Source organism: Tyto alba, unplaced genomic scaffold, assembly GCF_018691265.1.
Source record: "Tyto alba isolate M040663 unplaced genomic scaffold, T.alba_DEE_v4.0 Super-Scaffold_20000042, whole genome shotgun sequence".
In the NCBI taxonomy this organism is placed as follows: Eukaryota; Metazoa; Chordata; class Aves; order Strigiformes; family Tytonidae; genus Tyto; species Tyto alba.
Genome location: NW_024881293.1, coordinates 10434686 through 10504177, shown reverse-complemented (window position 1 = coordinate 10504177; position 69492 = coordinate 10434686). Strand labels below are relative to the sequence as shown.

At 62.1% G+C, this 69492-nt stretch overlaps 1 protein-coding gene across 1 annotated transcript; it reads right to left on the bottom strand.

Annotated features, from left to right (window-relative positions):
- Positions 1 to 11196: 11196 nt before the first annotated feature.
- EFNA2 (ephrin A2) lies at positions 11197 to 59790 on the bottom strand. The gene is made up of 5 exons (XM_042795046.1): positions 59626 to 59790; positions 18288 to 18577; positions 15006 to 15071; positions 12903 to 13932; positions 11197 to 11777 (listed from the first exon to the last, which is right to left on the bottom strand). Exons 1-4 carry the CDS (start codon positions 59745 to 59747, stop codon positions 13811 to 13813), a joined length of 600 nt encoding a protein of 199 aa, XP_042650980.1. The 5' UTR covers positions 59748 to 59790; the 3' UTR covers positions 11197 to 11777; positions 12903 to 13810.
- Positions 59791 to 69492: the final 9702 nt, after the last annotated feature.

The following is a 69492-nucleotide window of genomic DNA, read 5'->3' as shown; positions in this document are numbered from 1 at the left end:
GTGTCTGCTGCAGGGATGCAGGATAAGCCGTCCCGGGGATGCTCCGGGTACCCAGTGTCTGCACCCTGCGCCTGTCTGGGGCGGTGGATGCCGCAGAGCCATGGCCACTGTGCCCCAGACCGGAGGTTTTTGACCCAAAACAGCTCTACAAATCAGACTCAGTGCTGCAGCCCGGGCAGACCACCCCCACGGGGCCATTTCCAGGAAAGCCAGAATTGGTCCCCAAAAAGCCACCCTGAGCATCGCTGCGAGGTGCACGTGGAGCTGGGGGGGGGGGTGGTGTGTGTCATCCTGTCCTGACCCCCCGGGCAGTGCCGGCGCGTCCCTGCACATGCTAGGAATCCATTACCCAGCCCCGCCGCACGAATCCCTATCTGTATTTTATTTATATCGCCTCTCTCTGCAGGCATGTGGCTAAAATCTATTGGTTTTGTGCACAATTTCATTGTGTTTTTGGGGTCAGGAAAATGGTAAACAAGGCAATTATCCTTGGCGGAGGGGGTTAAACGCTGCTCACCCCGCACAGCTACCGGTCCCCAGCCGGTGGGTTTCCCTGATGCTCACGACAGTTATCAGCTGCCTGGAAATGAAGGAGAAGCAGAGGGGGGGCCCAAACCAAAATGACTTTTATGCTAAACTGGATGCAGGCGGGCAGGGCGTGGGGTGGGGGTGCAGCAGGACCCCCCTTTGCCAGCACCAGGGTCTCTCTGCTGCTTCTGGAGCCGTCGCCGCCACCGTGACCCCCCCTGCTCCGCTGGCCCGGCTGGACGCGGCGTCCCCTTCCCAGCCCCGGCCGGATTTTCTTTTCTTTGCTCATCACACCAGGACAGCGCCGAGCCCTAATCCTCAAATCGCCCCTCGCCGGTTTTACATACATCTCTAAGCTCCTCATAATAGATTTATTTAAAAAAAAAAAAAAAAATTTAAAAGGGAAGGAAATACAAACCCTTCTCCAGGTTTTTATAGGATGTTTTTGTTTTAATTGAAAACTAGTCTGAGCACAGAGGGCCAGAGCCTCACTGGTGTAACCCAGCGCAGTCAGCACGGCTTGGAGGGATGAGGCCACTTTATGGCGGTGCAGGATGTGGCCCACCCTGCCGGAGCCCACCCAGGTCCCTCACTGCTGCCGTCACGAGCATCCCTCAGCCCAGCCTGGGAGCCTGGCGTCCCTGGGGAATGGATCAAACACAGCCGGAGAAACGAGGGACCGCAGCAGGACCGGCCTGGCAAGGGACCCCTGGTGTCCCCCCACCCTGGCGAAACACCCCGGGGGTGGGATTTGCAGCCTCACGCCCACCGTGCCCCTCGCACCTCCCAGCCCCGGGCCTGCGGGGTGGGAAAGGCGAGGCCAAGGGTGCCCGGGCATGGCGGGGAGCGACCCCCTGCGAAGGCACCCCCATTCCTGCCGCCCCCCCAGCCCCCACTGAGGACAGCCATTGATTGCAGCGATGACTTTTCGGCCGAGCGCAGCGAGAGCCAGGCTGGCTCAGCTGGGATTGTCTTGTTTCTCTGCACCAGATTGAAAATCGATAGGGGAGAAGATTGAAAAATACATATTTGGGGTGACAGGGAGAGGGATGGGGGGCACCAGGTAAAGCCAGGGCTGTTGTAACCGGCTTCGCACACGCGGAGGATGGATAAATCATCGCCGGGGCTGTGCTGGGTGGCAGAAGTTCCCTGGCAGAGAGGAGCTGGGATTGATGGGCTGGCTGTGGAAGGCAGGATGAGTGCTGGCGAGCTGTTTCCCCGTCGTTCAGCCCCATGCCCCCTGTTTCCCCAGGAGCCCACCCGGGAAGCTCCCGAGCCCCCCCGGCCCTGCCTGGGCACGAGCTGGCCCGAAGGCTCCGCTCTCACCCCGGTCTCCCCGGGCAGCTCGGGGCTGGCCGAGGGGCTCCGGCCGAGGGGCTCGTAGTGGGGTTGGTGCCCAGACACCGGCCGTGTCCCCCCAGCCCCTCGCTGCCCCAAGGATGGAGTTTGCTGGTGCTGGAGCAGCCCGGCGGAGGGGACCTGCTGCATCGCCCAACAAACTTAATTAAGCTGCTGGGATGGTTTCATGGAGTTTGCTCGGCCTGGATAGTTTTTTTTTTTTTTTTTGGAGAGAAGTTGCATTGAAACCTCTGTTCTCTGCAGTCTGGGGAGAGAGGAAGATCTCTGGGTGAATTAGCATTTATATAGCTGTGCCTTGCATTTCAAAACCCCCTTTATCTCTATTAGCACCTAATAAAGACAGAGCTTTGCTCTAATTCATAATTATAGCACTGGATGGAAATATTTGTGTTTCTATTCCCTGGGAGTTTGCCTCCAAACCCCTCAGCCAGTTTGGTGTGAAAGATGGCCGGGTTCCCCCCAGTCCAGCGCTGGCAAGGGGCTGCTCGAGCGCCCACGCGTGGGGCAGAACCGGGGTCACCTGGACCCTGGGGGCAGAGCTGGGGTCACCCAAAACCCAGGGACAGAGCCGGGGTCACCCGGACCCTGGGGGCAGAGCTGGGGTCACCCAAAAGCCAAGGGCCACAACTGCCTGCACGAGGGCTCGATTGTATGAGGAGTGCTTGCACAGGGAGTGTTTGCACGAGGGATGCTTGCTCAAGGGATGCTTGCATGAAGGGTGCTTGCACGAGGGATCCTTGCACGAGGGGTGCTTGCACGAGGGCTCGGCTGCCCGGAGCAGGGCCAGCACTGGTGCCGAGACAGGCAGCTTGTGCAGCTGGTGCTGGCACGTCCCTCGTGGCCGGCTGCAGGGGACACAGCAGTGGCCCTGGTGCACATAAACCCTTGCCCACTATGACCCTTTTGGGGTCCAGAAGCCCCCTGGGCCCAAAGGGCCACCGTCCCCTCACTTCTGTGGCCACCCAGGGCTGGATGTGGCCAGCAGCCGTGCGGGCAGCTGCCAGGCCAGCACCCAAGGTGCCACCGTGCCACAGCGCTGCCTCGGCCGTGCAAGGAGCTCGTTGTGGATTCACGGCACTCCCCGGCACAAATGGGTTTAAACTACCTTAAGTGTTTCAGCAGGGAACTGGCGCTGGCGGTGTAACACTGTATTACCGCAGCATTAGGAGTGAAGTATTGATCCTAATCCCCTGGTTCAAAAATAGGATTATCAGAAGGGGAGGGGAGGGAGGGAGGGAGGATGCCCCGTCCCCGTCCCCATCCCCATCCCTGTCCCCAGCAGACCCAGTCCCTGTGGTGGAGGAAGAGGCTGGGGGACCGCGGGGGTACCTGGGTGCCCCTCGCCCTGGACTGGCTGCGTCCCCCCGGGGCCAGCACCAGCCCCTCACTGCCCCACGGCGACTCGGCCGCCCCGGGCTCTCCGGGAAGGGGCCGAAGGGGCATTTGGGAGAGGGTGAGCTGTTGGCACAGGGTTCCTCCTCCTGCAGTCGGGTCGGCAGCTCCTCGCAGCAGTGCCCGCGGCGTTAGCCGCTCCATCTGACTGTCTCCAGATGCGCAATTCCCACTCCCCGGCCCCTGAGAAGCGATCGATACCCACGCCTTTATTCCTGATTGATCGATTGACCGATTGAGCAAACCACAGCGGCTCAGCCCCTGCTCTCCCCAGCCTGGGGGGCTTTCCTGGATTTCTGCTACATTTTCCCCTCGTTTTTACTCTTTCTTTTACCCTCTGCTGCCCGGCGAGGGGGGAGCAGACCCTGTTGTGCAGTGCCGGCTCCTAACGGGGTTGGCTGCCGTGTGCCACACAAGGATGGGGCTGAGGGGGACCAGGGAGGGGCTGCAAAGCCTGTGAGAAATGGGGTTGCACCGAGGAGCAGGTTGCACCGAGGAGAGGGTTACACCAGGGAGCTGCTGCCATGCCCCAGCCCCCCCGGGACCCCCCCGGGTTAATGGCAATGGTTAGTCAGTCATGAAGGGGGGGGATGGTTTCACTCACATCCTGCAGTGTCATCTTATTGCCTGTGACACCGGGCTGGGTGGCTGCTTATTATTATAGATTAATGCATACGATCGAGGCTGGGGATGGATCCAGGGTTCTTCTGTGCAGGAAAAGAAGAGGAGGGGGTGTCTCTGAAGCCCCCCCCCGCTGCCCTTCCCACCATCCTGCCTCCTCTATCCCAGCCCTGGGCCTTTCTCCCGCCGGCTTGGCCCCGGCACGGGTCCCGGCTGCCAGGCTGAGCCCCCACGGCACGACCGTCCCCTCCTCGGCTATTTGCTTCTCCCTGCCTGGCTGACTCTGAATACAGTTCGCATTTCACTCCTAATCTCCTCTCCTTAGTTTTTAATCCCCTCTCTCCTCCGGGGCTGCTTTTCCCTCTCCTCCCTCGCCTCCTTCCCTTCCCTCTCTCCCTTCGCCCTCCCCCTCCCCGCAAGACAAATTACCCTTAATGATATGCTGAAGGCCATGACACCCATGTTGTCTCTTTGTCATCCTTCGTGGTGCAGCGTGAAAAGATAATACAAAATGCGGCACTTATCTACAATTGAGCGTCAAGACAACTTGCTAATCCCTTAATAACGCGGCGGCCAGGGCCCCATTGGCTGGTGGCTCCCGCTGCCGCATGCCAAATCGCCGCGGCCACTGCCAGAGGCCGGCCGTGCCCCTCGCCGGTGCGGGCGCACGGTGTGTGCCAGGGCCGTGGGTCCCCCCCCCGGCTCCTCGCGGGGAGATGGCGGCAGCCGGTGGGTCTGCAGAGGGGGGAAAAAACCCACCGACCCATCAAAAAAAAAAAAAAAAAAAAAACCAAACCAAAAAACCCCTCAATAAACGGACCCAAAAGGATGCGGCGAGGGGATGGGAGCATCAAGTGGCAGCGTGGCAGGCTGGGGGGGGGGGATGCTGGCCCCAAGGTTCAAAGGGTCGTAGCCCTGCGGGCCCGATCCTGCCTGTGCTGCTGCTCCTGCCAAACCCGTCCCTGATGTCTGGGGCCGGTGCGGCCCCGCTGCGAAGCGGGGCACAGCCTCGCTGAGCACCGACCCGCTGCGCGTCGGGGCGGCTCTGCCCACCCCAGAGGGGCTTCTGCCCTGTGCCCACCTCCCCGGGTCCTGCCGGGGGATGAGCAGCCCCACACCCACAGCACGGGATGGGGACACCGGGGCCCCCCAGGGCCGGCATCCCCCCACCCCGCGCCGCCGTGACGGACAGAAATTGCCACTTAATTTCCGGCTTCCTTTCCCCTTCCCACCCCCGGCGTGATTTACCTCTCCCCAGAGGAGCCCAAAAGCTGTAAACACACTTTTATTTGTCAGTTGTATCCCTGCAGCCGGCGAGGCTGTTGAAAAGGTAATATATGATTTCAGTCCTCTTTGCTTGATGATGTCGGGATTAGGAGCCCTACATATTTTATAGAAACCTCTACATGATCTTCCTTTATAAATCATTTAAATAGGAGTGTCTTTTCTTGGTGTGTGATATAAAATATTTACTGGAGTGGATGAAGGCTATTCATCCGTGTTTACCCTCCCGCTTTCCAGACCGGCTGCATTTACAAACAGCTCAGCCCTTCGCCGGCTGCCTGCGAGGAGCTGGTTCAGCGGCAGCTCGGCCGTGGCACCGGGAGGGCCCCAGCCAGGACGGGCTCCTTGGGGATGGGACCCCCGGCCTTTTGGGGGCTGCCGTGTCCCCCCCCGGCTCTGCTTTGCTACAAAAAAGAACGGTTTTGGTACAGCACCCCAGAGCATTCTCCCTGTAGCACCCAGCAGTCCTGTGCCGGGGTGTGCCGGCCGCTGCCTGGCTGGCTCCAGCCTGCAAAACTGGGGTCCCCTGGCAGCTCCCACATTCCCAGGGCTGGACCCCACCCCCCCATCCCCGCTCACCCCAGCGCCTGCCCAGCCCCGGCAGCCTCCGGAGCATCCCGCTCCCCACCCCATTAGCATTCATTGCAATTCTTTTCATTTGTTACCTGGCAGGGGAATGAAAACACGTTGTTCCCCCCAGCAGGGTGTTTCCTACGGAGAGCCCCAACTTTTCAATCATTTCTTGGCACCGCAGTGGCAGAGAGTGGCCCCCCCCCCACCCCCCGGGCAGGAGCCATTGCTATTAAAAGGCTCACCCAGGGGCATGTATTTTACATAAGACACCGTGTACATGCTGTGCAACATTCAGGAGGATCATGCTGGAGCAATTGGTCCAGATATAATGCAGGTTACCTTGCCGGAGAGGAGCTCGCCAAGGGGAATGGATGCTCACTCCGTGCCTGGGGGGGAAATCGCTCCCCAGCAAAGCTCTGGGGGCTGGCAGAGGGCAGGGGCGCGGGGGTTCAGCGCTTGCTTCGCCTCTCCCAACAGCCAAGCTGGGCTCAGGGTGGGGGGCCAAGGGGCAGGAAAGGTGCCGTGGGTGTGAGTGAGATGCTCTGACCGATGAGATGCTCTCCCCCGTCGCTTCCGAAGGATGCTCCCACGCCTGGGGGGGCTGCAGCAGCCCCCAGCCCACCCCTCCATCACCCTCCCTGCGAGGCCGCCCGTGCCCCCTCCTCTCCCGGGGGCGGGGGGAATTAACAGCTGAAGAAAACTAAATGTCTAGTGGCCTGAAAAGTTTCATTTCCTGCGAGAAGGGCCCTGCCAAACGGCATGTAAAGGAGGCTGCCATCGCTGTGCGCAATTACACACCCGGCTGGCTCGTTTCATGGAAATCAATGGCCGCAAAGGGACGGTGCGGGGGCTCCACGCACCCGCCTCCCCCCACGCCACGCTGCCCTGTCCAGCCGCCCACCGGCACGGCCCCGCATCCTGCTCAGCCGTGAGCCCAGGCGCCGGCGATGCTCGGGGAGGAACTGGCTCAGAAAACTCCCCGCTCTCGCACTGTTTTCATAAATCACCCCCCCGCCCGAGCCGGTATTCTCAGGGGTGCTCGGCAGCCGGCAGCTTGTTACACGAATGATTCTGGTTGTATCGCTTGTAGCTATCAGGAGATAAGGCTGGGGAGAGGGATGGTGGGAGGGCAGGCAGGGAGTGAAGTGCAGATGTGACAGCCGGGTAGCAGAAAACAAGCAGCAGGGATGGCGGGTCCCTCCGTGCTGCTTTATCAGCACCTTCACACCCCCCCCCCCCAGCGATCCCAGCTGCCTCTCACGGTGATGGATGCACGCTCTCATCATCAGAGCCGTGCCAAAACGGGGCAGGAGCCTGCGCCGGGAGCTGCCGGCGAGAAGTGACGGAGCCTGGGAAGTGCCAGCGAGCCCACGGTGAGCACAGGGTGCTGCAGGGTGCTGGGGTCCCCTGCGCGGGATGGGACCGGGGGACACAGGGATGGCCCCCCCCCCCCCCCCAGCCCTGCTGCAGCGGGGTCTGCTCCGCTCTGCGCGGCAGCCGGGGACCCGCGGTGGCAGAGGGAGCTGGATGGCACCGTGAAAATCTCGGTGGCCACCGTGCAAGCTGGTGCGCCCAGGAGCCTGAGCTCTGCAGCGTCCCCAAGCCACGTGCACAATGCCACGGGGTCCAGAGGGAGGCGAGGGGCCAGCCCAGCCTCGGGGAATTTGTTTAAATGAAATAAATTGGAGCCAGATGCTGGAGGGGGGACATGGGAACAGCTCCCCAGAGCACGTGGCAGGGAGCAGCGCAGCATTTCGGTGGGGGGGCTGGCCAGAGGGGTGGTCAGAGCACCGGGAAGGTTGGGGAATCCAGTGGCCTTTGCAGAAAGGATCATTTTTATCAGAGGGTGCTCCCAGCCCCCTGCTCTGCCTCGGGGAGAGCTCGACTCAGCCCCTGCAAACGTTTCCCTCAGCACACGGTGTCCGGGGTGGCCGCGATGGCCCCCTCCATGGTGCAAATTGTGCAAAAACCCACTGCAAAGCACGGCGGGGGTCGGCCCTGCCTGGTCGAGCATCCCTCCCCTGGCTGTGCTTCACCTGCAGCTCCTGAATCTGGAGCAAGAACAAGAGGAGGGAAGCCAGAGAGGTGCCAGGCAAACTGGTGAGCTGCTGGCCAGATCCTGAGCCCCACCAAGGAGTAAACCTGGATGGTATCGGGGGGGCTGTGGGAGGATACACCCTCCTGAGCAAGCTGCGGATCAGGCCCCCGCGCTGCCTGCAGCCGTAGCTTCGCACCAGGTGGGATATTCCACAGGCCAGTGGAGCACGATGCGCCCGCTGCCTTCATGGGATTAAAAGAAAAAAAAAATGCTATTAACACCAAAACGCTGACCTGGAGCGAGGAGCGGCGTGCCGGCGGAGCTCTCCTCGGAGAGGTGCACGCTGTGACCGGGCAGCGGCTGCCATGGGGGGGGCAGGACCCCCCCAGCTGCCCAGGGGCTGGCCCCGGTGCCTTCGCAAGCCCTGGGGTCCTGATGAATTGGTGCAGCCATATCCTGGGGTAAACCAGCCCTTAGCACGGCATGTGGAGGTGAAGCCGTAACTTCCCGAACCCCGAAACCCTGACACCCCGACTGCCGGCGTAACGGGGCTGTGAGCCTCGGGGGCGGCCAGTGCCAGAGGAGACTCAGGCCCATAAAACCCCATTTCAGCCACCACCAGCCATACGTGACATCCCCCCCCCGCCCTGCTGCCTCCCCCCCGCCTGCGGTGCCGGCTGCGCTCGGGGGCATCGCCCCGGCAGCTGCTCTGGCTGCGGTTGCAGCCCCCCCCCAGCCCAATGGCACCCTAGGGTGGGGGGACCTGGGGACGCTCCATCCCATCCCTCAGCCCTGGTTCCCCCCACTCCAGGCGCTGCCTTGGGGTTGCCCAGCCCCCCGCTTGCCCCCCCCCCCCCCACTGCCAGCAAAATCCAGCTCGCAGCAGGGACTAAGGATATTCGGGGGGTCATGGGGGTGGGGAGAAGCTCCCATCACAGGTTGGGGACCCATCCGGGGCTGGGGGCTGCTTCCTTTCCCTTCCTTCACATAAATTTAGAGAAGAAGAAATTTAAGACGTGTTTCATTTCTCCAGGTCAGCCTGCAGGGGAAATCTTTGTTTTCCAGCAGCGCCGGACGGTTCAAAACCCGTCCCCGTTCCCCGACGGCCTGTCCGCTGAGAGGGGCTGTGTGTGTGTGTGTGTGTGTGTGTGTGTGTGTGTGTGCCCCCCGCCCCGTGTCACCACAGCCTCCAGCCGGGCAGGGAGCCGCAGGCCGGGGACGCTGCTGACGGGGTTCGGGGTGTGGTGGGAAGGGCGGTGAGAAACGGGCGATGCTCAGGAAGGGAATGACCGCGGCCCCGCCGGCTGTTTCAGCTCCAATTACCAGTGGCATTAACGACCCGGCTCCAATCAAACCCGCGAGCCGGCGTTTGCTTCACGTGGGTGCTGCAGTGGGTCCCTGGGTCCCCTCTCCCCTTTGCACAAGGGTGACAAGACCCCTCCCCAAACTACAGGGACCCCCACACGCGAGGGCAGCGGGACCCCCTGAGCCGCAGGGACCCCCTCGAGCTGCCCAGACTCCTGTGCATGAGGGCGATGGGACCCCCCAAGCTGCTGGGACCCCTTGAGTCACAAGGACCCCACATAGGAGGGCAGGGGGACCCCCCCGAGCTGCAGGGAGATGGGGGCGACAGGAACCCCCCGAACCACAGGGACCCTGCACATGAGGGTGACGGGACCCCCCAGCCACAGGGACCCTCCAGCCACAGGGACCTCGTGCACGAGGGTGACAGGACCCCCCGCCCCGCCCCGAGTCACAGGGACCCCACACATGAGGGTGATGAGACCCCCCAAACCACAGGGACCCTGTGCACAAGGGCCATGAGACCCTCTGAACCACAGGGACCCTTCACACGAGGGTGATGGGACCCCCCCTGAGCCACAGGGACCCTCCAGCCACAGGGACCTCGTGCACAAGGGTGACAGGAGCCCCCCCGAGTCACAGGGACTCTGTGCATGAGGGTAACGAGACCCCCTGAACCACGGGGACCCCGCACAAGAGGGTGACGGGACCCCACCGAGTCACGGGGACCCCACGCACGAGGGTGGTGAGACCCCTCCAAACCACAGGCACCCTGCACCCGAGCGCGATGGGACCCCTCGAACTACAGGGACCCCGAGCCCGAGGGTGATGGGACCCCTCAAACTGACCCACATGCCTCAGCCTCAGCCCCGGCCCCGTGTGCCCCATCCAGCCCCAGTTAAATATAAGAACGGCCCGAATGGTGTCGGCGGGCAAGAGCCGGTGACGCCGGAGCGGGGCCGGCCCGGTGGGACGCGGCACGAGGAGCAGCCGGGGCTGGACCCCCTCCCCATCACCACGAGTCCTTAAACCAAACCTTGCTGCCTCTGCGAGGGAGACGGGCTGCCTGATCTAAACGATCCCTTTCAGGCCTTAAAAATCCATGACTCTATTAATTAATTACTAACGATGATCCGTCTCAGCCTTGCGCCTGCCAGTTTGCTATTTTTAACTCCGTATTTCCAACCCCCAGTGTTAAAAAAATCATGAGTCAGGCCTCAAAAAACCCTACCGAGCGGGTCTAAAAAATGGCTTTTTTTTGGCAAGTCAGTGCCAGGCTCTCTTCCCGGCATTTGTCACCGCTCGAGCCCGTTGCTGGCAGCGACCGCAGCGCTCGGCGCAGCACCCCTCTCCCCAGCCGTCGGTGCTGGTATTTCTCCCCGCTCCTGGCACACACATGGCCCTTATTAAAAAGCAAAATTAGGCTTTCACCCTCTTGTGGCAAACTTCAGAGCCTCGGATCAGCGGTATGAGCCTGAATTAATTAACAGCGGATTGTTCCTATTCTGCTAATTATGCTGAAATACACATTAAACGCCGGGAATGAGCATGGGCCGCACACAAAAAGTTATTTACTCGTTAAGGAAGAAACGAGCAGCAGGGGGGGGGGGTGCTCCCCGGCCGGGTCTGCTCTTGCAAGGGGTGCGGAGGGTCAGCCAAGGCTGCTCGCGGTGCCACCCCCGAGCCCGTCCCGGCTTTGGTGGCCTCCCGGGATGTCACCTGCCGGTGGCCCGACACCCCCCCAGCACCGGGGAAACTGAGGCACAGGTGGGCAAGTGGCCGGGGCTGCGACAGTGCCCGGGGAGATGCCGGAGCATCCCAGCCCCAAGCGCCCACCCACCGGGTGGCATCGCCTCCAATAATTAAGTACTATCAACAATTGCATATTAATTAATTTAATATCCATTATTATTCATTAATGCGGTAATTAAATCCTTCCCGTAATTAACACACCACCCAGCAGAGCGGTCTGGCTTCACAGCCCCGTTGCACCGGGGGAGAGGGCTGCGCGGGGAGCGGGGACGGAGCCCCCCGCTCACCCCCAGCCCACCCCGGGGCCACGGGTCGGGAGGGAAAGTCATTCCTCAAAAGCAAGGGCCTCACATGACATGTATTTTTATTTTATTATAAAAAAATACAGAATCCGAATGGGGCGGTGATCTGGTTACCATCAGCACGACGTTGAGGACGGAAGCGGCGTGGCGAAGGACGAAGCGCGGCGGGACGGAGACCAGCACACAGAACCAGCACCGGCGAGGGGCTGCAACCCCCCACCCCGGCCACAGCGAAGCCCCCCCAGCCCTCACCCCCCCGCCAGCCTCGCCGCCGCCGGCGCTTTTCCACTCTCCCACAGTCGCTGTACACAATATAGATATTTATATATATAATCTATATATATATAAAACACAGACCGAAGGCCAGGGTTTGCCATCACCACGGCACGGTGGGTGCTGCCGGCTCCTCGCTGGAGCCCCGGGGTGCTCAGCGCCCGGCTGGGTGGGTGCCCTCCCTCATCCCCTGGATAATCACGACGCTTTCGCTCGCCTTCGAGAACCACAACCTGGTCTGGACACACGGGGACAGGGATGGGACAGCAGGGAATGTGATTTTTTTTTTTTTTTTTTTTTTGTATTTTTTGGATGGTGGAGATGAGCTTATTGCGAGATTCCAGCTTCCTAGTCTAAAAAATAAAAATAAAATAAGATAAACCCTTCCATAAAATTCATTCTCAACAATACATAAAAAAAAAAACGCTCACAGTATAGCGCTGTATGTACAGGGACGGAGCCCCCGCCGGCCCCCCCGCCGCCGCAGGGTTTGGGGAGCGCTCGGGGAAGGCGCCCGCAGTGGGGGTCAGCCAGGTCGCAGCCCATCACCATCGTCCCCCAGGACCCCCGACCCCTCGGAGCTCGGAGGGGGCTCTGCGGGATGGGCCCGGGACCCCCCCGGGTGGGACAGCCCCAGATTTAAGGCGAGGAGGGGTCAGGCCCCGGGGCTGCGGGGGGTCCCTGGGGACCTGCCACCCCTGGGGTCAGGGCCAACCTCAGATTGGGGGTTTTGGTGGGTTTTTCTTATTAATGCAAAGAAGAAAAAGGAAAAAAAAAAAAAAAAAAAAAAAAATCCCCGAGCCCCAGCCCCGGAATGCCAGGTGACAAATGGGCGACCTCGGGGAGCACCGCGATGGTCCCGCATGTGGCCACCGGCCCCCGCGGGGGCTCTCGCACCCCCAAAGTGTGTGGGGGGACGCGGGGCAGGTGGAGAGCAGAGGGTGGAGGAGGAGGAGGAGGAGGAGGAGGAGGAGGAGGGAGATGAGGAGGAAACCCTGCCCCGCGGGCAGCGCCAGCCTCAGCTCTGGCCAAACACCCTGGATTGATCCCAGCCCGGCCCCCCGGCTCCCAGCGCCCGGCGGGGCTCCCAGCGCCAGCCGGCCATTCCCAGTGCCAGCCAGCCATCCCCAGCGTTCCCAGTGCCAGCCGGCCATCCCCGGTGCTCCACGTGCCAGCTGGCCATCCCCAGTGTTCCCAGTGCCCGGCAGTGCTCCCAGTGCCGGCCGGCCGTCCTCAGTGCTGCCAGTGCCAGCCAGCCATCCCTGGTGCCCCCTGTGCCAGCCATCCCCGGTGCCCCCTGTGCCAGCCATCCCTGGTGCCCCCCGTGCCAGCCATCCCCGGTGCCCCCTGTCCCAGCCATCCCCGGTGCCCCCCGTGCCAGCCATCCCCGGTGCCCCCTGTGCCAGCCATCCCCGGTGCCCCCCGTGCCAGCCATCCCCGGTGCCCCCCGTGCCAGCCATCCCCGGTGCCCCCAGTACCCGCCAGCCATTCCCAGTGCTCCCAGCGCTGGCCGGCTGTCCCCGGTGCTCCCCTCGGGTGCCGTCCCGTTTGCTTTGCTGCTCACAGAGCCACTCCAGGGTCCCACGGGGACAGCGGTGACATCCACGGCACGAGCGCCGGGGAGGGGTCACCCCACCAGCCGCTCAGCGGGGGGTTCGTGTCCATCCGGGCCCCCCCCCCGTCCCTGTGCCCCTGTGGCAGGGGGTGGCAAGGGGGAGCGTGGCGGGGCCGGCACCGTGACGTCCTGCTGCCGGAGCGATGGCCGGGCTGGGAAGGAGTCTGTGACCACGGAGCCATCGGCACCATCGCTGGTGTCCCTCTCTCCCTGCCCGCGGCCGGGCGAGGGCAGGGGGCTGCGGTGAGGGGCTCAGCGGGAGGGGGCTGAGCCCGGCCCCGTGCGGGTCAGTCTGACACGGGGAAGCTCAGGCTGAAACAACCCAACAAATAAAAATAAAAATATTTTCTTCTTTTTAAAAAAAGAACAAAAAAAAAAAAAAAAAAAAAAAAGAAAAAACCCAACCCCCAAAAAGCCAAACGACGAGGACTCTCTATTTGGTCTAGAAATGTAAAAAGCGGCATCCGACGGGGAGGGCTGGTGCTGAGCGAGCCGCAGCGCGGGGACGGGGAGCTTTCGGCGCGCGTGCGGCCAGGATCCGTCCCGTGGGGCAACCTGTGACCGAGCCCGGCGCGGTGGCCGTGCCAAGACGGGGCCTTCACGCGGCGGCCGGCTCCGGGCGAGCTTCTCCCCGGCAGCACCGACCCTCCGTGCCGGCGACGTCCCCGGGCACCGTCCAGCCGCGGCTCGGAGGCGATGGGGGGTGGCCGGGCTCCGTCCCCCCGCTGCTCCTTCCCCGCGGAGCCGCTCCCCGGCACGTCGGCGTCGGTGCTACGAGGCCAGGAGCGTCCAGACGACCGGCACCACCACGAGCGCGGCGTGCGGGACCCTGAGGCTGCAGCAGGAGTTGTTGCTGGTGAAAATGGGCTCCGGGGACTCGTAGAGGGAATCGTCTGCGGAAGGGGAGGAAGAGAGGGGAGGCGTGAGCCGCGCTCCGGGGCCCGTCCTGCCCCGGCAGAAGCGGGGTGATGCTCAGCACCCCGGGGGTCGGGTGCCACCCTGCGGGGGGGATCAGCCACCGTGGCCAGGGCTGGACCAGCCCGTGTGGGGCCAGGGCACCCGCTCGCCAACAGCCCGGGCGTCCCGTAGCCAAACCCCGCGCGGCGGTAGCCCACGTTCAACGGTGGCTGAAGCTGCTACCAGGGCTCGGCTTGCTCGGGGTTGTTATCGGATTTTTACGGACCCGGAGCCAGGAAAAGCAGAGCCTGGTCGTGTCCGGGGATGCTCCATCCCCCCACGTATCCAGTCCCCCCGTCCCCCCCCGTCCTGGAGGGTCCCTGTGTGGGGTCACCCGGGACCGGGGTCCCCCCGTGCCTGGCGCTTGCAACTGAGAAGGTCTCAAGGACTCGTCCTGGGGCCAGACCCAACCGAGGGGTGCCCAGCCCGCGGCGGCCCCCGGGGCAAGGCCCCTCTCCCCCGGCAGCACAAAGGCAGCCCTTCCTCACCGTGAGGCAATGGCCTAATAAAATCCCAATATTATTAAAACACTAAAAAATAGTATCAGGAGAGATTTTTTCCCCCCTATTATGCCCTAGTCCTGAACAAAACAGAATGATTTTTTACAGACGGTTTCATTATATTGGGTTTTATTTTAAAGCCATGCAAATAAAAAAAAAAGAAAGACATCCTTTTAAATGGTGACATTTCGCAGGCACTCTTCCCCAGGGAGAGCTGCTGCCATTTGCTAATTACACGTTAACAGGAGAAGAAAATTATTAATTTGTTTTTTTAAATGGCTGAGTTATTTGATTCTGAAAAGTAGCCACTGTGCAGGGATTATTTTTTTTTTTTTTTCCCCCCTGTCCAAAACTCAGCAGCAAATGTCCACCAGGCAGGGACGGCTCCGGCAGGGCTGCGGGTGCCGTCCCCATCGGGGTGCGACCCAGGTGGGACCGGGGCCACCCCGTCCCCCCCTTCACAGTCCCCACTTGCCCGTGGCCCCCGGGCCCCCCCCCAGCCCACTCACTTGTTGGCCGAACGTAAACCTTCAGCTTCAGGCAGGGCCTGTCCACCATGTTCGGGGGGGACGCGGCTGCGGAGAAGCAAAGGGAGGAGAAGAGGGGGGGGGTTGAGAAGAGGGGGGGTTTGGGGGGATTTGGGGGGGGGCAGCAGCTCAGCCCCACCATGGGGACAGGGCAAGAACCCGCCTCAGGGACCCCGCCAAGGGACAGACCCCCCCGGAGCCAGGGGGGGACAGCGACTGAGCTGCCCCACGGCACCCCCAGCACAGCAGAGCCCTCACCCAAACTTCTTGGGGGGGGGGGGGGCTGGGGCTGCCCCTGCCCCGTCCCAGGTGAGCCCAGTAAAGGGCCTTTGATGGTCCCAGCACAGCTGGAGCTTCCCTCTGGGGACAGGGGCCGGTGGCCCATGTGGCTTTTGGCCCCAACGCCGGGGAGGGAGGGGGGGGGGGCTGCGAGAGCACGGGCAGCGCTGCACCACCCTCCCCGAGCCGGCACGGCGAGAATAACGGCACGGAATAAAAATAATACTCATTGGGAGAGAGAAAGGGAGTAATTGCAATAATTATCCTGGTGAAAGTCCCCTCTCAATATGAGAAAATGTGATTTTTATATATACGTTTTTAAAGGAATTTCATTTTCTTTTCTCCTTTTTTTTTTTTTTTTTTTTTTTGAATTAAAGAAAGGGAAAGAGCATTATTTGCAATAAAGTTTAATTTCAGCTGGAAGAAGGGGGAATTGGGATGCCACCGGCAGGAGAGGCGGCGCCGGGGGGACAGCCCTGCCCGGGCACACGGGTCCCCACTGGTGGCACTGGGCCACCCCCGTCCCCCCCCGCCAGCGCCGAGGGAGGGACACGGCGGGGCCCCCGCTGCGGGAGCTGCCGGGGGGGCCACCCCCACCCCCCCACCCCCCCGGCTCCACAGGACCCCTTTGATTTATTTTTACCAACTAAAAGCGCTGGGCGGGCGCAGACGGGCTGACAGCTCTGGGGGGGTCCCCGGCCCCCCCTGCTCCCCACCTGGCCCCTCTCTGCACCCACCTCCTGCACCTCAGCACCCCCCTGGCCCCCCCGGCCCCGGCCCTCACACCGGGGGCAGCGTCGGCCGCAGCCGTTCCGGGGAGACGCCAGGGATGCTGCAAACCCCCCATGATTATTTTATTTTTTGTTTTTCTTTTTTTTTTTTATTTGTTTGTGTTTTTTGGTGGTTGTTTGTTTGGGTTTTTTTTTGTTTGTTTGGGCTTTGTTTGGTTCATTTTGGTTTTTTGTTTGTTTGTTGTTTTTTTTCTTATTTGTTTGGTTTCGTGTTTTTTTTTTTTGTTGGTTGTTTTGGTTTTTTTTTGTTTGTTTTGGGTTTTTTTGTTTGTTTGTTTGTTTGTTTGTTTTGTTGGTTGTTTTGGTTTTTTTTGTTTGTTTTGGGGTTTTTTGTTTGTTTGTTTGTTGTTGTTTTTTTTTTTTTACCCTTCCCTTTTCCTTTCCTCCCTGACACTACAGTCCACACAGGGAATGAGAAGGTCACGCGAGCTGCGGTGCTGTGCCGTGCTGTGCCGTGCTGTGCCATGCCATGCCATGCCATGCCGTGCCGTGCCATGCCGTGCTGTGCCGTGCCGTGCCGTGCCGTGCCACCAGCACCCCGCAGCAGCTCGGTCCGGCGGCTCCATCCCCGGGGCCAGCCCGTGCCCTTGACCCGGCACCGGGAGCGCGAGTGGCCCGTGCCCGCGAGGTTAATGGCATTCCAATTTGCAAGCTCGAGGAGGAGGTAATTTCTTTTCTTTCATGTCTGCTAAATACGGTTCCTCAAAGAGGCATAATTTCTAATGTTCCGCATGACATGAATTCTAACCGGTTTAGCAATGATCAGCTTCACCATTTACTTCTGTGTAATCTCTCCCTAACGACATTAAAAATAAAAAAAATAAAATAAAACGGGGCGGGGAGGGGGGGGGGGAAAGAGAGAGTTGTAGATGCAGTTATTTCACGAGTGACATTTTACAGGGGGAGAGGAAGAAGGGGGAAAAAATGGTAATTTAATATAGATAAAAGGAACAAATTAAGTGGGCTGAAAACAGATGCTTTAGGAAAAAGGGGGAGAAATAATAAGGAAGATAAGCGCGCCGGCTGGCTCCTGCCGGGCAGAGGCGTCTCTGCCTCCTGCGACACCGCCGTGTGCTTGGGGCTCACGGTTTCTCTTTTTTTTTTTTTTTACTTTTATTTTTTTTTCTACCCTTTACTGATCGCCAGACCCCCAGTGCCCGATCTGAGCCCCATTAGTCTGGTTTTCCCCGGTTCCCATCCGGCCCCTCATCCCCCTCCTGCCCCTGCCCTGACACCCCCCCCACCCCCCCCCAGCTGGGGGGAGATTCACCCAGGGGCCCGATCCTGTGCTCAGTGCCTGGGCACCTGAAGGGAAGTTTTCCCTCTGGAGTGGGTTGGCCAGTTTGGGAATGCGGCCCCGGGAGAGTGGGGGGTACACGTGAGAGTGGGGGGTACACGTGAGAGTGGGGGGGTACACGGGAGAGTGGGGGGGTACACGGGAGAGTTGGGGGGTACCCAGGATAGTGGGGGGAGTACCCAGGAGAGTGGGGGGTATGTGAGAGAGTGGGGGGTACATGGGAGAGTGGGGGGTACATGAGAGAGTGGGGGGGTACATGGGAGAGTTGGGGGGTACACAGGAGAGTGGGGGGGTACCCAGGAGAGTGGGGGGTACGTGAGAGAGTGGGGGGGTACACGGGAGAGTTGGGGGGTACACAGGAGAGTGGGGGGGTACCCAGGAGAGTGGGGGGTACGTGAGAGAGTGGGGGGGTACATGGGAGAGTCGGGGGGTACACAGGAGAGTGGGGGGTACATGAGAGAGTGGGGGGTACATGAGAGAGTGGGGGGTACACGGGAGAGTGGGGGGTACACGGGAGAGCATGGAGCATGGGTGTACATGGGGGAGTGGGGGGGCCACTGCGTGGGGCAGGCAGCGCTGCGCCACCGCTCCAGTGCAGCAGCTTTACTGGTGCCCAGCGAGGCCCCGGCGGGGCCGAGAGCACGTCCCCATCGCTCCCAGTCCGTGGAGAGTCCTGGTCACTTCCCGTGGCCACCCCACACCCGTGGCCGTGGCCCAGCCCCGGCGATGGCTTTCGGCACCGTCGGACGGGCACGGCTGCGTTCGGGGGGGCTTCGCGGTGGTTTTGGGTCACCAGTACAAACCCAGCCCAGCGTCCGGGTCCGCTCTGCACCGCGGGGTCTGCTCGCCAGCCCCCCCTGCACACCCCCCCCCGTCCCCGCGGCAGCCCCTACTCACAGATGTAGTAGTACTCGTGGCCGGGTCTGAACTCGAAGCCCAGCGAAAAGGGGGTGAAGAGCTGAAACTTCTCCGAAAACTTGAGGGGCCCGTTGGGGGAGTCGGGGCGGTTGCACTCCCAGCGCTTGAAGCCCCGCTGCCGGTGGTCGCAGGACGCGTGCCCCTCGTAGTTGACCATGTAGAGGACGTAGCGTTCCATGCGCTCGGGCAGCGGCTCCTCGTAGTGCGGGCAGTAGATGTCCAGGTAGTCGTTGATGCTCACCTCCACCGTGTAGTCCCCCCGGTGAAACCTGCGGGAGAAGCCGACCGCGTGTCACCGCAGCCCGCCGCGGGGACGCCAGCGGCCCCCGCCACGCCAAAACCCCCCCCCCGGGGTTTGACCACGACCCAGGGCCGCGTCCAGCCCACCCCGACACCCCCATTAACCGACAAGATTAACACACAGCCTCCTTGTTGTACTCCCGATAAACCAGCACCGCTTGATAGTAAGTCACAAAAAAAAAAAAAAAAAAAAAAAAAGGAAATAAAAAAAAAAAAAAAAGAAAAAAAAAAAATCACTCTTCGCAGCGATACCATGGAAGCGTTGGCACCGCGGCAGCCGTGCGCTGCAATCCCAGTGTAATTTGCGTTTCTGGCACTGATTATCTGAGAGATTAAGGGATTAGCGGCACTGGAGAACTCTGCAGTGCATGCCAGCAGCTCCCCCCCAAACCTCCAGCAGCCGCCCCCCCCCCTCCGGCTCCTCGGGGCGACCCCTGCGACCCCCCACCCCCAAACGGCACCGCGGGGGGGATGTTGCAGCCCCCCCCCCCCCCCCCCCGGCACCGCTGGCACCGCAGCCGATGAAGCTCGCCGGCCAAATTCACCGGCTCCCCCAGGAGCCAACCTGGCAGCTTGGCTGTTTGCCTGCCCCCCCCCCCCCCCCCCCCCAGCATTTCAAGCACGTTTTCTTTGCTAATTAATTTAAGGCAGCTGCGGCGCGGCCCTCCTGCCTCGGCATGAGCAGGGACACGGGACCCCCCCCGCCCCCAGCTCCAGGGCTGGTGCTCCCCTATCCCGAGGAGCAGCTCCACACACATCCCTGCGGCTCGGCCCCGTGGGGGGGGCAGCGGCCGGAGGGGTCAGTGCAGGCCTGGGTGGGATGGGGACAACAGGCCACGGTCCCCCCAGCCACCCCAAAGCAGCATCTTGGGGCTCCCCGACACCCCCTGCGCCTGCCTGAGTCTCCAGCAGCTCTGAGCAGGGCTGAGACTGGCTCAAACTCATCACACGGGAAGCCCCAAGCACGCGTCCCTGCGTCCCGAGCGCCGACGGGGCAAGGGGGGGGATGGCAGCAAACGGCCGGCGGTGGCAGAGGGTGACCTGAAAGGCACCCAGCACCCCAAAAAGGGAAGGGGGGACCAAATACAGGAGGCGGGGGGGGGGGGTGGTCCTGGTCCTCCAGCCTTGCCGGAGCAGGCGAGCGGCGGCGTCCAGCCCCCATCCAGCTCATTACCTGCTTCATAAGCACTCTGATCACACAGGGAAATACACTAATTAAGGAGAAGGGTTTTTCTCTCTCTCCTTCTCTCTCCTTTCCCGAGTCAGTTGTGCCAACCCTGCCCCTGGCAAGGTAACATTTTAAAATGTAAAATTAATACAAAGGGCCAGGATTTACTGGGAAACAATTTTTCAAAAGCATACAAAACAATAAAAAAAAATTAAAAAACCCCCTCTTCTCTCCGTCTTTTATTTTAAAGAATTATTTATTTTAATGATCGTTATTAAAGCCCAAGCAAAGGTGATTCTAACAGGAGGGCCCATGCTTACCAGGGGAATAATAATAATAATTATATTTTTTGAAAAAAAAAAAAAAAAAAAAAATCAACTAACTCCAAGGGCCTTTTCCAGACTGACAAATTGCTGAATTAAAGCTGATTAGCTCTGATAAATGGCACAGGCGGAGATGGGCGCTGGTGGGGGATGCAAGGAGGGGTCACCCTGCGCTGGGAGGGGTGGCGGGTGCTGGGGAGATGTGGGGACCCCTGGCATGGTGCCCCCCAGCCTGCGGTGGGCCCCAGGCTCCCCCCATGCCCACTGAGCACAGGGGACCCCCCCTGTGCCCACCCGCCCCCGCCCACTGCCCCCCTTGGCGTCCCCCACCCCCTCTCCCAGCCCAGTGCTATCGGGGTCACCAGCCACAAAGTCGGGTTCAAAGCTAAGAGCGGGTTTGGGGGGGACGCGTGGGGGGTCGGGGGGTGCTCAGTCTTGGAGGTGCTCGCAGCCCCCCTGGCCGGCCCCCCCCCAGCAGGGCTGGGAAAGGGACTGTGTCACATCCCCGTCCCCATCCCTGTCCCCATCCCCGTCCCCATCCCCATCCCTTGTCCCCATCCCCGTCCCCATCCCCGTCCCCATCCCCGTCCCCATCCCTGTCCCCATCCCCATCCCCGTCCCCATCCCCGTCCCTGTCCCCATCCCTGTCCCCTTCCCTGTCCCTGTCCCCATCCCCGCAGACCCCTCGGGGCTGGCATGTCACAGTAGCCGGCCCCAGGGGACACCACACCAGAGTCCAGGACAGGGCTGGGCCAGGCGCCCCCGCTGTCACCCCACAGCCACAGCCCCCACGGCACAGACAGACCCCAGTGGGACAGGACGGGCAGGGGACGTCCCCGTCTGCCATCGCGGGACCCCCACGGGCTGCACGGACCCCACGACAGGCGAGCGGGCAGGGGCCGGGGTGCTGCTACCCCCGGGGCCGCGCGTCCCCAGGCGCTGGGTGACTTTGTCTCCGCTCCGTCCTGGCTTTTCCTTGCCGGCAAATATTTATTTATGTCTCTGTTTCCCCCTGCTGATTCACCCCCTCCTATAAATATTACATCTCCGCCTGATCAAATATTCCCTCCTGGCAGCTCTGCCGCACGCTGCGACTCGCACGACCCGGGGGTCCCAAGCAGCTGCTCGGCAGGAGCGCGGCCGTGCCCCAGCACACCGGGGAACCGCTACCGGGCAGCAGGCAAAGCCCAGCACGGCGGCACAGGGCAGCCGGCACCGGGCACGGGCCGGTCTGGAGGTGCCGCAGGGACGCCCTCGGCGGGGGGATGCAGGGACAGGGGGATGTGGGGACTTGGGGGTGGGGGTTTGTGCCGCTGCGCCGAGCACGGGGCACCCCATGGTGCATGGAGCTGCTCTAGGCTTGTTCCATCCCGTCCCGGAGCCGCCACTGAGCTGGAGCTGCCGCCACTTCATCCCGGCTGGCTTCGGCTTTACACCCCTCCGGCACCACTGGGCCAACAGCCACCCCAACAGCCCGGATCTGGGGGTCACCGGGATGTGCCCGCGTAACGGGGTGCTCCGGCGCTCACGCTGAGCCCCCGTCCCCCCGGCAGTAACCACTTGCAGCCCGCTCCGGCGAAGCAGCCGGCTCTACCGGCACCCCGACGCCGGAGCAGGGGGGAGGGAGGACGGATCCAGGACTCAGCAACCCCAAAACCACCCCCCAAGCAGCGGCGCCCGTGCAGAGACCCCCAGCACCCACCAGAGGTGCGGGGCACAGCTCGGCACGGAACAGAGAGGCCCCGGTGCTCGGCCACGCTCCGGTAACCGAATTTGCTCACAGAGGCGCGTGGCGGAGGCTCACGCCGAGCCGGCCCCGCGCACGCACGCACGGAGCCGTCTGTTAATTTGTTATCATTTAAGTCGTTCAGTTTGGAAAATGTCAACAGCGTTTTAAAAACCCGCCACCTGGAAAGCGCGCTGTCGCCCCGTGTAATACCCGCAGCAGGGCTGCCAGGCCGCGCTAATTAAAATGAGTGGGATTTGAACTGTCTAAAACGAGGCACATCGCTAATTCGTCTGGCTTCAGAATAGGAAAAATAAAACGGACCTTTCAGCGGGGCAGGGAAGGGCGAGCGGCCAGGGCTGAGCTGGGTGCCGGTGGCTGCTCTCCGGTTCCCCGGGCTCGGCGTGTTCCCGGTGCGATCCCGGAGCCGCGGCTTTGCAAACGGCAACCGGGGCCCTGGGCCCAGCACGTCCTGCTCGGGCTGGCCCACGCTCCGGTCCCCGCAGCCCCATCTCGGACACGAGTGTGGTTTCTGCTCCCTGTGGGTGGGGTGAGCAGGATGAAGACCCTTGTCCCCAGCCCCACTGAGCCCTTGCGTCCCTGAGACTTGGGGACACTGGTGCGGGACAAACCTCCAGCTCTTGGGGCGACTGGGAATTGCAGTGAGCGAGTGGAGAGACCCCCTCCCTGCCCCCCGCTGGCAATAAATGCCAAATCACAACATTTTCAAACCAAATGACAAGCTCAGCTCTGAGCTGAGCCAGGTTTCTGGCAATGCGCTGCCCCAGCCTCTCCTGGCAGCAGGGACCCCCCAACCCCCTGGGGCCACAGAGCCAGGACCCCCCCACCCCTCACGGCCCCGGGGCTGCAGGAGGCAGCCAGGACATTAGGGGCAATTCCCGTCTGTGTCCCCCCCCCAGCACCTCTCGCTGAACCACTCAGGAAAATAAAACCCACCTCGCTGCGCCTCCGTGAGCTGCACGTGTCCGGCCCAGTGCAGCCCCCCGCCATGGGATGCGTTAGCTGGGAGATGCTGGGGGGTCCCCCCGCCCCCCATAACCCCCCCACCCACCCCACTCCCCAATGCGGGAGCTCAGCAGGGACGGGGTGGGTTTGGCCGTGGGGGGTGGGAGCCCACCCCACGCGAGGGGCTGGCAGCAGCTTGGGCCACCTTGTCTGCACGCCCTGCGATGCACGCAAAAATCGGGTGCTGGGGTGCCCGGGGGTCATGCCAGTAATGGGGTGCAGGGCAGCACCACCCCCCCCCCCAGGACAGCCACCGGGTTGACGGCGTGGCCGGGGTGATGCACACCACGGGACAGGGATGATGCCATCACCAGGGCCGATGACATGGGAAGAGAATGATGTCATCGCTGGGGCTGATGCCATGGGACATGGTTGATGCCATCACCGGGGATGATGCCACCACCAGAGATGATGCCATTGCTGGGGCTGATGCCACAGGCCACCATGGCCACCAGAGCCCCGCCGGTGGGCACAGAGCTCGCCCACTGCCAAAGGGGTTAACGCGGGAGCTTGTTTTTCCCTGACAGAGACGGATGGAGCCGCCTCCCCGCCTCACCCCGGCGGGATGTTACACTTGACAATTGACTACTCGCAGCTTTCAGCTCTGTCAGCTACCATTAAGGTTGGGATCCCGGCTAATTGGGTGCTTCATTAGGGGCATTCGTTACCGTTAGTGCTGCCTGACAGCCGGGCTGGCTCTGCAGGCAGGGCTGGGGACAGGGCAGGCTGCTCGGGGGGCTTGCGGCCCCTCTGCTGCCCCCCCACACGTGCCAGGGCTTCGCCGGCGGGGTGGTGGAAACCTCCTGGGGACAGCCCCCAGTCTCACCAGCACACCCACCTGCCTCGGGCTGGGCACCAGCACCGCAGAGCTCCCACCCCCCGCCCCCACCGCCCGCCGAGCCCCGCTCTGCCCCGGCTCCATCTTGGTTTGCATTTAATAAATAACTTGCCCGGTGCCGTCCCACGCCGGCCCCTTCGCATGACAAGAGCGGGAATCCATTGGAGTGAAACTGCCTGGAATAAAATATCAGAGCGGGCGAAGCGGCTCCGCTGCCCTCCCCTCCTTCCATGCCACGGCGGCACCCAAACCCTGCCCGTGCCCCCGCGCCGGGTGGCATCTCCATGCTGGGAGCCCATTGGCTTCCAAAGTTTTCACCTCTCGGATACTCACAGTGGAGGTGGAAAAAAAAATCCCTTTTGAGAGCCCGTCCTGCCAACCTGCGTGCCGGGGGCATCCTCACCCCGAGACCCCCCAGGGCAGAGCCAACCAGGAGAGCAAACCCTGCCCGTGCCCAAACCCCCCGCAGCTCTCCCAGCCCCAGGTCTGGGTCTTGTGGGACCCCGACCCCCATCCCGGTCCCCCCTACCACAGCCAGTGCCTCAGTTTCCCCCCTGGGTAGCAGCACCATCCCCCCAAAGCTCCCAAGCAAGGTCAGCGACCCAGCATGGGAACAAAGCATATTTGTCTCTAGGTCTTGCTACACCCTGCAAGACCAGCCAGTGTCCCAAGGGTTAAATAATTCAGATTTTTCTTTCGTGAACAGCTTGAAAAGAGATATGATTGCGCTCGCTGAAATACATGTGTGGGGGGGAGATATTATGGATGGAAAAGAGCTATTTAAGCTGAAGAACAGTGTTGGCACATAAACAAATGGGTATAAACCGGCCATGAATAAATTGAGGCTGGAAATTAGGAGGTTTGTAACCACCAGAGGAGCGAGGGGCTGGCGGGGGCTGGCGGCAGCGGGGGCAGCGAGGCGAGGAGGGGGCTTGGGGCAGGGTGCTGCGGGTGCGGGGGTCCCGGGCATGGGGGTCCCCGGATCCAAGGGCACCTGTCCTTACAGGGCCAGGCGCTGAGATACTCAAAATCTCCCTTGCGCTTTCATCTCCCGAAATCTCCTTCATTCAAATAGTCACAGCATGATCAGGAGTAATAAGCCTATTACAGAGCAAAATAAAACAGAGCAGCTCCCCCCCCGCCACCCCCAGCCCCAAAACCAGCCCCCAACCTCACCCACCACCCTCTCGCCGTCTTTCAAACACAACCTGATGAAAATTCAGCTGTGGAGTGGCCACCACCAGCCCCCCGCCAGCCTCTGGCATGATCCCTCCCCCGCCCCCCCCCCCCCCCCCCCCAGGGAAATGGGCACAAAGCAGCTCCTGGGCGCTGGGGGGGCGGCGGGGAACGGCCCCCGTGGGAGCAGGCGCCCGCCCGACCCCTTTCAGCAGCGTTACGGCTCTTTTCTCCATTAATCCTGTTGCTCGGCTGGTTCCTGGCATGGCCGTAGCTGGAGACGGACTTCACGCCGGGAACGTTTAAGCTGCTTTTTCCATCTGTTTCTCCTTCTCCTTGGCCAGGCGGCACCGAGCGCCGGCCCGCGGGACGCCGAAGGCAGCGCTGGGAGCCGGACGGGGCCCTCGGTGGGTTTTGGCCACGTTTCGGTCACAGCAGCCTGGAGACAGATCCCTTCTCCCCGCTCAGGAGCCGTCGTGCTGCTCAGGGCTAAAGCCACTTACGGGGTCCGGGAGGGGATGGAGTCGGAGCTGGCTGCACCCGGAGAATGTGGGTCCATCCGGCATCGGTCCAGCAGGGTTGGGCATCCCCATCCTGTCCCACTGCCCTGCCAGTGCCAAGGTTTATATTAACCATGTTGGTAAAATGTTTTGCATGGCAGGAGGGCGAGTGTGGCTGCCCTGGCAGTGGCACCAGCACTGGCCGGGCCGTGCCAGAGGATCCCAGCATCCCAACACACCTCCCAAAGCTCTGCCGGGCCACGCCGGACGAGCTCAGCATCCCAACCCAGCCAAGCCCCGGCGCTCACAGGACTGAGATGATGCTTGTGGTTACGGCAAGAGCCGCCCCGGCCTCGGCCTCATCCTTCCCGGCCCCGCAGGACGGTGCTGAGCCCCGGTCCCAGCAGGGCCATGCGCGCTCCGGCAGTGTCCCCAGCGCCGCGGCGGCGGGGCAGAGTGGGGAACCGCGTCTCGGGCTGCGGCTCGTGGTTCGCCTGTAATGTGGTCCTGAGGGACCCGCCGTACACACACCACCTAAATTATTTAATTTCTCCAAACTGCTGCACCTTTATAAATCATTAAAAGCTCCTTTTGATCTGTGTTAATGAGGTTTCCTGAGTGTGGTGGTTGGAAACACACTTCGGCACCAGATAGCGAATCAGCTAATTAAAAAAATAAAGAAGGAGCAAGCGGGAGAGCAGCGGGGCAGGAGGAGGGACGGGCACCGGCACGGGGCGACGGGCACGAGGGCTCCCCACAACCCGCCCGGGGGGTGGTTTAGGGATGCCCATTCTACTTTGCCTCTTTTCTCTTCTTCTTCTCCTCTCCTCTCCTCCCTCCTCCTTCTCCTCTTTCTCCTCCTCTTTTCTCTTTTCCTTTCCTTACCTTTTTCCTTTCCTTTCTTTTCCTTTTCCTTTTCCCTTCTCCTCTCCTCTCCTCTCCTCTCCTCTCCTCTCCTCTCCTCTCCTCTCCCCTCCTCTTCTCTCCTCCTCCTGACTTTTCCTTCTCATCTCCTTCTCCTTTCCCCTTTCCCCCTTTCCCTTTCCCCTTTCCCCCTTTCCTTTTCCCCTTCCCTTGTTCTTTCCCTTTCCCTTTCCCTTTCCCTTTCCCTTTCCCTTTCCCTTTCCCTTTCCCTTTCCCTTTCCCTTTCCCCTTCCCTTTCCCTTTCCCTCTCCCTTTCCCCTTTCCCTTCCCTTCTCAAAGGAACAGGACAGGAGGCAGGAACAAACCCAAAGGCTGGGACAGCAGCAGCATGATTATATTTACTTTTGAATTTCCCAAACATTTGCGCCCCGTCCGCAGCGGCCGCTGCCTCGCTGGGCCAGCCAGGCCGCGGGTGCCACCTCACGGGTTGTGGGTGTCACCCCCTGGGCTGCAGCACCCATTGCCCGCTGCCCCCCGCACCCACCCCCACCCCCCCGGGACCCCGTTTTTCCCTCAGCAACAAAGCACAAGCTCTCCCAGAGCTTCCCAGCTGGGGAGCTGGGGGGGGGATGTCGGTCCCGATCGCTGCTGCGGGGTGTGCGGGAGCTCCCCGACCCCCCAGGGCTGGGGTAGGTGTGGAGAGAGGCGCGTGGGGACGGTGCCAGCTGGGGACCGCGGGAGCCACCCCCGAGGCTGAGAGCCCAGGGTTGTCCCTGTGTTTTGGCCAGCAGCAGCGAGCCACCAGCCCAGCAGGTGCTCCGGGACCCAGTCCCCCCTCTTTGGGGGGCAGCGGGACGGGGTGAGCCCCCCGGGGGTCACTGGTGGGAGCTGTGGCTGGTGGGAGCTGATGGGTCAGGCGGCGAGATACCATCAGAGCGGGTGTCAGCGTCACTTCGCCGGCCCTGACAGCTTTAATATCAATATTTATCTCAAGTACAAAACTCTGAGCCTGGCTACATATTCAGCAGCTCGATTACAGTTATCGGGAATGACGGTGACGGCTCCCACGGACGGGAGGTTGGTTTGGGCTTAATGTCATTTGACAGCCCCGGCGCAGCCCCGGCCAGCAACTGCGTGGCAGGGATGGGGACAGGGATGGGGACAGGGATAAGGACAGGGATGGGGACAGGGATGGCCATGGGGACAAGGGATGGAGACAGGGGTGGGGACAGGGATGGGGACAGGGACGAGCAGCACCACCTGATCCCATCACCCAAACTGGCGAGACAGAACCACGCCAGTGGTGGGACGTGCGACCAGTGGGGTGAGCCCCAAGGGCCCCCTAAGTCGCCCCTTGGCACCTGCTGTCCCCTGACCCTGCCTGTTCCGACGTGTCCCCATGAGCCTCCCCCGACACACACCAGCATCCTTCGTCCCTGCGGCCAGCCCGGTGCGCCCCAGCTGGGCTCCAGCACCAGCCTCCCTGAGTCACCCCGGCCACATCCCGCAGCCCGCGGGGACAGCACGCTCCGGCATCACTAAATCGTTAATGGATTACTCATTAGGGCGTTTTTCCACCCAGCATCTGAGGGATTCACACCCCGCTGGGGAAGCACCCCGAGAACCAGGTCTCCATTATTTATTTCACCCTTAAAAACCTGGCAACCACGGGCTGTGAGCCGCGGCACCGGGCGCTGCTCCGCGGCACCGAGCAGCGGTTTCACGGCACAGGCGGTTCCCCGGCGGGCACCGTGCCAGCTCTGCTGCGACCCCCAAACTTGCTCCCTCTAAAAATTGCGCTTTTTTTCCACACCCCCCCCCAAACTTTCTGGGGCTGTCGCAGAGGCCACCGGCTCACCCGCACCAGCACCACACGGTTACGGCGAGCCGGAACACGCGGCGGGAGGACAAACCGGCACGCACAGCCTGCCAGGCGGCCCGGGGAGAGCGGGGCATTGTGGGTAATGTATGCAAATTGCCATGCAGAACTGCCACTCGCCGTCCCCCCCCCAGCCCCGACACCCCCTGAGCCAGCGCGGGCTGGCCCTGGCAATGCCAACGGTCGGGGACCGGTGCTGGCCCTGGCGGGAGAGGGGAGCAGCAGCCCCCCGGGCTGCTTCAGCCTGGCCCTCCTGAGACTCCCTCCTTCATTTATGGATATTTCCCCCCTTTTAATGTAAATGACAGAAAATCCCACGGTGGCGATCAGACGCGGGAGAGCGAAGGTAACACCTCGTCCCGGCTCGGCCGCGCTCCCACAGGAGACAACAGCTCCTGTTACCTGGGGCAACGGCGGGAAATTATGGCTGGCATCTAAATTGCCATCATTATGCTCCAGAGCCAACACTCCCCATTTACACTTTATTGTCATCTTTTGCTTTAGGGAGATGCTGAGATATTACAGGACTGGGTGACAGAGTGGGATGAGATGGGATGCACGACGAGACGGACACGGAGATAAATGGGTACACCCGAAGCTATTATTTCAGCCTGTTTGCAGATCTAGAAAAAAAGCAGCAATCCCCACTCCCCCGGGCTAAGGGTAGGCTTTATAACAGGGAAGAAAACTAAATTTGTTTAAATGCAAGCGCCAGCCTGTCGAACCGCCGGCGCTCGGCGGCAAAGTGCCGGTGTGCCACGTCCTGCAGCCGCTGCCTGGACACGAGCCACCTCGGAGAGTTTTCCCACCAAACCGGTGCCGAAAACGCAGCCGCAGCAGCCGCAGGTTCCCCCCCGCTGCGGCAGAGCTGAGCCGGTGCCAGGCGCATCCCGGTGCCGGAGGGAAGCGCTCCACCGCTCACCGTTCCCTCCCGAGACGTGCCCTCGGCCACGCACGCTCGTGGGGACACCACGCAAGTGACCCGGACGGGATGACCCTTCCTGTGGGCTTTTGTGGACAAACTGGGGCTCATCGGTGCCCGTGGGCAGCCGGTGCTGGGCTGGGGCTGGTACCCCGCTGCGGGGCCAGCACCCGTTGTGGGGCTGGAACCCCCATTGAGGGGCAGGAACCCCACTGCAGGGCCACCCCCAAGGGTACTCACGGGCACCCCAAAGCAAAACTGGTCTTGATAGACCAAGTTTATTGTCTTCCCACACTTTTTTTTGCAAAGCAGCACTAAGAAAATTAAAAGCCAAACTTGGGCATCATTCCTCCCCCTGCGCCGCACGGGGACCACGGTGTAATGGGGCCGGGGGGGTAGAGTAAGGGAGAGCTCCTAGAAAAAGTGGAGGGGGAAGAAACGTCGTCTTTCAAGTATTTGCAAGGAAAAAAAGAAAAAAGCAGAAGAGTTCAAAAAATGAGAAGCTTTTCAGAAAAGAGCCAGGGCTTCTTCGCCTCCCAGCCCTGTAGCCGGGCTGCGTTTCGTCGCACACAGGATTGGGAACCTGCCGTGGATTTCGCCGTCCGCCTTGGAGACCCCTTCCCACCCCACACCTGGTCACAGGGGAAGCCAGAGCTTGTGGCACCACGCGAGTTTGGGAGCAAACCCGAGTTTTTGAGACAAGTGCTGATGAGACGGGAGCGCACGGACGAGCCGGGTGGACGCATCCCGCATGGGGCTGCAGGCCTGGACCGGTTCTTCCCTTGGGCTCACGAGGTTACTCACTTCTCCAGAAGAAACACAGGTACCAATTGGAAATATGTATTTTGGGCAGATGGATACTCCATTTCCCACGTGCCAGAGCCTATCCTGGGGGGACGAACCCGCTCCCTGGCCAAGTGAGGCCGGGCCGTGCAGCAGCAGCCCCTTTTTGGGGTGCTCTACCCTCGCCTCCCAACCCAAGCTCCCTGGAGCCGCGCCAGCTGCTGCAATTCACACCACTCACCCCTCATTAACATGGATGCTCGTTAGCCCAGCACTGAGACTGATCGATACTGTCATTAACGGACTATCCCGAATTAATGCATTTTAACCTGGCAGGCCTTAGGATATTGGTCATTTTTCTTTCCACTTAACCTGGCAGGAGGAGTCTTTCCCTCTGCCGGTGCCCGGTGAGTGTGGCAGCGGCTTGGGGAAGGACGCGGGGACAGTTTATCCCAACCAGACCCATCCCCTCGAGATGCTGCCAAAGGGGAGCAGGACCCCTGCCCAGAACACTGGAGGGGATGGTGGCAACCGTGCCAGGAGCCCTTCTCCCTCCAGGGCTGCCACCGCCAGCTTTTGGCTTCGCCGTCAGCTTTTGCTCAGCCCCTGGTTGCTGGATGCTTCCAAGGAGTATCACTGGTCTGGAGGAAGGGCAGCCCCTGCCCCCCAGCCGTGCAGCTGGGGACCCCCAGGAGGGCTCAGAGGCCTCTGCCCCAGCATGGGGACCCCCAGGTCCCGTCCCTCTGGTGCTGCCCCACCGCCACGTCCCTCCCAGGTTCTCCATCACCACTGCCGGAGGTGACGGGCCCCGGGACCCCGGCCTCTGCGCCCTCCCAGAGCCCAGGCAGCAGCCGCAGAGCTGGTTCCCCCCCTCCCCAGCACCCCAGAGCCCCCTCCCCTGCTGCTCCCCGCCTGCCTCGCAGTGCCTCTGGCTAAACAGAGATCAGAAATGTTAGATCTTTCTTAACATCTCCTGCCAGCACTGTCAGTGGCCCTCTCCAGAGTACCAGGGCCCTCTGTTATGTAAACACAGCACATTCTCTGTCAAAGATTAAAAAAAAAAAAGGCTCATTTGCACATAAAAGCAGCCTCTGCACTAGTTACGGGCACTGTGGCATGTAAGGAAGACTGTAGGTTAAACTCAATAATAAAGCGAGGCGGTGCAGAGGTCCCCGCTCCAGTTCCCCCTCCTGTGGCCCAGCCCCGGCTGCTCCCGCCGGGGCTCTGTGGCCACCGAGCAGTGCCAGCCACGAGCCCACGGGCCGGGGACACAGCAACGAACCTGGGACCCCCACCTCACGCCCGCAGCACCCCCCAGACCCCACCGGCCCCTCAGCCCAGTGCCGGCCCTGTCCTCCCGGCTCGGCATCCCGGGCAGAGCACAGCACGCTGCCCCGCGGCTCTTCCCGCGCGTTTTTGGGGAGCACCGCGGGTGTTTGCGAGGCTGACAGCTGCCCTCGCACCCCGGCACCGCCGGGCATCGCCGCGGGAGCAGCCGGCTCACGGGGTGCAAGAAGACACTTGAATCGTGAACGTGGCGACGTCTGTCGCTGCTGGCCCTCGGTGCTGGGGCGAAGCGGTGCCCGCTCCGCTCCGCTCCCCTCCGGCAGGATGGCGCGGGGAGGGGGGGGGGTGTCTCCGGCCACAGTTGCCCCTCACCCTCCCCGGGGAGCCCCCGCGTCCGCTCGGCTCCGGGGATGGCGGCAGACAGCCGTACGTAGGCACAAATCTAATCAGATCAGAAATTCATTGCCGGAGAGACGACGGCTGGGAAGTGTAACGGTAATTGCGTTAGCGCCGGCGGCCCCACGGCCTCGGCTCGCCACGCTGGTCCCGGAGAGCTGGGGGGGGGCACGGCGGGACGGGCACGGCGATGCTGGGGGCTCGCGGGGGGCCCAGGGTCCCCCGGTCCCAGGAGTGTTCGGTGACAGCGAAGGGGAGAGGGGAGGGGTGGGAGGCTGCCTGCACCCTCTAGATCATGGCTCACCATGGGCTGGCACGCGTGCACCCATGCACACCTGCTCCAACACAGATGCACCCACAGACACAGGCTGCAACACGCGTGCTGTCACACACAGCTGCTCCAACGCACGTGCACCCACATGCTCCTATTCCAACACACCTGCACCCATGCACAGCCACACCAACACGTGTGCACCCACAGACATGCACTCCAACACGCGTGCATCCACATGCACCTGCTCCAGCACGTGTGCACCCACACACACCTGCTCCAACACGCGTGGACCCAAGGACACCCTCTCCGACACGTGTGGACCCACATGCACCCACTCCAACACACGTGCACCTATGCACATCTGCTCCAATACATGCACCCACATGCACCCGCTCCAACACGTGTGCAGTCACGCACACCCGCTCCAACATGGGTGCACCCGTGCCCACCCAGCCCTCGCACACCCACGCCTGCGGCCCGCTCCCGTCCCCGGAGCCGTGCAGGAGCTCCCGCAGCCGGACACCAGACACGTGCCAGCCCGTGCACGAGGCCACGCGTGCTCATACGTGCTCCGGCTGCTCACGCTGAGCGCCCTAATTAACACGTCTGGCGAAGCGGGCGGGCGCTGATAACGGGCGCGGGACGGGAGCTGCTGGGGGTTATCTGCCGGCAGCAGCCGGGCCCCCCCACCGCCCGCGCCGGCTCTGTGCCGCAGCCCGCGGGGACAGCCAGATCAAGGAGCCCGTTTGGGGGTCCCCCGCAGGGAGACGGGGTAAACAGCCCCCGGGGTGGCCTCGTTAGCGCTGCCAAGCCCTCACACTCCTTACGGCCGGCCCAGCGCTGCGGCAGAGCCCCAGGCTGCAGAGTCCCCAGCGCCGCGGCCGTCGTGTCAGCCCCGCGTCCCATCCTGTCACCTCCCCGCCGTCCCGTCGCAGGGGTGAGGGACAGCCCTTCCTCGGGGTGTCTGGGCTGGGGGGAGATGCTCAGAGCGGCCCATCAGTCCCCACCGGGTGACAGCCACCACCCCCCCCCAACCTGCAAACCCCTTCGGGGGGTACTGGGAGTGCGGTGCACACCCCAGCCCGGCTGTGGGGTCGGTGCTGGTGCCGAGCAGCTCCTGGAGCAGTGGCCGGGGCGCAGCCGGGAGCACCGAGGGCCGGGCATGGGGACGGGTGACAGCAGCACCCCGAACCATCCCACTGCAAAGGGCACCGGGGAGATCAGCATCACCCTGGGGTCCCCGAGCCGGAGCAGCCGCTGCCCTGGTGCTCCCCGGTGCCGCCTGCAGCCGCTGGAGCTGCCGTTGGTCCCATTCCAGAGCCACAACTGGGACATGGCACAGACCTGCCGTGATGCCGGTGCAGCAGCCACTGCCTCCCTGCCTCAGTTTCCCTGTCCCAGGCTGGACCATCCTTCGCGGCGCGGGTCCAGCAGCACGAGCAAGAAACAAGGAGAACCTTCCCCACCCCGCTTTGTTTAAGACACGCAAATTAATACGGATAAACACGTATTATTTGCATTATTTTGGTCATCAGCCACTTAATTTTTCAGTGCCATCTCAGTCCCAGGCGGTGGCGGGGGGGCAGCGGGGCGCGCCGGTGACTCTTTAACCTTGCGACACTTTAATTCTCAGGAAATTTCACGCGAGCGGCGGGAGCGATTTCTGAGCGCGTTCGCGGCCGCGGTAATTTGATCGGCGGGAGCCGGGGCGAGCGCCGGCCCCGCAATCACTGCAAAAACGCCGACGAGGTGGAAACTGGCCGCCTGACGCGCTGCCGGCGGCCCGGCGGGACGCTCCAAGGTGGACAGACGGACGGACGGACGCGGCGGGCACAACCGCGGGGCGGGGGCCTGCCCGCTCGCCCCCCCCGGCCCCTTTCCCAGCCCCCTTTGCCCCAGCCCCGTGGCCCCAGCCGGCCCTGGGCCACCCCAGTGCTCCCGGGGGACGCCGGGCAGGACCCAGCCCCACGGTGACCCCCAATCAAAAGGACAACGCGGGACGTTTCCCCCCTGCGCTGACGGTGACGGGCTGCAGAGCCAGCGGAGCTGTAATTTATCACGCCAGCCCCTGACAGCTCCCTTTGACGGGGTCCCCGGGGGGCCGAGCGATGCCTTTTGTCTGCCCAACAATTAATTATTTCCTGGCTAATGATGAACTCCGACTTGCAAAGCAGGTAGCGGCTGTGTGCAGGAACGAGAGCCGTTCCCTTCGCTCCCCTCCCTCACCCCGCAGGGACCCCTCCCCACCACGGGACCCCCCCCATCTCCCCCACGGCGGGCTGGGGCAGGGGGGTGTTGGGGTACCTGGGGCTAACGCCAGGCTTTGCAGCCCCCCTTGCCTCCTGCCATCCTTCCCGTGGGCACTCTGTCCCCCCCAAAAAAAGGGCACCCCGAAACCCGGTGGCCCCATAAGCGAGGAGGAAGGTGCCAGCTCGAAGGCACGGGCAGAGCGTGCCGGGGCGGTGCGGCTGGAGCTGGGGCAGCAGGATGGAGCCCACCTCGGCGGGGCTGGCGGGTGGGTGCTGCGCTGCGGCAGCGGCCGGGGGCTGCGCCGGTGGAGAAGCACTTTAAGTGGCAGCCGCTGCGACCGCAGCCCCAGAGCGCTCCGCGCCGAGGAGCTGATAACTGGATGATGGGTCTGTGTTAATGGAGAAAATCCATTTAGGTTCACTCGATCCTCTCCCACAGGCTTTCATTACACCTCAGGGGTCCGCGGCTCGCGGGGCCCCGGTACGGCCCAGCTGCAGGCCCAGATCACATCTCTGCCGGTGGAATGTGGGGAGGGATGTGGGGAGGGGTGCGGGACACAGGGAGGGGTGTGGGGACACAGGGAGGGATGTGGGGACACAGGGAGGGATGCGGGCAGGGACATGGGGAAGGATGTGGGGAGGGATGCAGGGAAAGATGCTGAGGGATGCGGGGACACGGGGAGGGATGCAGACAGGGATGTGCATAGGGATGAGGGGATGTGGGGATGCAGACAGGGATGTGGGAAGGGATGCAGGGACATGGGGAGGGATGCAGACAGGGATGCAGATAGGGAAAAGGGTTTGTGGGGAGGGATGCAGGGAGGGATGTGAGGACACAGACAGGGATGCGGGGAGGGACATGGGGACAGACAGGGACGTGGGGAGGGATGTGGGGACATGGGGAGGGATGCAGTGATGCAGATCGGGATGAGGGGATGTGGAGAGGGATGCAGGGAGGGATGTGAGGACACAGACAGGGATGTGGGGGGGGACGCGGGGACGGGTTCAGGGAGGAATGTGTGCATCAGGGCTTCAGCTCCGAGCCCGTGGCCGCAGGTGGCGAGAGCAACACCAGCATCGCGCTGCCCGCGGCCCTGCGAGGGTCAGGCAGCAGCAGGCAGGGGCGAAGTCTGGGGGTGCAACGGGGCCCCGCTCGGCGCTGCAGCACGGGCAGGGCAGCGGGTGCGGGCGGGCACAGGGACCCCCAGGGCTGCTGGCGGCGGGGAGGCGTGCTCGGGCCAGCCCCCCGCGACAGCAAAAGCGACAGAGCCATGAAAAGAAATAAAATAATTATCGGGAGCTCCCAGCTCGGCCTCCCCGCCTGGTGCTTTCTGTTTAAGGCTAGTTAATAGCTAGTGTTCTCTGGTTAGGCCTGAATGACATTTCCAGAGTTATAATAACTGAGCTATTACTTGCCGTATTGATGCATTCCCCCCGCCGGCAGCCGGCTCATCCCGCGCCGCGCCGCCCGGCCGCCGAAAGCTCCTTTAGTCAATAGCACTTCTATTTTTCATTACTCCCTGGAAATGTGGCTCTTGGAAGCTCATCCGTCATTCAATTACGCCCTGGTTCAGTCCTATCATACACGTGTCATAAAGTTCCTCAGATCTGAACTGCTGTTAATTTTCTGCGCCATCCCAAGGGGATGCCCAGGACGTGCCTGGAAAGCAACCAGGCAGCCGAGGGCATGCCGGGTACGGGCGCGCCGGGGAAGGGGCCGCGGCGTGCCCGGGCACGGGGGGCTCTCTGCTCCTGGGGAGCTCGGCCACTGCCCCCTCCCCGCCTGGCAGCACCAGGACCGGCAGCACACGACCTTGGCAGCGCAGGCAATTTATTCCTCCGGCTGGTTTATTCTTTTATCAGGTGTTGGTTTAACAGGGCAAGCTCCCCCCCTTCCCCTTTAATCCTATCGGCATCTGTGTTCAGCACGTCCATACACAGAATAATCACCTGCCTGGCAGATTTGTCACTTCACCAGATGTAATCGGGGAACTTTTTTCATTTTTTTTTTTTTTTTTTTGAAACCCTCCTTATTTTCTGTTTCTTAGAAGCTGCAGCTCCTGGGCAGAGGTGGCTGTCGCAGGCGGTACCTGCTCCAGGTCATCCCTCCCCTAACCCAGGGCTTTGCTTTGTTTGGCTCCGCTCTCCAGCCGTGTTTTGGCCCAAGGAAGCGGGGAGGATGGCAAGGCAGCGGCACGAAGGCTGGATGGCAAACGTCGCCACAAACCTGTGAGCCCGGGAGCAGAAACAGGCACAGGATGGGGGGTGCTGGGGCTGGGGAATGCCAGCTTGGGGGGGACGCTGTGGGCAGAGGGTCTTGGTCCAGACAACCCCCGGGTCCCTGCTTTGGTCCCAGTGCTTGGCGAGCTGCCGGGGAAGGGACGGGCACTGGGATGAGAGCTGAGGGCTGTGGGGGCATGTGCCATCTCCGGGGGGGTTGTAGAAGTTGCTCAAACAGGGAGGGAGCAGGGGCAGCCCTGCCCGATGTGTCCCTGCACGGAGGACAAGGACCTGTGGGTCCCCTCAGAGGCTTCAAAATTCAAACCCTGAGAAGTGTCACTCGTCCTGCTCCCCCTCCACAACCCCCCGGGGCATCGTCCCTCCTGCTTCCCCACGCTCCCTCGCCCCGGGACAGCCCTGGACATCCCCCAGCCGAGGCTGCCTGTGCTCTCCCATCCCCAGAGCCAAGGTGGGGGTCCCATCCAGCCCCCCCTGGGTGGCCTCGGCCACACCGCTCCGCTTCTCGTGCCTCCCAGCAGAAGGACAATGACTTGGCCAATGTCCTGGTCCCCGTGGGGCCTCCCACGGGCTGTTTTCCCTAAGCCGGGATGGACACACGTCCGGGCGTTCGCCAACGCCGTGTGTCACTTGTCAGCTCCCGGGACTGCCGCGCCGTGCTGCCGGCCCCTTCCCGCTCCTCGGGGCAGCTCCGGACACGCCAGCGGCCTCCGAAACGCTTTAGCAACAAACCGTTCCCAGTGGGGAAGATGCTGCTGCCGCCCAGCCGGGGCCAACCCCGGCCACGGGGCTGCCGGGAGGCTCCCCCAGCCCCCGGGACCATCGCCAGCCCCCCTGTCCTGCCGGAGAGAGCCTCTATTCCCGGGAAACTGAGGCACAGCGGGGAGGGTGGGGGGGGAGCTGTGCGTGCTCAGGGTGAGATGCACGCGCGCTCGGCAGCTCCCGAAGCATTGGGGTGCCGGGATGTCCCCACTGCCACGGGCACCCAGGGGACCCTCCCCGGCGACTCCAGCCCCGCTCGGCAGCTCAGGGCAGCGGGGGCACTGGTTGGGCACCTCCTCCCAAGCAGCCCCCCAGCCCCGCGTTTCCCCCGCGCTCCCCTTCCAGCTCACCACCCAGGCTCACGCTCCGCTCTGGGCCACGGCTAATGACTGGCCTAATTGATCTCTGACGAGGCTCTGCTCCTTGCTGCGAGATCGATGCTGGCACCCGCTCAAGGCTCTGCGAAAAGCCATTTCTCCCTGCCCGCCTGCCCAGCCGGGCAGCGCCGCCCCCCCGCCCGCAGGGAAGTGCCCATTGATCGGGCCAAGGATCGATCGGGTGGAGGAGAGGATGGAGGGGAGGGCGGCCACCCCCGCGGGGAGGGGGCTGGGGGGGCGCAGACCCCCGAGCAGCTTTTGCTCCCACTCGGTCCAACACCGAAGAACCGCAGGCAAAATCAGCGGCCGCAGCTGGGAATGGGGGTGACCCTCCCGGCCACGCCGATGGGGTCCCCCGCCCTGTGTCCCCCAAACCTGCCCCCCCCTCCCCCCAGCAGCTGGCAGCCGCTGGGCTCTTCCTGCACGAGGACGTGCTGGTGCTATTGCCGATGGCAAGTGGCACGGCCAGCGCCAGCCCCACGAGCCCGCCGCACAACACCCCCGCAACTGCCCGGCCCCGCCATGCGCCGGCGCTTTGCTGGGTTCACCCATCGTGGCTCCGTTGCCCCTCGTCCAAAAACCCCAGGTTGGGGTGGGAGGGCAGAGCCTGGACAAGGGGCTGCCACCAGCACCCTGGCACCAGGAGCCCCCCCTGCACCCAAACCCAGCGGCACCCTGGCGGGTCCCGGCTGGGGGGTACAGGGAAGCCCCTTGTCCCCATCCGAGGAGCCGGGTGACCACGAGGCACAGGCAGCAGCGAGGGGGGCTCCTCCCCGGCCCCTCCACCACCGTGCGAGGCTGGAGGGGAGCAGGGGGGACCCCGGCACCCCAAGCAGGGGAGGGGGCAACCACCCATGGCATGGGGGCCAGCAGTCGCCTTCGCGAGCCCGAGGGAGGTCACAGGGCTACCAGAACCACACTTACTTCTTCGCCGGGGTCTTCCCCCCCCCCTTATTCCTTCCCCTCGTGTTCATTCGGCCAAATTTGACCTAATTTGGCGAGATTGGCCAGGGTCTCCACTTCTCAGGGCACGACAGCACCCCCCGCCCCTCCCCGCTCCTTTCATGGGGGTTTAAGCCTTTTCCCATTGTCCATTCACTCCAAGACTAATCAGATTAAAGCCTTGCCCGGGGTGCTCCCCCCCCAGCTTCACCCCCACATCCCCAGGGTGGTTTTAGCAGCCAAGGTCCAGGCACCTCCATGCCAGGGGCTGGGGGTGGCACCGAGGTGCCCCCAGGGAAGGGCAGGGGGTGGGGGGCTGCGGGGGGGAGGCAGCGACCGGGGGGCAGCAGGATGGGGGTGAAGGCAGCGGGGCATGGGCAGCAGCAGTGCTCCCCGCCAAAGCCATCCTGCTCTTGGGGAAATCCTTCCCCCCTTCGCAGCCATGCTTCACGTTTCGAGTCAGGCTAAAGAAACCTCTAAGAACAGAAGAAATGGAGAAAAAAAAAAAAAAGGTATTTTTTATTTTTTCTCCTCTTTTTGCCCAGGAGCCAGCGCTGCTCCATGCCAGTCGCCCTTCACCAATGCCCAAGGAGTGCGACGGGTGCCTGCCCACGGGCTGTGATGGATGAAGCCGGGGACCACAGCTCTGGCCCCAGAGCCCCCCCCCGACACATGAGACCTGGCCCCAATGCCCAGGCACTGGGAACAGCCAGCAGCACCCATGCCCCGTCCCCTGGGACCCCCCCTCACCCCACCAGCAGCACCCCACAGCCCAGCCTTGCTCCTCAGCAGCTTTGGAATGGGAGTAATTCCCCACCAGAAACTTTTAGGCCCCGTCCCACTCGCTTCCCCACATGCTCCAGCCCTCCCAGCCCCAAAATCACCAAATTCCCCCCCTGCCTAAACCTTAAAAATTGATTTCAATTCACTTTGGCCCAGCTCTGCACAGAAATGCATTCGACACGGGCACTCTCCCCCGGCCAGGATTGTATGCAAAGGCAGTTAGGGGTCAATGAATAATTCATACTCCGCTGTCTTTCAGAATTATACTGTGGAAAAATAAATCTGAGACTATATAAAAAAAAAAAAAGAAGAAAAGAGAAAGAAAAAAGAGGTTGGGGGGCGCAAGGAGGCAACTCTCGCCCCTTCGCCCAAACGCGGGCGCAGGGATGAAAGCGTCGGCGCGTCGGCGTCTCTTCCATTGAGCAACTCGACATTCAGGTCTGTGCGGAAACCACCTCAAATCCTTCCTGTGCTTTGTTCTGCCGCCTTTTCACCCGCGTCTTACCGAGCCAGGGCGAGGCGGCGGGGAGGGGGGGCAGAGAGGTCTGGGGGGAGTTGGGGGGGTCCCTTTGAAGAAACCCACTCATCCGTTCGGCTGGTTGAGTTCAAGGGGCAGCGTGCTGGGGCGAGCGGGGGGGGGCTGTCCTTGCCGAGGGGCTGGGGTGCCCCTGCCCGGCTCAGCCACGACCCCCCCGGCACCCCCTGGCACCCCCCTGGCAGGGCCACCTCTGCCTCCCGCCGATGGGCTTGGCAAGCGCGGGGAGAAGGAGGGAGGCTCTGCCCCACCCCAGAGGGCTCCCACGGGGCCGGGCTGGGTTTTGGGGTGTCCGTGTCCCCTCACCCCACCCCATGCCCAGAGCACCCAGCCCAGTGCAGGACCAGCTGTGCCTATTGGCCGCATCCCCCCCTCCTCGGCTGGCGGGGGCCACGTGCTCGCTGCACGATGTGCTAACGGGGAGGAAAAGAAGCGGGAGTCACTTTAATTTGGCTATTTAAAAATAAAGAAATAACACAGGCTTTGAAAACCCGGAGGGGTCCCAGCGGAGAGACCTCCATCTCCCCCTTCAAAGGCCGCCTCTGCTTTCTTCCCCCCGTTAGCAGCACACAAAGGTGCACGAGCACTTTCGTCTCTGTGGAAAGACCTTTTTAATTGGTTCCAGGCAGAAGGTTAAAATCTCTCCCCTTCCCTGCACGCTTTTCTGAGAGGGGAAAGGGGGGAAATAAAAAAAAAAAGAGGCAGAGAGGAAGAGGCAGGGAGGAGGGTTTGTATCGAGGCAAAGCAGCTCTGCCCAGTGTGGGGTGGCCAAGTTGGGGGGCACTGGGACCAACGTCCCTCCCACGGGGTCTGGGGTGGCCGAGGGTGACGGGGATCCCTAGCGAAGGCGGGGGGGGGGGGGGCGAGGGGGCTGTGCGGGGCTCCGGAGCTGGAGATGCTGACGGGTGGGTGCTCGGATGCTGGGTGCTCCCGCAGGAGCCTTCGGACTCCTGCGGGGATTCCCGAAAAGAGCAGGGGCAGAGAGGGGCTGGCCGGGGCCTCCCCACGGGCTGGGCAGAGCGGGAGGGGGCACGGGGGGGGGCTGCTCCCACCCCCGCGGGCTGCAGAGCGCCCCCAGCACATCCCCATCCGCCCCCCATCACCGGCCGGGAGCGCGGCGGCCCCACGACGCCATCCCCGAGCATCACGCGTGGCACCCCAGCCCCTCGCCGCTCCCGTGTGTGTGCGTGTGTGTGTGTGTGTGTCCCCAGAGCCGCCGTCCTCCCGGCATTTGGGTTTCCTTTCACGGAAGGGGGAGCTGAGAAAAACGCATCAATTATTGAGCCGGGGCGCCGCGAGCCCGACGCGTCCCCTTTGCTAATGCCGCTCAGGTAGAGCCGCGCGGAGCCGCAGTCAGACACCTCCTAACACGATTAGCTGCAGGGCTCTTCCAGCGCGCTTCAAGGTCAATTTTTCTGAGGCTGACAAAAGGCGCGGGCGGGCAGCGGCTCCCCCCGCCACGGCCCGGGATGGGGCAGCAGGACGCTGGGGACCAGCACCGGCAGCCCTGAGGGATGTCACCCGGCTAAGGGGACCTCCAGGGCGGGATGGCGGGGCTGCCGGTGGGATGGGGACGTGGTGGGGCTCATGGTGGGCTGGGGACACGGCGGGGCTCATGGTGGGACGGGGACACGGCAGGGCTCACATTGGGATGGGGACATGGGGGGAGTCCCAGTAGGATGGGGACACAGCAGGGGGCTTCCAGTGGGATGGGGACACAGCAGGGCTCATGGTGGGATGGGGACACAGCAGGGCTCATGGTGGGATGGGGACGCAGCAGGGCTCGTGGTGGGATGGGGACACAGCAGGGCTCGTGGTGGGATGGGGACACGATGGGGCTCGCGGTGGGATGGGGACGCAGCAGGGCTCATGGTAGGATGGGGACACAGCAGGGCTCGTGGTGGGATGGGGACGCAGCAGGGCTCGTGGTGGGATGGGGACACAGCAGGGCTCGCGGTGGGATGGGGACGCAGCAGGGCTCGCGGTGGGATGGGGACGCAGCAGGGCTCATGGTGGGATGGGGACACGATGGGGCTCGTGGTGGGGCTCCCAGTGGGATGGGGACATGATGGAGCTCACGGCGGGACGGGGACCCAGCAGGTCCCTCTGCAGCAAAGCAACTCCCGCAGTGCCGTGCAGGAGCGGGTCCGGCCCGGCCAGCTGCACACGGAGCAGCAATTGGATCCAGATGTTTCCCCCAGCAGCCGGAAACCACTTCCCCCCATCCGGAAAGCGCTCGGCAGCCCCTTCCACCGCCCTGCGCTGGCTCTGGCGGGGAGGGGCAGGGTGGGTGAGCCCTGCCAGCACAGATTTACCCCGGCACAGCCAGAGAGGTGGACGGGGCAGCCTGACCTCGAGGCTTCAGGACCCCCAGTGATGGGACCCCCGGCAACAAGACCCCCGCTCAGGCTGCACATCCAGCCCCCTCCAGCCGGGCTGGCACACGGGTGCCCGGCCAGCCGCCACACATCACCCCCCGCTCGCCCGCATGTGCCTCCCCACCAAAACCGCCCCAGTCTCATGCGCGGTGAAGGCAGGAGCTGCCGCGGTAGACGGGGAGACACACACCATCCCCTCCGACACCGCCTGCTCCCCTGCAGCAAAAGAAAAAGGGGCAACAGGCACCCAGGGCTCCCCGACGGGGCGGGAGGTTTGCTCCAACACAAGCATCCTGCAGCAGAAGCAGGGCCGGGTGCCCACCCGGCCAAAACCCCCCCCCCAAATCTCAGTCCAGGAGGATCCAGCTCCAACGTCCAGGCACGAGCAGGCTGGGAAAGGGCTGGCGGGCAGCTCCGTCAACGGGGCACACAGCGCAGGTCACCACCAAAGCCCTTCCCGAGGGGTCTCCTGAAGGACACCACGACCCCCATGGTCTGCCTGCCCCCCACATCCCAGCCGGCTTTGGGGAGGGTGCCCAGGGCAGCGTGTCCCCACGCGGGACAGGGACGCGGCTTTCTGGCCCCTCCAACCTCAGAGCAGAGTGAGAAAAACCATAGGAAAACCTCAGAAACCCGCTTGAAGAGCCAGAACCCGAATTCACCCACTCTCACATTATTTAAAGCCCATCGCAGCTTCCAAGTCCTGCAATGATGCAAGAATCTCAATTACCATTAAAAGAATGTGTTTCTGCTCTTCACATTATAGACAAAAGCCTGAAAACCAACCCCTGGGGATTAAACAACTCTAGAAAGAAGAAAAATAAAAAATTCATATAATTTATATTACTTAAAACCTGGCAGTTGGCAAACCAGTCTCTCAACTGGAAGGAACTGGGGCCGTTCACACCTTGCAGAAGGCAGGGAGATCGTCAGGACTGGAAACCACAATCCTGGCCCCGCAGCCCCTGGAGCCACCTCTCCGCACCCCACACTGGTCTGGTGGCGGGATCGGGCTTTAAATGGGTTTTTAAACACCTCTGAGCTTGTGGGATGCAGCACGCTGCAGAAGGACGGCGTGTTATTTTTATCGTTGCATTAGTTCCACTTTAATTGCCGGGATGTTATTAACTGTGCGGAGCAGGGTCTGGGCAGCGGGGACGCTGCTGTCAGTCTGTCCTGCCTCAAACCCCCCGGACACCCGCGGTGGAGCAGGCTTTGAGACCCCACACGCTCGCTGCACCCCAGCACGTGCCCCTCCTCACTCTGCCTGGTGACAACCAGGGACAGGAGCCATCGACCAGCGCCGGAGCCTCCCAGCTCGTCCTCTCCCACCTCCTCCAGCCCGGACGCTCCTTCTCCTCCAGAATGGAGATTCAGCTGCACTAGGGAGCAGGGGGGTGGCTTCCCCCACTCCTTCCTCCTCACTCCACCACAGATCCCAGTCCCCTCCGGTGCTTTGCAACTGGGGATGCTCCGGCCGTCACTGATTCTCCATCGCACCCCGGCAACCCGTCCCGCCCGGGACTTCACCATCCTCCCTCCTACCAGCCTCTCTGGGAAATCGCATGTCTCCAACATGGCCAAAAGCCCCATTTTGTGCCAGCGCCCACGGCGGGAACCCCCACGGCCGTGGGGAGCCGGGAGCACGCGCGGCTCTCGCCTGAGCTGCTCCCATGCGGGAAACCTCCCACCAGTGATGGGCCAGATGCCCGACACCCTCCCAGCACCGGGGCTGAGCAAACCCTGGGTTTAACACCCGACATCTCAGAGGGCCCCTGAGGACTCCTCTGCCGTCGCAGGGACCCCTCTGCCATCCGCTGTGGAGCAGGAGAGCACGGCGGAGCAGAGCTGCTGCTGAGAAATCATCTCAGAGGAAACAAAACCTGCCAGTCAGCGATCTGACTAATGGCATACGGGAATTAAGATACCAGAAAATGCCCTCCCGCGCCTGCCAGCAGCTTCCCAGGCAGGTGTGTTCGCAACAACTTGTTTTTCACGGGGAACGCCAGGTTCGTGCCTGCGCGGCGCTGACGACTTGTGCTCGGCGCTTTGGCTCGCTCCTCCGCCAGCCCCGCATCCCTGAAGCCAGCCACCCTCCCAGCCCCACATCCCCGACCCCCCCCAGGGACCGAGACACCCTCCCAGACAGCCCCCACACACCCCCAGCAGCCCCCGGGATGGGATCGGACCCGGGATGTGGGATTTGCCGGGGGCACTTTCCCACAGCGCGGGTGGGGACAGGAGCATCCCAGCAGGTCGAGCCCGCTGGGGACGGGGGATGCCGGAGGCGCCTGAGCAGGGACCAGCAGCGTCACGGGGAGGTGACAGTGGCATAATCCCAACATACAAACTGCTTCCCGCAGGAAAAGCCTGGCGGAGGAGAGGGCTGAGGCCCAGGAGGGCACACTGGGGAACCGGGGTGCAGGGCTGCACCCCAAGCTCTGGGACAGCCCTGGTGGGACGGCCGCTGCGGAGGGCACCGACCCCGGGGCCTCCTGCTCAGCCCCGCTCTGCTCCCGGTACCAGCGGCCTCCCAGTTCAGCACTGGGGAGACAACGCCTGCCAGGGACGGGGCCACCCAGCTCCTGCGGAGACCAGCGACGCCCCCGGGTAGATTTGCTTTACAGGGTCACGAAGGAAGGTACCAGCGCGGCGATATTTAAGCGGCGTTTTACCTTCGGAAAAAATTAGAGTCACAATATTAATTAATCCTCAAAGCACTTTACGAACATTAACTAATTAAGCCTCCCAACCCCTCTGCGAGGTGGGAAAGGTATCGTTGTCCTCGTTTTACAGCTGAGGAAAATGAAGTGCACAGAGGTGACGTGACTCGCCCAAGGTCGCTGCGAGCTGGGCGAAGGCAGGGAGGGGACCCCAAAATCTCACCCGCGCACCCCTTGTCCTCTTCTCCCGTCCCTGAGCAGGAGAGGACCCAGCAGTGCTGGGCACCGTGCAGCACCCCCAGAGACCCCCTGCATCCCACTGCCCGGAGCTGGGTCCCAGCACTCTGGTCCCCACGGGCCCCCCACCAGCCCGCACCCATCGCCGGGGCAGAGCCCCCCGCACACAGCCCCGAGGGAAAACCCGCCGGGGGCCCGGGGCAGAGACTTAAAATAGAAAATGCTGAGGGGTTTTATCGAAAGCACAAACAACCCTACGCGGTTTAAAAGCGATTAGAGGCCCCGGCTGGGTTATCAACCGGTGTCTCAATCACGCAGCATCGATCCAGATAATAGCCAGCAATTGTTCAGATACAATATCATAAAGTCACTTTAACTACAGCCATAAAGCTTCCCCCGCCTGCAGCACTGCCGGGCGCTCCCCGCGCCGCGCCGGGGCACGCACGGGGCCGGGGGGGCTGGGGCAAAGCCGCGGCCGTAAGCGTAAGCCCAGGAGATGCTGTCGGGGCCGTCGCCGGCACGCGAGGGAGCAGCCGTCCCCGGGCCACCAACCTTCGAAGGGACGAGGCCACCCAGCGAGGTCCCCACCCCACGGCATCCCCCCAGGGATCATGTCCCCCCCATCTCCTGCTGCTCTCCCTCGCCGCGCTGGGGGTGGAGGGGACGCCGAGCCCCGGCGGGTTCCCCTCCTGGGAAGCAGCGGCACACGGCACCGGGGTGCGGGGAGCTCAAAGGCAGCCGCTGAGAATCGCCGTTTCAAGTTTTAATCCGTGGGATTTACGGTAGTTAGAAGAAAACACACGGTGACAGCCCCAGCCCCTCCCCGTACGGCGGCTCTGAACCCCTTCGCTCCCCGATTTTGCTCTGGCCCCCAACAAACACGGGGCTCTGGACTTCGGGACCCGGCTCCTCTGCTCCCCGCAGCGCCTTGGGGCGCGGGGCTCCCCCACGGTAGCCCCCCAACCCCAGGGTGTTTCCGTATGGCTCTCAGCGGGGTTTTGGTCACCGCAGCCCCTGCCCGTGCTGGAGAACATCGCCTTCCTCACCCGCCGCTTCCCACTGCTTAATGAGCACAAAATATTTCCATGTTGCCAATTACTTGGTTCGTTTGTGCTGCTGCGGGCAGCGCTGGCGCAGGGAAAATCCCCTCGGAGCTGCTCCGGTCCCTGGGGAGAGCCCCAGCAGGGTCCCCCCACACCCCCTTGGGGCTGAGCATCCCCGTCCTCCCTGCACACCCCCAACGCCCCCCCAGCCCCGAAAACCATGTTTATTAGCAGCTGGCTAACAGCTTTCTTACGTCCCCAGCGTGACACGGATGCGGCTGCGGCGGAAAAGCGAGACCTTCCCGGGATTTGAGGGACTCGATGAAGCCCCCCGCGTTTGCAGCGGCTGCAAGTCCTGGCTCTCCCCCGGGTCGGGCTCCTCAAGTGTCCCCACGCTGAGTTGCAAACGTCCTCGGGGGGCCGGGGCTGCTGCCACCCCGGGATGACGGAGCCCCCAAGGGCAGAGCCCCCCGTTTCCAGCTGCTGGACCAGGCCGAGGTGTGAACGCAAAGTGCGGTTAAACAAGCCAAGGCACCCGTTTGGCCCCTTGGAGGCTGGGGGGGGGGCCGCTCGCCCTGGGGGGGCTGATGGTCCCTAAGCAGCACAGCAGGATCCGGCCCCACCAGCCCCTGTACTGGGGGCGAGAGCGGGTCCAGCGCTGAGCCAGCCCCCGGCACCTCGCAAGGCTCCATCGCTCAGGAGCGACACCGGGAACAGCTCCGTGGGGTGGCCCGACCTGCACCCACCCCCCCGGCTTCAGAACCCCCCCCTTTCTGGCTTATCCCTCGAGTTTCACCAGATTTACACCAGCAGAAGATGGTTTGGAGTCCGACGAGCCGCTGTGCCAGCACTGCAACCCCTTCCAGCACGGAGAAAACCCCGAGCGGCACCGCAGACGCGTGCCAGATCTCCCGCCACTCCGGGCCGGGTCCGGCCGGCCCTGGGGACCGATCCCCGCTCCCGTCACCGCCCCGGCAGGATTTACAGCCAGGTGAGACCTCTGCCCTCCCCGAGATCGCTGCCGAAACACTGTCATTATAAAAACATTAAACCAGGTCTGTCCCCAGGAACAGCGCTCCTCTCGCTGCAGCTACACCTGCGCCCATAAATCCTCCCTCTACAAGGCAGCCCGGGTGGGGTGATTTATAAAGTGAAAAAAATATTGCAAGGTTCAAGGGAAAAAAAAAAAAAAAAAAAAAAAGAAACACAAACCAAACCCCATCCAGCTGAGCTCCCCTCCCACGGGGGACGGGAAATTCCCAGGTCTGGCCCCGGAGCAGAAGGACGCGCTGGGCAGCAGGGTACAGTGCTGGGAGAGCAACATCCTTCGCAGTCTCTCCATGCACTCTACAGATATTAATTGCTTAATTTAGCCTCTGGCAGCGATCCTCACCTTAACAGCGGAGAAACTGAGGCCGGGAGGGGGGAAGCCATTTGTCTCCGTGTAACGAGCTGGAAACCGGATCCAGAACTCACACCCCAGCTCGCTTGTCTCACTGATGAGAGTATCCCTCCAACTTATCTGAAAGCTTTCTATTTTCAAAGACAGCGTTATGATTTATTATTATTAATCAGCTTTGAAATGTTTTCTGGAGTCCAGATTCCTGCTGCCGTCTGCCCACGCCAGGCCCCTGACACCCCCCCCGCCCCGCTGCCGAGCAGCCCCACCGGCGCTTCGCACCCCAACGCCGGGGCGAGCTCGGGGCCGGAGCCAAGGCAGAACGTGAACGAACGCGGACGGCGGCGGGGCTGAGCCCGGCCGGTCCCGCCGGAGAGGCGGCCGCTGGGCGCTGGGGCTCAGAGCCACCGAACCGGCACGGACAGGGACGGCAGGCAGGGAAAGGCAGGAGCCGGTCCGAGGCGAAGGTAACTCACGTCAGGGTGCCAGCAGCGGGTGGGCTGGGTGCCACCTCCGAGCAGGGGCTGACCCCCGCTCCCACCCCCGTTTTTTTTTAATTCCACCTCACTGGGCCGGGGCACCCCGGTGTTTCACAGCACCCGGCGCCCCGCGCGCCCGCCCGGCTCCAGCCAAACCAAAACCCGCGAACACAACGGAGACGACGCTGGATGGGGACTGGGGCCAAAAGCCATTTCTACTGCAGACAGCGGTTTGGATTCTCTGTTGGAAACCAAACTGGGAGCACCGTTTCAACAGGCATTTGCAGCCGGAGCCGGTGCCGGAATTGCCACGTGCTGGTGCCGTGTAGAACCGCAACGCGGTGCCGGTGGCAACGGGACCGTCCCCAGCCCCAGGGACGTGGCACGGCACAGCCTGGCAGGGCCACGGCTCCATCCCAACTCCTGCAGTGCTGGCAGAGCTGGGGGGGGGGGACTGGGAGGCAGCGGGTCCTGCCCACCCTACACAAAGGATCTCGGGAAACCCAAGGAGAGAGCCAGGAGGATTTCTAAGACAGACGCCATGCCCCAAAGCACGAGGCTGCGCCGGAGAGAAGAACCTTACAGGGTTCACGGTAACAATAATTTCCCCAAATAAAGGATTTCAGAGCCTACGTCCTCACCGCTCTCCCAAACACCCCGGCACCCCGCATGGGGAGGGGACAGGGGACACCCCCCACCCCAAAACAGGGACCCTGGGAGCGGGGAGCTCACCCACCGACAGACATCACGGGGAGAAGGGAATGCAGTTACAGGTTTTGCGCAGTTTTTTAAAATGAAGGAAAATGGTGGAAGGGCATGAGAGAGACGAGCTGGGATAAAAATCAAAGGGAGGAGCTGTGGGGAGAGGCGGCGATTCCCCGCTCTCTGCCTGGGACCGGTGCCACAGAGGGCACACAGCCACTCCAGGGACCTGGGGACATTTCTGGCCCCCATAAAAAACCCAGCTGGGCAATTCCCCCCCCACCCCCGGCACCCGCAGCTGGGCTGCTCCCCCAGACACAGAGCCCCTCTCCCCTCCCACCAGCCCCAACTTTTCGGGGGGACAAATAAATCCAGGCTGATTCACGGGAGACGCCCACCCAAAAGGCGATGGCTCCCATTTTAGGGGACCCCGGGAGGGCAGCGAGGGGACGACTGCAGCCCCCTCAAAGGCTCCGTCGGGGTTTGATGCCCCAATGGGGCATCATCCCCGCTGGGTCTGGGACTGCTCAACCCCCCCGGCTCCGGGTTTTCCAGCAGAGAAAATGGAAATTTCGGTGAACACTCAACTACCGAACACCAGGAAGGAAACCCTTCGGGACAGCATCTTCGCTGGGAGCATCTCTCCTGCTCCAGCCCCGTGGCCGTGCTGAGAATTGGTCCAAGATTTGTAAAAAGCTGCTTCCCAAGGGGTGGAACGCTGGTTCTGGCACAGGCAGCTCCAGCACCAGGTCTGGCAAACAATCTTGGTAAAAAGAAAATAAAACTTGCAGGGGAAATGCAAGAGGAAGCGTTGGATAGCAAAGCACTGAAGAACGCTTGTGTCATGGGAGGCAGGGGAATTCAAGCTGGAAGGCTGGAATATAGAAAAAAACTGATATTCCTGGTGTGGAGGGGGAGAGGAGGCTGGGTGAAGGTTCCTTTTTAGTTCAGGGCAAGGGAAAAATAACAACTATTTAGCAAATGTTTGTGCATTCTTTTAAAACACCTACCATTCCAACCCAACACCGGAAGAAAAGCGCCCACCCCCGAGCTGGGGTCCTTCCACCACGCGAAGCCCCAGCAGCCGCCTAGCACAGCCGGGAGGGACGGACAGACGGACACGGCCCAGCCGCCCGCCCCACCAGCCCGACCCTCGGCCGGCGCAGCATCGCTCCCACGTCCCGACGCGCTTTGGGGCTGCCCAGCGCCCAGCGGCCCCCGCCCACCCTCCCGGGGGGCTCTGCCCCACGTTTTTCCACTCAATTTCCTTCCCGAGTCGGCAGGAGATAAATCCCTCTGCCGAGGCAGGCGGCCGGAACGGCAAAGCCAGCGGTGCCAAGTTTAATAAGCAATCCTGATCGAGAAACCAGATAATAATTGGGATTATCGAGCTGGCTGGGAAAGAGCTTCCCCCACCCCTGATGGGCCCCGAGAGGCGCTCGGGTGGATCCTGACAGCACCGGGTGGCAATGACACCCGCGGGGCCACCGGCAAGGCTGGGATGGCTGGTGGGCACGGCGAGGCCGGGACGCTGCCATGAAGCAGCATTAGCTAATTTATAATTTAAAAAAAAAAAAAAAGAAAAAAAAGGTGAAACAATAAACCCCTTTTTGGATGCACCAAGCACAGCCAGTACCTGCAGCACAAGGGACATGGGGCCACCCCTCTCGCCCGGGGACCCCCCCCAAGTCCCGCAGGAGCACCCGGGGACCCCAAGTCCCTCCCCACCTCCGCAGACGCAGCCCAGCTCGGGGGGACCGAGGGTGCCGCCGCCGTCCCGGCACCCGCGGCTGCGGAAAGCTCAGCCGCCAAAATAATCCCGTCGCAGTTGGATTTTGTGCAGGGCGCGAGGTCCAGGGTTTTTTTTTCTCAGTGGAAACAGGATTGGAAAAAGGAAGAATTGGGATTTTTCAAGTTCTCTACAGGGTCAGGCTTGGCTGATTTTATTTTACTGCAAATATAAATAGGGCTTTTTAAAAAATGAAAAAAAAAAAAAAAAAGTCAAGCCAGTCTAAATAAAAACCCACTAGAAGACACAGTAAGAAATCCTGCTGGAGGACAGGCAGAAATATCTGTAGCCAGGCTGAGTGCTCAAAAATATTTGTATTTGCTGTCTAAACACTTTATCTGTTTCCTAGCACATGGGAGAGTTTTGCTCTCCGTGTAATGTTAAAGAAAAAATAAACTGATACAAATAATTTCTCCTCTTCTGCAGAAAAAAAAATCCCACAAAACTTGGTTGCAGACGCATCAGGGGAAACAGCGAATATTTCCACTGAAATTAAGCTGAACGCCACGCTAATCAAATGGATGGAGGAGACGATTCAGAGGCAGCCGGGGGAGGAACGGGCTGGGGGATCTAACAGGTCTGGCCCATCTCCAGTCGTTACAAACCCCCTTTGCAATTTATTCACCTTTTTGCCGAAGCCCTGGGGAACGGAGCCAGGGGAAATTTACCTTTTGTGTAAAAAGATGGGAAATACGAAGTTTAATCCTTGGGGGTGTCTCAGGAGCTTAAACAAAAGCACGTTCCTGCAATCAGATAGAAAGTACTGAGTGATGGTTTTGAACTCCCCGGATCCTGGTGCCGCTCCGGCTGCGCGGTGGGAACACCGGCGGCATCCGTGTGGGCGCAGAGTCACCGCCGCATCCCGGGGGACCAGCGCCAGGCCGGCAGGACTGACCGCAGGGACAGACACACGCGTGTGCGTGGAGGTCACGGCTGCGGGGGGGAAAAAAAAAAAAAATTTAAAATATGGAAAACCCCACAAATGCGAAGCCAAGATGGGAGGTGGCAGGGGAGGAGGGGAAATGCCAAGAAAAGCAGAAAATTGGCAGGATGGGAAGAGCTCATGTGCCGAGGGAGCCCACGGCTGCATCCCGTGGGATGTCACCACGGCTGCCCCTCTGGCACAGCCCCACTGGGCCGGGGCTCAGCGCCGGGGCTCGCCCAGCACTGGCATCGCTCGCTGCTCCTCCGCTGTAACGGCCGGGTCTGGGAACGCAAACGTGGGAAGAGGGGAAAAATTTAAAAGGGGGAAGAAGGAAAAAAAAAAAAAAAAAAAATAGTCTTAATCCTGGTTTCTCTCTGCATCCCTCTCCCTCCATGAATGACCCGGAGGAAGACGTCACAGGGAGCCGAGCAGGGCTCGCTGGCCCCGGCGCTGACCGGCTTCACCGGCGGCCGTCGATAGCTGTGCTCCGCGGCATTTCAATCGCGGCCGGGGATCGATATGGCACTGCGCCGCCGGCCCCAGCGAGTCACGGGCAGCTGTTTTTTGGACAATGTGGGACGTAGGGAGCCCCGGGCGACTCTCGAGCCCCCATGTCCAGCTCCGGCTGCCCAGCCCGCTCCTGCCCCAGGCTGGTGCCCACCAAGGCGCTATGTGGGGGACCCCCACCAGCGTCCCCAGCCACCCCACCGAGCCACTCTGCTCCACCCGGGGCCGGATCCAGCAGCCAGGGAGGGCTGGGTGGGACAGGAGGGTGACCCCAAAGCTCCCCCCAGCCCAGGTAGGGGCTCAAGCCCAGCATCTCCTGTGCCTTTGGACTTCCACCAGCTCAGACACGCCCCCCCCCTCTTCAGGGCTGGTGGGGTCAGACCCCTCGCTGCCCAGAGCGCTCCCCAACTGCGCAAGGGAAGGGGAAGTCATTCCCCATCTTCGTTATTACTCTAGGGAGTAAATTTTCCTCCTTTGCTTTATCTGTCTCCACTGCTGTTGCTTTGAACACCTTGTCTCCTTCTTTGAAGTTTGGGACCCTCCCAGCCCTGGCGTGGGGGTACAAAGCCCAGCGTCAATCAGCGCGGGGAGGCTGGGCAGGGCGGAGGTGGGTGCTTTCCCAATCCCTTTGGAGAAGGATCCTTTTTCCCCCCCCCCCCATTACATCTGTGGTGTCGCCATCCAGCACCCAGAGGAGCCAAACGAGCCACCACGGCCTCGTGCCCGCGGTGCCGCTCCAGCCCCGACATCCTGAGGGATGGGCACGGCGCCAGGGGCAGAGCTGGGATCCGGCACGGGGAGATCAAACTTCTGCTCCTCACCCCAGGGGGGGCAGCGAGAACCCTCCCCCCAGCCAAAGCTCTTGAACCCCGTTAGGGACAAGGGACGGGCCAAGGTCGGGAGGAGACCAGCGAAGTGAAGCAGGATTTGTCCCACCCAAGGGCGCACACAGGCAAGGGACGAGCTTAGGGGAACGCTGGTTTAAGCGCCTCTTGCCAAAATGAGAGATGTGACCTAAAGGTTCCCCACGTCCCTGTGGATAGGGCTGGGGGGGGGGGGGTATGTCACACCGGTGGGGATGTGAGGAACCCACTCCCAGGCTCCGTGCCCAGCACAAGCCCCGTGAGGTTGCCGTTTCTCCCCGGTCGTTACGAGGTTTGGGGCTCAATACGGGACCTTGGGCCAAGCCATTTCCCGGCCCCGCTCTGGGACAAAGCCCCAGGCCGGCAGCTCCAGCCGCAGCCAAGCGAGGGAGCCCGGATTTGGCACCATCAGCACAGCAGAGCCAAAGCCGAGCGCTGCGCCCCGGGGAGGGTGCGGTGACCCCAGCCCTCCCAGCACCCAGCCAGCCCGCCGGCAAAGCAGCCCACCCCTCAGCCTCCACTCTTGCTTGGCTTTTGAGTAAGGAGCCTCATTAAGAGGTAATTAGCTCTCGAACAATGGGAAGCTATTTAACAGCCCAGCCACAGCAGCAGCAACAAGCAAAGGGGGAGAGGAGGGAGGAGAAATAAATAAATAACAACACTCGGACCGCCCAGGAACAAACTGGGACTGTGCGGGGCGGCAGCACCCTGTCTGGACAGCGGCACGGCATGGCACAGCACTAGCCACATGGCCTCCCTCCCAGTTGCCCCACTCTCACAGCCTCGTCCCTTCCCAGTTTTCCTGCTGGGGGTAAAACAGCCCCAGTGCATCGCACGGGCTGAACGAGCCCGAATGGCCCCACGGGCGCTGCCACCCCGGCACGGCTCCCCCCTAGCCCGGCAAGAAGGGTTTGCCGGGCTGTTGGCAAAGAGTTTGCACCCCCAAACAGCCCCTACACCCCAGTGAAGCACAAGCCCTGTTTTCGGGGTGGCCCTGGCTTCAGAGACGCCTCCCGAATTCATTTGGCAAAGGCCACGGTGCCGGTGGTGGCCGCCGGCTCACACCGGTGATTCTCGGGATTCGGGGCCCGGTGTCGGCGCTGCCGGAAGCGCTGCTCATGGAGCCGAAACCGGGCTTGGGTTTGGTTTTGTGATGATGCTCAAAGCACAGGAAAATGGCCGGGTTTTGGGCTGGAGCACGTCGGGCTCGGGTAGGTCATGGCAGAGGGGGGGAAAAAAATTTCAACTGCTCTTTGGGGCTGAAGGTAACAGCGCCAAGATCTGCTCGCCTTCCACAAAACCCATTAAATGCAATGAAGCAGGGCAAGATCTCTGCCCCGAGTGGGGAAAAACATCTAGGATAAAAATGAAGCCTCTAAAATCATGATTAATATCTAACACAAAAGAACCGAAATTTTCACCATCAGGAACAAGGAGCTATTTAAAGAACAATTGCTGCAATTTTACAGACAACCCGGCAGATGAACCTTGTCAGATGTATGCAGGTAGGGACACAGATCGCCACGGCCACCGGCACGTGGGACATACGTGCGTACGCAGCGAGACAGACAGACAGCTGGGCGAGATCAGGCCTGGATGCCGAGATCTGTGTTCAGAGACATGTAAAAACAAACCTATTTATATCCCTCAGCCCACAGGTAGATACTACACGTGTGTGTGTGACACAGGGACGGCTACAGGCATGGACTCCTTCCCACGCAGGGTGGGTGTGGGGGCATTTGGGCATCTGTGTTATTTCCGTGTGTAAAGTGTATACACGTATGTGTGTGCAGAGATACACACACACACACATATATATACACACATATGAAAGAGGAGTTTTAAAGCTTTCCAGCAGTAACTGGAGGTATCACCCCTCTCCCCCATTCTGGCTCCGCACCCTTTGTGCCTCCCCACACCGGGATGAGCTGGGGGACACCGGGGGTGCGGGGGGCAGCCGACCCTCCGGCAGCATCGTGCACCCCCAGCCCGTCCCCACATTAGGATGCGGAGCATGGCCGGCATTTGGATACCAAATGTGCGACCAGCAGGGAATGTAATTGCGGTCCCTCGGAAGGGACAGGCAGAGAGACAGAGAGAGAAAATCTTGTCAGAGACGCTGGACCTGTTTGTAGCTGCTCTCCATTAACCGCGCTCGCCGCAGACCTGGGCTGGTGAAGAATAGCTAACACGGCTTAACGGGCTGGAAAAGAGGGGTGGGAAGGGCTGCAAATGATCTCGGCACAAAGGGAAAACGAAACAGATGAAAACTCAAAGAGCAGTAATTGCGCAGGATGCGGCCAAGCGCCGGCACCCCAAACCGCCCCGGCACCCCGAGCCCCGTGCACGCAGAGAGGGGACTCGGCCCGTCGGTGACACGGGAACCACCCAAGGGCCAGGGTTAAAATTCCCCTTAAAATCACCCAAGGCGGGGGACAGGGTGTGTTTCTTGCAGAGGCTGGTGCAGACCCTGGCGGAGGGGGGGCACACGGGGTTGGGAGCCAACCCCAAAGGTCCCAGCCCAGGCATCCCCTGACAGAGTCAGGACCCGGCAGTTTTGGGAACCAGCCCCATGGCAGGGCTGGCCCCAAACCCACCCTGGCACGAGGTGTGGGTGGGCACGTCCAGTGCCCAGCACGCTCCCCCCGAGCCGAGCCCTCCCGTGCAGCCACCCCGCCTCCAGCACCAAATTCCCCTGGAAAAAAACAAACGTGTGTCACCTTCGGTCCCTCGAAGGGCAGCCGGCACACCGGGGCTGCCACCGACCCGGCCACGAGCCCTTGTGACCTACGAGTGGGCAAGTTCACTCGGGCTGGGGCAGGTACTGGGTCACGGCCACGGCCGCCACGCACCGAGCCCTCGGACAAAGCACCAGCCAGCAACCGGTGGGTGTGGGGGCTGCGGCTCGCGGAGACGGCAAGGCAGGAGAAAAGGGGCACAAAACCCACTCCCGAAGACCAGGGTGCACAAAAGGTGCCCCCCAAAGGCCCTGCTCTGCCGTCACCGCTGTCCCTGAGCATCGCCCGGGCTCCCACCAGCCGCGGCAAATCCCCCCCGCTAGAAACCATTTCTCCAGCTTCCCAATCCCGGGATTGGGGCGTGCAGAGGAGCAGAACAGAAACCCCAGCTGTGCTCACAAAACAAAACAAAAAAAAAATTTCAGAAAATAAGCCTTCCAAGACAGAGAAATGACCTCACAGTTAAATATAGGCCACGGGTAAAATCCAGACCATTTACAGCTTTTGTATCTGTACCGTAAACAGAGAGAGGAAAATACCTAATACTTTGCCCATTTCCCCCTCTGTAGATACCGAAACACGCGGCCGCGTACACGGGAATTGCATTTGGCTGCGGGAACACTGTCATTCTGGAATTACTACAACCTGCCCATTACATAGCTGTAGGTAGAGCCGGGGACGAAAACAAATCTGAAATCCTCCGTCCTTCCTTGGCCTTCGAGAGGTTTCCAGGCGCAGCCCCAAGGCCACAGGTCGGGGGGTCCTGGGCTCGGGGACCCTCCGAGGATGGGCTGCTCCTTCCCGCAGCCCTTTTCCTCCCGTATTGCAGAAGGTTCCCAGACCTCTCGATTTTTCCCCGCACGACACGCTGCGGTGCACCCGAGACATTTATCCTAAATCCTGTTGCAGCACGGGGGGTCATGTAAGGAGCGCGGGGGGCCGAAGCCGGAGACCCCAACCCGCCCGGACGATGCCATCCCACCGGCGGATGCTCCGCGACGCCCGGCTCGACCCACTGCACTTCTCGTTGGGTCCCGAAGCTGCAAATCCACCCAAAAAACCTACAGGCGAGCGGCTCCCCGGCCGGAAAACACAGCGTGAGCCCGCAGCCCCCCCAGGAGTGTGCGGGGGGACCCCTGCCCGCGATGCGGCGGCGGCAGGAGCCCTGCGAGCTCTTGTGCCCCGCGGTGCCGTCGGCAGGAGCATCGCCCGGACACGGGGCACCCGCACCCCGACCTGCCAACGCATCCCGCAGCCGGGGAGGTAACGCAGCGTCCGTACGCGCCGTAGAGCAAAAACCCGCAGTAATAGGTGGGTACCGAAACGGTGCGTTATTACAGAAAGATACATTCTTCCTGCTCCGGCTATTTCCAGGAAAACCCAAGAGTTACATCCAGCAAAAGCCATGCAATCTTTTCCAAATGCAAGCTTACGAAAACATTTAAAAAAAAAAAAAAAAAAAAAAAAACAACAAAAAAACAACAAACCTGAAAATCCACAGTGAGTGGCTAAATATCTCCACAGAACAGGCAAATTGCAGCATCCTGAGGTACCACTTATTTTTAATTTAGACCCAATTATGAAATATAGAATTATTCTAATCTGTGCAAATGATATTGACCGTAAGATTTATTGCTGTCTTTTATAAAATATAGACTGCAATATAAACCTGAATAAAAATATTTACCGCCAGATCACATCTGTGGGTTCAAACAAGCACCAGGCATTTTGACCTTTTCTTTTTTTTCTTTTTTTTTCTCTTCCCCCCCCCTTCTTTTTTAATGCCTTTTGATTTCTCCCCTAATAAATGTGACGGCAGGGGGAAAAAAAGGAGGAAAACGAGGGACCAGAAAAAGCATATATACGCTGTTGTTCATTTTTAAGGATGAGATAGTCTTCTAGTAACTCCAGAGACAGCCAAAATAAAGTAACCGCTAGGTTTAAAAAGGAAATAAGCAGAAAACTCAATGGCAATTTCTGTATTTGCAACGTCTACTAAATTGCCTTGAATTCCAAGACCTGAGCGTACACGCAGGGAGCGCCCAGCACGCCGGGCGATTGCGACACGGGGCGCTCCCACATTGGGGAAATTTGGGTCACATCCCGGAGCCAGGCGCTGCGGACGTGCCTGCTAAAACCCACCAGCCATTGTCTGCTCTTCCCTCCCATCCCTTCGCACTTCCTTTGCCCTATTTTATCTTCCCCCTTGGAAAAGATTTTTCCCTGCCAACCTCAGACTTATCAAAAAAAAAAAAAAAAAAAAAAAAATGTAATAAGGAACCACCACCTAATTTAGAGGATAAATCCCTCGCGTCGCCCATCCCGGTGAGTACGAGGGGGGCGATGGGCACGCGGGTGGCTGGCGGGGCCGAGCCAAAGCCACCGCCGACGCCAGGTCCCGCATCGGCTCCTGGGACTCCCATCACCCAAGAACCTGGGGGCCACTTCTGGAACCCTTGGGTGTTAAATCTGAGCCGCGGCCCCGACCTCTCTGCACCACTGCCCTCGTCTCCAGCGGCCGGGATGGTAGAGTTTGACCAGGGGGGCCCTCGCACATGTTTGGCATTTAGGAGAACAAAAGAAAAAAGCCCAAAATGTGGGAGCTGGGGAGGACCAGGAACTGTAACCAAAAACTTTGCAATGGCCAAAAAAAAAAATATATATATATATATATATATTTCCCTGCCTCTTACAATCCCCCACAAAAATGTGAGGGAGATAATAAAATCCATATGCACTGCAGGCGGCCCGCGGCGAAGGCACCACCGCGCACAAAGGGACGGGCTCACCCCAATTTCGGGGCGGTGTGAGGGCACGGGGTGGGGGGTGACGACACCCGGTTGGTCCCCCCCCTCGAGGGGACGCAGGGCGGCTGGACAGACAGACGCCGATGCTCACCAGGGTCCTCGGCCCCGCGCACATCCCACCGGCCCTGGGTACTCGCGGCCGCCCAGAGAAACGCAGCCGGGAACTTTAATAAACTGTGACGGTGTCACCGGGACGCGGCCGGGAGCGGGGAAGGTGCCACCGAGGGTCCGCCCGGGGGGCAGCCCCAGCTCCTGCCCGCTCCACCGCGGGGAGGGGGGCGGGGGGACCAGGGCCAGGCCACGCCACACACCCACCCGGCCCCTCACCCCCACGGGGGACAAAGAAACACCCGTTTTACCCAAAACAGCCCAAACCTGACGGCGACGGGCGCAGCAGCACCCACGGCAGAAAGGAACCGAGCGTCACCACCCTCCACCTGGCTCGGCGGGGGACACTGCGGGGCCAGCTTAACTCCGATTAATTGGGGGGAGGAAAAAAAAAATAAATGTTGTTTCGGCAGCAGGTTTTTTAATTATTTGGTTTTTTATCTTTTACAAGAGTCCCCACCACTCCGCCCATTCAGAACCCTGGGGTTTGTATCCGAGGGGAAGGAGGGGGTGGGGGGGGTCCTGGTGGTCCCAACCACCTGAGCCAGGAGCAGAATTCATCCTCACTTCAAACTCTCCAACAGTTCTTGGTTCTTCAAAATTATGAACAAAGAAATACAACAGAAATTAAACTCTCACCAGAAAAAAAAAAAAAATAAAATATAAAAAAATGGATGCTTAGGAGGAAAAAAAAATTATAAAAAAAATTAAACGGCAGAGCAGGGAAACTAAAGCAATTGGGCTGCGGTTTCTCTACCAAGACGAAAATACCGCGGGCAGCGGCGGGGCCGGGGTGTCCCCAGCCCCGCAGCCCGGCCCCAGCCAGCCCGGTTCACCCCCAAACCTTGAGCGGACCCGCGCCCGCTCCCACCGCGCCCCCCCCCCCCCCCCCGCGCTTTGCACCGTGTTTGGGGGCTTTTTTCCCGCAGGGGCTTCGCCGAGCCGGGGGGGGACACGGACACACGGGACCGGCGGGGAGGAGAAACTTGAACTTCCCCGAAGTTGGGCGCAAAGGGGCCGGGGGGGCTCCGCCACACACCCCCCCCCCCCCCGCCGGTGATGCTCCCGGGGCCGCCTCCCCCAGGAGCCTCGGGAGAACTTTGGGGGGGGGGGAGGGGGGGGAGTCAACCGGAGGAGGCACCCACCGGGGATGCGCGCTCGGTTACCGGAGCAAACCGGGGGGTGGAGCGGGACCAGACAGCCGCCTGTCACCGGGGTCACCGGGCGGCTCCGGGCTCATCGGAGGTGCGTTGGGGGGGGGGGGAGGAATAAAGGATCAAATTGGGGCGTCGCTGCAGCCCGGGCCCGACCCCCGCCGCCCCCGGCCTCACCTGGGGTTGCTCCGGTTCCAGTAGACAGCGTACCGATCCGAGATAACTTTCCCGGTCTCGTCGGTCCAGACGCAGACACCGACGAGCGCGGCGAGCAGCGCGGCCGCCTCCCAGCGCGGCATCGTCCCGGCGGGCGGCGGGCGCGGCTCCGGCCGCTTCAGGGGGCGGCGGGGCGGCGGCGGGCGGCGGGGCCCAGGGCCCGGCCGGGGGCGGCGGGCGGGCGGCGGGCGGCGGCGGGCGGGCGGCCAGCCCTCACCATCGCCCGCGGCCCCGGGCGCCCGTCAGCGCGGAAAGTTGGGGGCGGCCGCGGTGCGGCGGCGCCGGGGCAGCCGCATCCCGCGCCCCGGGCGGCGGGGACCCACCGGTTCCCGCGGCGCCTCCGGGATCGCACCGGCACCGGGAACCTTCCCGCCGCCGAACTTCGGCCAAGTTCCTCCGACCGCCCCCGCCGCCGCCCCGGTTACCGAGCGCCCCGGTGCTGCCTCCGCACCTGCGGGCGGGCGAACGGGCCGGCGCGGGCTCAGCCCCGGGCCCCCGCTCGGGCTGCTCCGCTCCGGGGATACCGGGGAGACAAAGGCCGGGCCGGGGAGGCCGCTGCTCCCTCAGTGCCGCCGCGCCATGCTGCGCCCGCCGCCCGCGCCCCCCGCCCGCCCCTCCGGCCACGCCCCTCCGGCCCCGCGGCCACGCCCTCCCCCGCCGCGGCCACGCCCCCCGAGGCCACGCCCCGCGCCCGCGCCGCCGCCTCTGACACATTGTTGCCACCGGCGGCCGCCGCGCGCGCGCGCGCGCGCCCGGCCCGATCCCAGGGCGGGGCCCCCGCGCGCAGCCTCGGTCCCACCTCGGCGGGGGGGGGGGGGGGGGGGCACACCGGCACCGGGGGGGCTTTGGGAAGGCGGGGGGGGGGGGGGCCCTGCCATGGGAGGGGGGGCACACCGGCACGGCGGGGAGGGGCTTTGGGAAGGAAAGGGGGTCATACCGGCAGGGCACGAGTGGGGATGTCTGCAAAAGGGAGGGGGGGGGGGGTCACGCCGGTGGGGCACCAGGGGGAAGGCTTTGGAAAGAGGGGGTGTCACACCGGCACGGGGGGAGGTTTGGGAAGGACGGGGGGGTCACACCAGCAGGGCACGGGTGGGGGGTCTGCAAAGGGAAGGGGGTCACGTCGGCATGGGTGGGGGGGGCCTGTGCAGAAGGGCGGAGGCGTGCACTGCGGGGTGCAGCGGGGGGAAAGGTTGGGGGTGCTGCACCTTGCGGGAGGTCTGGCGGGGGGAGGGTTGGGGTGCACGGGGAGGGGTGAGGGGGGCTGCAAAGAGGGGGAGGGGGCAGCTGGGGGCTCCCAGCGAAGGCGCCGGGACGGATCCTGCAACCGCCGGCAGCTGGGGCACGCGCCGAGGGCAGGGCCGGGGCAGACGGACGGATGGACGGACAGACAGACGGACACCCCATCCTGGGGCCGGGGGAGCGCCCCAACCCGGCACACAGGGACAGTTTTTCACCTCGGATCGGAGGATAAAATTAAACAATAAACTGGCACCTAACGTATCGCTTTCCTTCGCCGAGCTCCCCCGTCGCGGCGCCGCCTCAGCCCTCGCCCGCCGCCGGCCCGGAGGGGTCACAGCTCCACCCCAACGGGCCAAAACCGGGGCGCTTGGGGTCACAGGTGCGCTGCCCGGCCACTGCCCCGAGCCACGACGCCCTTCGAGGGCGGCTCGGGGAGGCTGGTGCTCACCAGGGGCAGGAACCCCCCAAGTTCCCAAAACTTAATATATGAACGGTTGCTGCTGCAGAAGGATGAGCGGACGCCAAGCCCCATCCCCGGCGAGCCTGGCCAGTTCCCGCCGGGCGTTTCGGCCACACAGGCACCCCCTGAGCTCCCCGGAGCCCCTCAGATGCCTCTGGCTGCGAAACCGCATCCAGGCGGATCCACAATAGCAACAAGGTGCCTGTTAAAACCGACGGGAGCAAGCAGCCGAGGCGCTTCCGCAAATCCCACTCACTGCCTGTCTTTATGCTTCGGCATCTAAATATCCTTGTAAATCTGTCTCCATCTAATGTGCTTTTAGTTTTGAGTTTGTTAGCTTTAAATGGGAGAAAGAGGTCTGTTGTAAAACACCTCCAGCGCTGCATGTAGATAGGTGGGATATAAATAAAATATGGACCGTCGTCATTATTTATTTAGCAAATCTATTTTGAAAAACTCAATGAACTGTGGGGCTCTGCATCCCTCCTCCCCGACAAAAAGTAAAACAAATAAAGGCTGAATTATTTTTGAACAATGCTGCCGGGGCATCCTCCCGTGCAGCCACCTCCTCATCCTCCACCATCAAGGTTATACATCTCTTTATCTGAGTCCCATCAAGATATTTCTCTATCAAGCCACCGACAACCAATCTTTCTCCCTGTCAGTGGGAAGCTATCATAAAGCTGTCCACTTGTCTATCAAGTTTATTTGTTTTCATTTATCAAGCCAAGCCACTAAAAGCCTTTCTAGGCACGCCAACGGAGCCGGCGGTGTCCCCTCCCTGGCGCGTGGCTGCGGCCAGCACGGGGGACGGCGCAGGGACCCCCAGCAGAGCCCCTCCAAACAGCACAACCATGGGGGGGACGTGGAGAGACCTTTGGGGGGGGACCTGCAGCTCGGCGGGATCCAGAGCTGACACTGCCCACGCCAGCGATGTTTCGGGCTTTGAAGCTGCTGAAGCTGGACCACTGGGACACCGCTGCAGCCGATGGAAAAACCTTCTCACGGATGCTGGGAGAAGCTTTTCTGGGTCGGATCCAGCTGGGAGAGGTTGACCCTGACCCAGCCTGTCCACGATGGGGTTCACGCAGCTGGTTTTGCTGCTGGCAAGAGGCAGAACTGCTCCGGGGGCTTCAGCTGCCCTCAAGAATCAAAGGCAAAAATCCCAAAGGAGCAACCCAGGATAAGCTCCTCAGCCCCCGAGCTATCTGGAGGTCTGACAGCAGAGGGATTCCATTCTCCTTGGGGTGCCCCGGGGGTGCCCACCGACCCGCGTGAGTGGGACCACCGGCAGAGGCAAAGCCGCGTCCTCCACTGCCAAACCAGTGCAGGAGCTGCTGGGGAACTGGTTCCCACTCCCTGACGCTAAACCGCTGTGCAGCGGGATGGTGGCTGCTGGCACGACGCTCACAAATGCCAATTAAGATCAAAAAAAAACCCTTAAATTTCAAACATAATCGAGAAAGCCAAAAAGTGGGGAGGGTGTGCAGGCGCACAGGAGGCTGGGAGAGCCCTGACTGCTCTTTACCAGGCAGCCCACTCCTCGCCAGGCATTCGGAAAATGGGAACAACATCGGCAGGAAAACCTGTGGCCGAGGCCAGGAGGATCTGCGAGGCAGGCTCCGTGCCAGGCTCTGTGTCCCTTCTCCCAGATACCTGGCACTCAGGCTTCTGAAAGAAAAGGTCACTAGGATATTTTAACACCAAAAAAAAAAAAAAAAAAAAAAAAAAAAAAAAGTCTTTTTTCCAAGCCTTGGAAATAGCTAAAGAAATTTGGCTGAAATTACCGGAAAAGATGCCTCCACTGAGAAATTCAGGCCAAACGGTAAAGTCGTCAGCAGCTAAAGCACCAGGTATTCAGGAGCAGGCTCTCCTGCAGCCCTGCCTAACACACCGCGGCAGGGCGTGCTGGGAGAGGCAGCGCGTTGCAAGAGCCGCTGATGGAGCGGGAGGAAGCAGATAAGCTCCCGAGCACGTGAGACTTTTCCCAGGTCCCTGCTCCAGGGAACGGAGCTCCTCGGCATGTCTGCCCTCAGGGGCAGCAGGGTGGGGGCACGTGGGGACCCCCCTGCAGAGCGAGGGGCCGTCCTGCCCCGTGGCACCCTGTCCCACCCCATGGCACCCCGTGCCCCACGGCCCCCTGCACCCCGCTGCTGCGGAGGGTCCACGCAGCCCAAACGCTGCCGAGGGTCTCCAAAGGGATTTGGGCGAGGATCGAGCCCTTGCGGAGGGAAATACTTTGAAGCAATAATTACTAAATTAATCAAGCTTCGCCATCTCCCTTGAGACTAATCGATTCCATAGTTATTTTGTGGATCGAGAAGCGGAAACAATAAAAAAAAAAGTCCCTGGCTGCCTTTGGCTTTGGCCGGCCATGGTTTGTGGTGCCAGTTCCTGCCCCGGCGTTTGCCGGCTGCCGAACCCACGCCTGTTTGGCAAAACGTGGCTGCACTGAGGGGCCCCAGCGCCCAGTCCCGTTGCCTCCCCCCAGTGCTCCACGCAGGGTTTCCGTGCCCGGGCAGGCAGCGTGCGGGAAGCTGCCGGTTCATGTGCAGGCAGTAAGGCCAGCTCAGCCCAGCCCAGTGCAGCCCAGCCCAACCCAGTGCATCCCAGCTCAGCTCAGCCCAGAGCAGCTCAGCTCAGCCCAGCTGAACCCAGAGCAACCCAGCACAGCCCAATCCATCCCAGCACAGCCCAGCTCAGCCCAGTGCATCCCAGCTCAGCTCAGCACATTCCAGCCCAGCCCAGTGCATCCCAGCCCAACCTAGTGCATCCCAGCTCAACTCAGCTCAACCCAGCGCATTCCAGCTCAGCCCAGAGCAACCCAGCCCAGCCCAGCTCAACCCAGAGCACCCCAGACAGCCCAGTGCATCCCAGCACAACCCAGCTCAGCCCAGCACATCACAGCTCAGCCCATCCCAGTACAGCCCAGTAGCTCATGCTCCCCTGGAGCTGTGGGAGGTCATGGATCAAATTCAGTGGGAAATGGGGAAAGCACAGGGAAACAGCCTGGATAATCCGTGCCACCCGGCTCCCCGCGGGTGCCTGCTCCGCCCGGGCCTGGTTCAGTCCCTACACGTCTCTGCCAGGCGCAGAGCCCAGCACCAGCTTTGCATGGAACGACTTTTTCTTCCCCTCAGCTTAGTAATTGGAAGGAAAACATTTTCCATGTTTTTTCTTGCCTTCCTTCTAACAGCACTGGGTTGTTTTTCTTACCAAACAAAAACAACTATTTGCCTTAATTATTGCAAATCCTTGTATTTCCAGCCCCTAGCTACTCTACTGGGGCGAGGCTGGTTGCAGGGAGGTATAATTTACACCCGTCTTTTTTAGCTTTAATTGTATCAGCCTAGAAATTATGGGAAATATTTGCTAGCGAAAGAAAAAACTTCCCACTTAAAAGGTGAAGAGTCTCAGCAGAAATGCCTGGGAAGAGCCAGCGCAGAGGCAGGCCTGCCGCCTCCTCACAGGGGCTGGTTATAATTTAGCTGCAACAGGAAAAAAAGGGGCCCAGGCGGGTCCCTCCGAGCCCTCCCAGCCCCAGTACAAACCCTCGCGCAGACGCAGGGTGGGAGCGTGGGGGGGTGCGGCCGGCTGCGGGGTCCAGTACGGCAGCAGCGGGGTCGTGGTGATGCCGCAGCATCCCCAGCAGACAGCCGGCATGGCAGCCCCCCGCATCCACCAGCACCGACCCCCCAAAACGCTCGGGAGGCCGAGGGGGGCGGCAGGCAGGAGGGAGTTTGCTGTTCAGCGCGTTTGCTGTTTAAGTAAAGACACATGTGAGAAATTAGGGGCTAATTTACAGCTGGTCCTGAGCAGCCACTGGCAGGGGAGGGGGGAGGACGCAGAGGGGGAAAGAGACAAATCCATTAACTGACCCAAATGTCAGAAACCCCAAAGTAATGAAGAGCCACGAGTGCATTACTGCCGGCTCATTAGCTGCCGCTGTCAGCTTGGGCCTCTCTGCTCCCCACAGCCGCGCCAGCGCTGATGGCAAAGCTCCTGACCGCGGGCAGCCCTGCCTGCACCGGGGTGTGCGTGGGGAACGGCTGCTCCCCCCGGCCGGGGTGCACGGGCTGGCAGAGGGCCGGCGAGCGGGCAACCGTGCAGCGAGGGCAATGAGCCGCTGTGGCGAGCTGCCGGCGGTGGCAAATCCATCTCCCGCGGGCGGCCGGAGCCGAGCGCCACGGTGCCCGGCTGGGAGACAGGCCTGGCTCTGCCGCAGCGTCGGAGAGAGCTGGGGTGAGGATGCTGAAATTTTGCTGCTGGCTTCATCCCCATCCATCGGGCTGCCTGTAGTGGGGCAGCCCCACACGAAAACACCCCAAGCCCAGAAACGGACTTGAGAGGCGGCGAGAGCTGCACCGGAGCCGTTTGCAAGCGTCCGACGTTGGCCGTGCCTGGAGACGCCCGTGGCTTTGGATCGAGCAGCCCCGGGAGGAGCGTGGGATGATCGCCCCGGGGCGCACAGCCGCTCTGGGAGGCAGGGACCAGGAGTGTCTGCGCGGAGGGGCCGGTCCCTCGGGATCCCCAGCGGGGAGGGATGACCCCGAGCTCACGAGGCTGCTGGTGCAGGCTGGTGAGCTGCCCACCGACGCGGCCGGACTGAGGCGCAGCTCGAGCACCCGGGTTCTTCCAGGTGGGAGAGGCCACTGGAGCCCCCCAAGCCCCTGCTTTGTTTAGGAAATCCCTAAATGAACACTGCAAAACACTGCAAAACACCGTAATTCTAACCCAAACCTGGCTGGACCCGAGCCCAGAGCTCGTGTGCGGATTCACGGGGGACCCCAGGCACTGTGTCCCCTCCAGCGGGAAGGGTGGGACAACCCCAAACGGTGGCTCAGGGTGGAACCCAGAGGAGGCAACATCCAAACCTCTCCCGCACCCTCCCCCGCACCCACACGCTTTGCCCGGGGCCGCTCCCCCAGCAGCACCGGGCATGTTTTGCTGCCTCATCCGACGCTTATTAAAACACCCAGCCCTAAAATCCAGCCGCAGATCAAGCCTTCCCCCCGCCGCCGAGCGGTCCCACGCCGGAGCCGTGCCGGCACGGGCGGAGCGCGGTGGCAATTTGCGCCCGCCACAGCCCCCCTGCAAGATGCGAGCGCTCGGCTGCCGGAGACGTGGGTACCGAGAGCATCCGCGCCCCTCTCGCAGCAGCCGTCCTCAAAGCAATTTGCAAAAATTAATTAAACCACAGCCCCTTCGCAAAGGGGGGTGGGAAATGATGTAGAATGTCACCTGGATACTAATGCGGCTGACACCTCTACAACCAGCCCAGTGAAAACCACCCCGCTGCAGCACGGGAAACTGAGGCACGTGGGGATGTCTCTCAAGGTCAGAGGGAGGTGACCCTCGCAGGAGGAGGGAGCAGAGCCTGGGAGCCCCAGTTTGCAGCCCAGCATCGCCCAGACCAGGGACACGCACCCTTTGCATCCTCCCGGCTCTGCCAGGGGTGGGAGCTGGACCCTGGAGCTCTGCTCTGAGCATTGTCCCCTCCCTCCCACCGTCACCTCCACCGTCCTGCTGGCAGCACCAGGGGAACAGGAGGAACATATATTTTGCTTATTTTTGCAGCGAGGATCGCCTGCCCTACCCAGGAGGCCCGGGAGCCCAGGTGGGTGGGAGCGCTGGCGGGGGCAGGCGGGTCTGTGCTCCCTCCTGCCCGCAGCGATTTCCCCCGGGGGCCAAAGCCCAGATCCACTCCATCACGGTAGGTGGGGTAGGTGGGTTTGCTCACGGATTCAGCCCAGGGTGGGGGCAGCTGCCTTCAGCACAAACCTCACCCCTGATGGGGCAGCCGGGGGGGAATTGGGGCTGCAGGTGAGGACCAGGGCACGGCCGCACCGAGCCCTCGCTCCTCCTGGAGCCCCCGGCGTTATTGAAGTTTCCGGAGGAGCCAGGCTGAGCTTATCGAAACGCCCAAAGTGGCTTTAAATGCAGGAAAAGCAACAGCTCTTTGTGAAAAGCCTCCAGCTCCCTGCGTGTGCCCTGGCAACGCCGCCTTCCCCCTGCCTCTGCCTGGAAACCCTCGGCTGCAGCCCCAGCGCCTCCGTGCTCCGTGCTCACCAGCGCCTGGTGAACAAACCCAGCACAGACCTCAGTGCCACCGCAGCCTGCCAAGGGCTTGGCAAGGGACAGACAGACAGCCGGCCATCCCCTCCGGCAGGCGAACAGCACGCGGACAGACGGATGGCCCCGCAGCAGGCCGCAACGCGAGGAACGGCGTGTCGCAGCTCAGATCTGCAGGCGTAACGCCTGCGCCCCGTTAGTGAGCAATACGGCCCGTCCCCGGGAAGAGCTGCACCCCCCCAGCCCCGGCGAGTCGGGGAGGGCCCCTGCACGAGCACGTACAGCGATAACGGCTCCGGCACCGATCCCCATGACACGGCGGGACACGAGCTCCAGCCCAGTGCACCCAGCCCAGGCCAGTGCTGAAGCCATCGTTCACACTGGCAGAGATTTATAGCAGTCCAAGCATTGTTTTCCTATTATAATAATAATTTTCTAACCCCCGATCCGGGTTAGACCCGCACTGGACAGCTGTGGCAAGAGGGCTTCTGGAGCCAGCACGGCCCAGGAGCAGTGGGGTGGCCATGGGCCCCCCGAGACCCCTCTCCAGGGGCTCCCCCCTCCACCCCAGGTGATGGGGATGCATCCCATAGCCCACGGCCCACCCGCAGGGCACCGGGGATGCACAACGGCTGCCCGGTCCTTGGGTGAAATCCCCAAAAGCCCATCATTCCAAAAGCTCGGTTTTTTTCACCCAAAGCAGAGGCTGGGTGCGTAGTAGCAGCAGCAGCAGCAGCAGCAGCAGCGTGGAGCTGAGCGGCACCTCATCGCTTATCCAACACCCCCACCTAGTGCCAGTGCCCCTCCGCGGGCTGCCCAGGCCAGGGCCGCATCCTGCCGGGGCCACGGACCACGGCCCCTGCGGGCAGGGACGCAGCGGCCATCACCGTGGACTCAGGCTCGCCCCTAACGAGCGCTCAGCTCAGCCCCGGCCTTTCCCCGTGCTGCTGGTTGGGCTGGGGGGGCGGAAATTTTATCACCCAGGAAAACAAGCAAAGACCCCCCGAGTCCAGCTCCACGGACCCCCTCCCCATAGCTCCCAGCCGGCTGGGGATGAGCAGCAGCAGCTCAGCTAAACGGGGGCGCTGGGGGGGGGGCGGGGGTGTCTGCAGCCCTCGGCCCCTTCGGAATCGCGGGGGACCCCCCCTCCCAAGGAGGGCATGGCACAAGCCCTTCCCAGGAGCACCCCGTTAACAGTCCAAGGACCCGGCACGGTGCCACGGCCACGCAGCCTGGGCGCACGGTCCCTCTCCCAGCATCACCACCGACCCCAAACTGGGGTCCCAAACCCCCCCCCCGGCACCGGGAGCATCGCGCAGCCCCCGCTGCCACCCGGGCGAGCAGAGCCGGGCGCCCGGCTGCGCTTCCAGGAGCTTTTGAATATGGAAAGCGCCGGGGAAAAGCGGTTTTCCGTTTGGCCTGAACCCACCCAAGTGGAATGGGGAGGGGAGGAGGCGAGGGAAGCCCGAAGAGTTAATCCACTTTGAATTGCAGCGCGGCTCCAGCCAGCGCGCCGCCACATCAGGGCTGACAGCTTGACAGAGACGGATTGGCAGCTCCCGAGGTGAAACATCCCGGCCCGAGCCACGAAGCCGTATTAAAGCCCATCTCAAAGGGGGCAGGTTTTGTTATGTCATTTTCCACAGAGAAAAAATAAATGAAATAAATAAAGGCGAGAGGGGAGGGAGAGCAAGGAGCTAGAACGGGCCCCAGTGGGGGACACGGCTCCTGGGGACCCCCTGCCCCAGGGACCCCCGGGGTGACTTCCCCAAGCACTCAGTCCCCAAAGCTGCCCCTGGGGCTTGCAGGGCTCCCCCTGCGCAGCCTGGCTCCCGGCAGGACACGGCTCAGGAGCTCTCAGACCCCCGAGGAGCTGCAGAAATGCAGATAACTAACAAACCGGGGCGCAACGGGAACCGGCACCGCAGAGCGATGCCCAGTGTGGGGCTGCACACCCGCTTCGGCGGGTGACACGGGTGAACGCAGCCCCGAGCAGGGTGTTAAAACCTTTCGTTTGGCAGAAAAAGGCTTTTTCCAGGAAGGAAAGAGCCGGGGAA

Excerpts from the sequence above, each read along its gene's own strand:
- EFNA2 (XM_042795046.1), bottom strand. The coding sequence starts at position 59,747 with ATGCCGCGCTGGGAGGCGGCCGCGCTGCTCGCCGCGCTCGTCGGTGTC. Across the intron at positions 18,578-59,625 it reads TGGAACCGGAGCAACCCCAG|GTTTCACCGGGGGGACTACA; the intron begins GTGAGGCCGGGG and ends CTTCTCCCGCAG. Across the intron at positions 15,072-18,287 it reads CCACGAGTACTACTACATCT|CCGCGTCCCCCCCGAACATG; the intron begins GTGAGTAGGGGC and ends GCTTCTCCGCAG.